The following is a 71,522-nucleotide window of genomic DNA, read 5'->3' on the forward strand; positions in this document are numbered from 1 at the left end:
ATGCCAAACTTTAAAATCATAATTGCTAACTCATTTAACAAAATTAAAAGGATTTTTTTAATGCCCCTAAGTCCTCAAAGTATGAAAGCTGGTGTTTCCAATGCCTGCAACACCCTTTGAACAAACTCTGACACTCCTTATCTTTGCAGCCACATTAAAAAGGCTATTGCTATAAAACTAAATATAAGAGCATGTCTAGACTAGAAATGTGCTGCACGTTTGTTGTACTTGCACTATCATCCACAGCAACTCCGTAGGAGCAGACAGACTGTTCACATTCTAAGATTTTAGCATTTTCACAGAAGCAAAAGCCTCTGTGCTTCAAAAAGCACCCTACCCTACCCTAACTCATTCCAACAGTCCTTCCTGTGCTGACAGCAGCTCTGCAGGTGGGACCTCACCTGAGCAGGGCAGAGGGGCAGAGTCCCCCTTCCCCTGTTGCCCACACTGGAGGATCAACCCAAGGCACATTTGGCTTTTTGGGCTGCAAAATAAATAATTTCTGTTATCCCCATAAATAGAGCTGGTTTTTCAGCCTGAGTCCTGGGAGGCTGAATGACACCTGTGTGATCCTTTAGCCATAAACGGCTGGGGTTGGACCTCTCCTCTTTGAGAAGAACTTCAGAAAGTCTGGAGGTCACTTTTTCCACTCGTGACATCGCCGGTGGGTGTCTGATAATGCCAGGTTTGTGGCTTTGATCCCTCTGTGGGCCATTCACTTAAAAGCTGGACCCTGGCAGTGCTTCTAGGTCCCTTCCAACTCAGAATTCTGTGTTTTCTGTGAAACCTTGTCTGAAGCTCCCACTTTGCCTCTCAGAGGTCACTGGCTCGGGGAGCGCCCTGGTCCTTGCTGCTTCCTTGGGCTCCTCAGTGTGATAATTGATAAAAGATTTTTGTTAATCATAAAAGTATTGGGGTTTGTATAAACCAGAATACTAAGGTCTGAAGTGAAGCATGGACATTAGATAAGAGGAAAATACATTATTAAATCATTCTATTTTAAATCCTCCTGTTGTGCTAAATAAGTTGTATCTACTACCTGTTTGCAAAATCAGACTTTCCAATTGTCCTCAGATTTTGCAAAATCAGACTTCCTGCCTTTGTTTGATCAATGCTGCCTATCTACAAAGACCAGAATTCCTGATTTTTGCTTTTTTTTAATCTACCAAGACCAGATGGTTATCTATGACACTGGCTATCGCCCAGAGTCTTTACAGATGTTTATTTGACCACCACTGTGGCAAAGTTAAAAATTACAACAAGATACCATACTGTAAGAAGAGGTTGCAAACCAAGGTTCAATGGAGCGTGGAGTGGGCAGTGACCCCTCACGTTCCCCAGCGCTGTCTATATCAAATACAACAATTTCAATTTTGCTAAATATCAAGACTTTTTGTTTCTCTTTTATAACAGGACCAAGGGTGCAGCTCTAGACTGTGGCTCTGGCCGCAGGGCAATGGGCTACCCTGGCCCAGCCTGGGCCCTGGGGCTCATCCTCACCAAGCACCTATCAGTCTTCCATGGCTTCTCCAGGCAGAGAAGCCTCTCCTTCACTTGAGGAGATCTGCAGCAGAAAGGAGGGCTTCCCTGGAGACCTGCAGCACAGCTGAAGCTGGGAGATGGCAACAGGGCCCAGGGAAGGAGCTTTGTCCCTGGGGTAATCCCACCCTTAGGGATCCCCGGCCGGGATATGCTCCCACCACAGTGTCTGGGGGTCTCCTGGGCACAGGGACCAAGGCTGGAAGCCCTGGCCTCTGACACCAGTGGGGACAGCTGGGAAGCCTCTGGAGACACACGTGTTCAGCTTCTGTGGTGGGGGCTGCTGCCAAGCCCTTCTGGAACAGGCAAGGGCAGGTGTTAGAAATGGCCATGCCAGCTTCTCTGCCCCTGCTTGTGCTGGTCCTGCTGGGATCCTTCCCATGAGTTGGGCTGGCAGAATGCTGCCAGCAGCCCTTGCCCCAACACCTGGGACATCAAGGAGCTGTCAGTCCCCTCTCCTGACCCTCCCTCTCCATGCCCCCATGCATCCTTCTTGCCTGTGTTAAAGACACAAGCTTCCATTCTTTGAGAAGGTCCAAGCCAGCACAGCTTCACAGTCAGGCTCCAGGCAGAGTGGGTGTTTGGAGCAGTCACTGCAGCTCCTGACTCAACACTGGCCAAACCTTCACCCTCCCCATGGCCCCAGAGCCCTGCTGCCAACACAGCTGCCCTGACACCGCGCTGCTCGCCATCTCGGCTCTCTCCAACAGCATCATGAGGCTCCTGAGCACCAGGGAGAGCAGACTGCTGCCTGGATATGTCAGGAACCTCAAGGCTTTGTACTGCTGCATGAATTCCTCTTTCCCACTGTCAGAGGCCAGCAGCTGACAGGAACCCAGCAGTGAGCTCCCAGCAGAGCCAGCAGGGCTGCCCGCACTGTGCAGCTCCTGGTCCCCAGCAGCAGCTGAGGACACAGCCCTGGAGTTTTCCCAAGCTTTTCCAAGCCAAGGTCATGTGTGGTGTCCTCCTCCTCAGTGGGGAAGAGCCCTTTGTGCTAGAGCTGGATGTGCAGCTCCTTCAGAACCTTCTCCAGAGTCTGGGGCATGGAGAACCTCCATTCCCACAGTCTGAGGCTGTCCCTGCAAGGGGATGTCCTGCAGCACTCCTCGGGTCTGGCAGCCAGAGAGTCTCAGGATGCCTCTTTCCACAGGGAACAAGCCCTTGGGTCTGTTAGCTCTTATGTGGTGCCACAAAGGTCAGCATGCTGTGGGCCAGTTTCCCAGGGTACTCGTGAGCCAGCATTACAGGCAGGGCAACCAGGCTGCCCACAGCTGACACTGCACTGGTGTGCTCTAAGTTTTCTTGGGTGCTGTTCACAATTTCTGAGAGCTGGAGGGGCCGCAGGTGAGGGTGGTGCAGCCACTGGAGTGCAAGCCTTGTCCTCAGCTGCCCTTCCCATCCCTCTCTGCTGCTGGGAGGTGTACTGGCTTGGAAGGGAGACAGGCTGGGCTCATGGGCACAGAGACCCAGGGCTTGCTGGTGGGCACCACTGGAGGAGTGCTGGGACACCAGAGTGTGCCCTGCTCAGGGACAGCAGGAATGTTCCCTCCAGGGACAGCCCAGTCCTGGGTGGGAGACACCCCCATGGGGGTGACACAGATGACACTGCAGCAGAGGGACAACGTCCCATGTCCATGCAGGAAGTGGGATTGGGGGAGGCGTGTGTGTGTAAAATTTTGGGGTTCCCTAAATCCTCTGGGTCCACCCCTGCTCCAAGGCCTGCTGGAGAATGTTGGCTTTCCACCCCTACTACTACTTCTGGGTGTGAAAACACAACCAAAATAGTTGTGCTTAATAATTATTTAATAGTTGATAATGACAATCTTCCAGATGTGGGTGACTAGAAATGAGGCATTTTCACTCCAGAAAGAGAACTAAATTACTTTCTAGAGGAGCAGCTCTGGAAGTTAAAACCCTCCGGAGTGCCAAATTCTCCAGGTCTCTGTAGAAACAGAAAAGAGGTTCTCTGACTGGCAAGAGAGCAGCATATGTGGAAGACACGCAGGCTGCTAAAATCTGGTTTTCTAAAATTCTGTGCGATGCTTGTCCAGAGATATGGAGCACATCAGCTTCACAAGCACTCAACTCAGAGAATCTGGGAAACTCACCATACCTGCTGTTAACTGTCACATGCCCAATTAGACTTAGGGCAAGTGTTTAATTTTCTTTAAGACATTTAATTTTGCACTGACTCACACAACAGGTTTGCTTTTCTCCCCTGCCTCTAAGGGGACAATGATCTGTTAACTAAGACTTTGAGCTGTGATTAATCTGACAAATTCATATAATTTGCCTTTGGAAACAAAGTTGACAGTTTCATAAAGTGAATTACAAAGTCTCAGAAGATGGCAATAATGATGTTTCTCTAACCATGCACATACAATGTGAATTAAAATTGTCCTGTCACAGGACCAGCCACAGCAATCCACTCTCATGTACTAGTACGGTTAACCTCTCTGTAACTTCATGGCAAAAACCTTTTTTACCAAAAACGAGTATTTCTGTCTAAGTGCAACCCACCTCTGCTAACAATGGGGTTCTTAAGCATGGAGATTCTGTATTTACAGTCTGGTTTGTAGCCTGTTCTGCAGAAATGCAACCTTTCCAGTTTTGCATGGTCCTTTTAAAACTGAGCCTAACCTGACCTTCATGTGGAACTGTGTAATTATGAGTTCCTGTTTCTCCTTTACCTTCCACAGCTTCTCTCTCTCTCTCTCTCTTTCGGTGTTTTGCAATCACTGTGGGGAGTGATTTCAACCACAGTTAACAGCCATATCACAGCTTCTCCCTGTGAGTAGCTCTGCAGTGTGGGTAGACAACTCCCTGGGCTTCTCTCAGCCAAAACCAAATGCCCAGCCCATGAGTTTGTCCTTTCAAATGCATGTCCCTGCATAGCTCAGCATCTGCCTAAGCAAGGCAAGTTTTGGGTAGTTTAGATGGTGACTTACATGACAAAGACCAGCGCAGTGCAGTTCTTGTGATGATCCTCTTTGCTTCTGCTCCTCCTGCTCTGCTTCCTCTGCTCCTGCACTTCTCGATATTCCAGCCTGTCACAGGCACATGATGCATGTCTGCATCCCAAATGTGTTTATTCATCCTATTTTGGCTTCTCCTGGAGAAAGAGATCCTGCAGAACAGTAAACACAGTTTTCTAAGAAAGTTTTCAGTGTGAAAGACTCAGCAGAAATGAAAAACAGACTTTTCCCTTCTACCTGAAACAGCAGCATAAAAAAAAGCAGATTTTTTTTTTTACATCATTTGTTTATTTTCATATCATATACTCATTTAGCTCAAACAATCCTGATAGCTCTGTTTGAATCCTGGTAAGACACAGTGCTAAATTAATATTTTTAAAGCATTTTTTAAGGAAAGCCTGCATGTTCTGCATGAGGGAACTTACTAAGTGCAGTGTAGTCATACTTAAGTTATTGCTATACAGAGCAGCAACTAGAATTTGCACAGGGACCATGCAGCAGTCACAGTTATCATTTTCACATCACCGAAGCCAAAAACTAGGGAGGAGTATTATTATTATCCCATCTGCTCATGTGGATCTCCAGATTTTGCCGTCTTTGTAAACAGCTGCAGACGCCCCTATGCTCTGTCCTCCTGCCATAGCTATTACAGAAAAAAAAAGCCTCTATTAATTTTTTGTTATTTTGTGTTTTTGTTTGAAAGAGAGCTGTCTACTAATGAAGGCAGGAGCCTCTCCTGAAATGGAAAATGTAAACCCCCTTCCTCTAAATTACTATAATTTTGAAATTAAGAGGATCTCAGGCAAAGATATGGGAATAGGAATAACAGTTTTTTACTAGGAAAATTGAAAGTAAAAATTCTGTAATACTAAACAACAAAGCACTGACAGAGTCAGAATACAACCTCACATCCCATCAGTGAGGGTGTTGGTAGCAGTCCCATTAAATGGTGGCTGTAATCCTGGAGTGACAGATATGATTCTGTTGAAGCAGGGATGATGTGGAGAGGTTTGGTTTTCCTCTGGAATCCAGTGGAAAAAGGCTGACTCTGACGTTCCAAATCTCAGTTTTTGTCTGGGTAGGAAATGCTTGGCTCCTCCCCCTGGGTAGAACATCTCCCACCGGGATGATGTAATTTTATCAGTCATGCAGTGGGACTCAATGACCCATTAACAGGAGATATCTCCTGGAGGAAGGATGGGTTGTGGAAAAGATAAAGAACACAGCCCCAGCTGGTTTTAACAGATGGTGATGGAATACAGACTTTTGGTTACATCCTGCTTTGGAAGCAAAGGCATTTTGCTTAGTTTCTTGAAAGCCTAGACTGAAGAGAACCAAAATTCTCTTTTTGATTCTTCTTCACAGACATTCCCCAGGTAGAAACAAACAGTATTTTCTCGTAAGTATTCAGGTTAAGTAATATAAAGGTAAATATTTTTATATTCTTCTACTTTGGGAGAAAAATAGTTGAAACACTGAGGTAACCCTCACACTATAGACACATATGCAGAATGCATTCACTATGATCCTTGTCCACTTTGAAGTAAATATGGTGTAAATGCAAATTATATATATATATACACACACACATATATATATGTAATCTATTTTAACAATACAAAGTTCGTAACGGCATAAATGGCTCATTTACTAGGAATTACAGGATTTCCCAAAAACCTTTCCAGATGCTAGAATTTTACTTAAATCAGTGTACAGAGAAAGTGGCGCATGTTGGAGAGTTTTTGTTTAAAAATATCTGTTATTGAAATGCTTTTCACATTTTGAAGAGGTGTAGTCTGTTTGGTCTGTTGTGTACATGCCTCATATACACTAATTTATGCTGACTGCAAAATTAGTAAATTAAAATTAATAAATTGTAGCTGCAGTGGCATTTTGAAACCATGTGGAAAGTACTCATGATGTATTTCAGAGATATGTCAGAGGTAGGGCTGAGTCATACAGGTAAACACCACATTCCTTTTTTATTTTTTTTGTTTGCAGCTACCCTGAGTAAAAGGAGCAATGTTGATGTTCAGTTTCATAAGCCTACCATCAGACCAGGCACAGTTTGAAGACCCATCATTTACTCACTTCCTTTTTCAGACTAATCCAGCAGAAAGAATTCAATCACACAAGCAGCAGAAAGAAATCACAGGTATAAGAAAATGGCAGGGAAATCTGGCAGCAGCAATGATTACTTGTTTTTTTATGGAAGCTAATCTTGCTGTTGAAACCAACACAAGATTATATTTTTAAAATAATGAGATATTAATAGCTTCAACTATTATAATTTTTATGTGCATAGGACATGCTACATTTTTTCTTTTTTTTTTTTTTTAAATTTGGTGGAAGCAGCAACCTGAAAACACAGACTGGTGGAAAATAAGCATGGAATTGGCAAGATCAACATCTTTTTTTTCACTGGGTAGTTACAATAAGCAGTCTGATCTGGCCATCTGCTTCTACTACAATATTAATTTCCATTTTTTATAGTATTAGCTAACCTTGTCTACTAAATAAGCACCATTTAGTTTAATCTCAGGTGGTAGACTGAGAAGCTAAAATTCAGCGATTTCAACAACAGAAAGTTAAATCTTGAGACTACTGAGGGGAGAGGAAAGCCTCTTTACAAATAGTTTGGATTTTAAATACATCCTTTTGATTTGGGAGATGAAATGGAACACATCATACCTTTGTCGAGAGAGAAAAGTGTTTTACCTCAGGCAAATAGAAATTTGTTAGAAATAAGACAAATATTGGGGGTGGGGAAGGGATGATACCACACTTCTTTATAATTAAATAAAAACTCCATGATTTAAAACCAAGTACCAAATTAAATTCTGGAAGGAAACAGAATCAAAGCCAGCATTAAACACCTGCAGAGGGCTCAGTTTGTCCAAAAATAAAACCTCCCAAACTTTGTCTCTTGTACTGCCTGTGAACACAGATCCTTTCACACCAGTGCCAGCTGCAGTGTAAAACTACCCTGGGATATAATCCTACTGTGCTGACAATTTTATGTTCCAGCAGGTGCTGTAGAATTTTTTCCCAGCTGCTATCACTCTCATTACCCAGCTTTTCTATTTTTCCAGTGGAAAAGGAGAAAATTTTAGTAACTGGCAGGGAAGGAAAAGCCAGGAAGAGATAATGGTTTGTGTCAGCAAAGGCAGCATGTAGGAAAAGCAGGATGTCCCCACTCTTACTAAATTACTTTAGTTATATACACCCCTGTGATTAGAATATATTTTTTCCTTTTGAAGGGCTGCCACCCAGCAGTAAAAATTTGCAAAAGGATTCCTGTTTTTCCTGAAGAATTAATGTTCAACCTGAAAGTGAGTGCCTCTCTCTGGCAGCAAAACTTCAGGAGCCACACTGACATCAGCCAAGGAATATGAAAATGCAGTTTCCAAAGCTGGGCTGAGTCCACCTGAAGTATTGCACTCTGACACCTGAAATGAGCAAACCTGCAGAATCATGGGATCAGTCAGGCTGGAGATGAGCTCTGGGGTCATCAAGTCCAGCCTATGAAGTGAACACCACCTTGTCACCCAGACCATGACACTGAGTGCTATTTCCTGCTTTTCCTTAAACACCTCCAGGGACAGTGGACCTCCAGGGACCACCTCCCTGGGCAGCCCCTTCTGCCCTCTCATCCTGTCACTGGTCACCTGGGAGATCCCTGGATACCAAACTCCTCCAAAGCAGCCCCACATTGGGTGTTCAGGCAGCAGCAGGAGTCAACGCTGTTTTTAAACCACAGCGAGCAGCCAGTGGGTGAGGGAGAAGTAAATTTGGGACAGGGAACTTCTGGTACAGCAACATTCCTTATTTATGACGGGTTTATAGCTGCAGATGGACACGAGCCCAGGGGTGCCCAGGTGGCCAAGAGGCCGCTGGCCCCTGGGCTGTCCCAGCCATGGTGTGGCAGCAGGAGCAGGGCAGGGACTGTCCCTGTGCTGGCCCTGCTGAGGCCACACCTCGAGTGCTGTGTCCACTTCTGGGCCCCTCAGGACAGGAACGGAGGGGCTGGAACACGTCCAGAGAAGGGAACGGGGCTGGGGAAGGGGCTGCAACCCCAGGAAGGGCTGAGGGAACTGGGAAAGGGGCTCAGCCTGGAGGAAAAGGAGGCTCAGGGGGGATCCTGTGGCTCTGTACAGGAGGGGACAGCTGAGTAGGGGGGGGGGGGTGGGTCGGGCTCTGCTCCCAGGGAACAAGGGCAAGAGGGAATGACCTGGAGCTGCGGCGAGGGAACGAGTTAGATTGGATTTTCAGGAGAAATCAGAAGGAATTTCTTCACAGAACGGGCTGCCCAGGGACGTACTGGAGTTACCATCCCTGGGGATGCTCAAGGGAAGCCTGAACGCGGCGCTCAGTTCCATGCTCTTACGGACAGGGTGTTGTCCGGCCATACACCGGGCTCGATCATCCATCCCCACGGGATTTATGCCGCGATTCCGTAGGGAGGCGGTGCGGGGACGCGGAGCGCGGGTCCCTTTGTCCGGGTCCATGGGCGGGAACGGGGGGCGGGAAGGAGCGCGGGGCGTGGGCGTGGCCCCGGGGGGCGTGGCCTTAGCGGCGCGCCCGCCGGCCGTTGGAGGGTTTTGAATTTAGCCCGCGGCAGAAGGCGGGTCTCCATTGGCTGGTGCGCGGTCACGTGGGCGCGAGGGCCGCGAGCTCGGCGGGGCGGGCGCGCGGCCATATTGGATCGGTGCGGAGCCGGCGGAGGAGGACGAGGTGACGGCGGCGGTCGGTCCGTGCGTCCGCCTGTCCGTCGGTCCCCGCCCCGCCGGTGTCCCATCCTCCCGCGCTCTATGGCCGACCCCGCGCCGCGTGCCCGCGGCCCAGCCGTCGCCGCGATGCCGCAGAGCCCGACGCGCATCTCCCGCCTGCAGGAGAAGGAGGAGCTGCGGCAGCTGAACGACCGCCTGGCCGTGTACATCGACAAAGTGCGGAGCCTGGAGACGGAGAACAGCGCGCTGCAGCTGCAGGTGACCCAGCGGGAGGAGGTGCGGGGCCGCGAGGTCACCGGGCTCAAGGCGATCTACGAGGCGGAGCTGGCGGACGCGCGGCGGGCGCTGGACGACACGGCGCGGGAGCGCGCCAAGCTGCAGATGGAGCTGGGCAAGATGCGCGCCGAGCACGAACAGCTGCTGGGCAGGTGGGCAGCGGGAAAAGGGCCGGGAAGCATCCCTGGGATGGGGGGGGGGGGGATGGAGATGGGGATGCGGGCGGAGCGGCTGAGGAGGTACCCGCGGTGGTGTCCACCCGTCCCGCGGGCTCTCCGCCGGGGGCTGCCCGGCCGGGAATGAATTAGGGAATGAATGAGGGAATGAATGAGGCACGGGCAGCGCTGCCGCCGCTCCGCCCCGGCGGGAAGCGCCGGCCCCGAGCGCCGCCCCTGCCGGGTGCGAGTGTGTCCCCGGTCCCCGCAGCATCCATGGCCGGGTACCCGTCGGGATGGCTCCGATCCCTGCAGACGGAAAAAGGGGGAAGTTTTGGTTAGGTATTAGCCGCAGATTCCTTACTGTGCGGGTGGTAAGGCGCTGGAACAGGTTGTACAGGGAGCCTGGCGCTTAAAAAATGAGTTGTAGTACTTCGATTGCTTCCCGCAGTAAGAAGGACCCTATAGCACGTTCCTGTAAGTAAAGGACGCTGGAGGGAGATTTCTGAAAAGGGAACGGAGTGGTAGGACAAGGTGGGAATGACTTTTAAGCTGAAGAAGGGTGGGTTTAGATGGGATATTGGGAAGAAGTTCTTGGCCTTAAGAGAGGCAAGGCCCTGGCACAGGTTGCCCAGGGATGTTGTGGATGCTCCATCCCTGGAAGTGTTCCAGGGCAGGCTTGATGGCGTTCCGAACGATCTGCTGTATGCAGTCAGTGGCATCTCTGCCTCTTGGGACTAGAGTCCATTCCAGCCCCTTAACATTCTGTGATTCCACTTACCGCTCCCTGCATGGACATGGGGCTGTCTTTGAGGCTCAGGCTGCTCCGGGATGAAAACCGGAACTTTTCTGAAACAGATAACCTTCATAATATGAAAATACTAGGTAATACGTGTGGCGTACTTAAAACCAAAGAGAACTCTAATTTCTGTGTACCTTCCTGGGTGTTCACATGTTACAAAACGGCTTTAGGGCACAGTGCCAAGATCCTGGCTCTTGTAGCGAACTGATTTTGAGACACCAGATTTTGCTTCCTAAACATTCGACTTGATTCATTTGTTTTGTTTGATTCCTTGTTTGTGTTTTCATTCAACTTGAGTTCTGTGACTGCTGCAGTTTTAGACATTCATGCTTTAGTCTTGGAATCACAAGGTGTGTCAAGGTTGGGAGGCAGAAAAACCGCCAGAGCTGTTATTCTTCCTCTGCTACTGTGTCTTAAATGCCCTGTCAGCTCTGATTTTTCACGATGAGAAAGATACTTCATGTGTAATCAGTGTACTGATGTTTTTGGGCGTCTGCAGACAGCTCTGATGTCTTTTGGACTCCTACTTAAAAAACTAAAACCATGGTCTTCTAATTAGTGAGACTGTTTGTTCTAGGGGTTATCTCTTGGCACCTTGTGGAGGTTTTAAATCAAAGTAGTCATTGACAGTGATAGGGAAAGCCAGATGTAGCTTCAGACAGGCACCAACATTACTTGACTCCAAGATCACGCCAGGAATTTCCATCTCGTAGTGAGTTTATTGAGGAAGACACACTCTTGTGTTAGCTTCTCACAAGACTCCGTGTGTGTGTGATTGGGATCTAAATGCAGTCTGTAGTGGATTCCCTTTTTGTGGCTGGGACCAAGGCATTAATAATGTGGATGTGGACATCTGCATATCCTGTCTTGCATTTGCCTGTGATGGGGTACTTGGCAAAAACCTCATCTTTTGGTGAGGGCAGGGTGTTGATTGCCAAGAACTCCTGGATAGTTTAGTAAAACCAGCCCTGAATTGTGTTTGAGGCTCCTGGATTCCACTTCTTTGTGGCTCTCTGGTATTGTCTGGTGTCACACCTCATGATGGGTGTGCAGTTTCTTTAGCCCTCTTTGAGTGCTGTTAAGATGGATATCTAAGCTTATCTATAATGGTATTTGCAAAGTCTTTAAAAGGAGCAAAGGGGTTTTTCACTTGAACTGGAGCACACTCTCCCTCATGTCTTCTTAAAGCTGTTAAGTCATATTACAACCTGAGAAAAAGTACTCTTAAAAACACTTTACACAAGTGTAAATAAGAGTACTGTAAAGGTCTGCAAGGTAGGATGAGAATAGGTGCTCTCAACAGAATTTCCCTTTCCCTCTCTGAAAGCTGATGTGTGCATGTGCTGTATGCACTGGCTTTAGGTTAAGTGTGAGTATGTACTAGTTTGGATCTAACAAAGCCATTTGGGAAAGAAAAAAAAAGTTTCCTGGCATGTTTGATTTGTGTGCTTCAGGTACTCTGGTAGCTGTGTAAGGAGACTCAAATTAGTGATGGCTTTGGTTCCCTGCAGAGCCAGTGGAGATAAATATGAGGAGAAATGGCTCTCAAGGTGTTCTGGGTCTGTGCACGGAGCAAAGATGATTTGCCACTTAGTTGTCTGAAGCTGGCTATTATCATTCATGATCTAGCTGGCCTTCATGTGCTATTTGAATATTTTTGCAGGTGTTATTCTTGAGCAACTTTGCTTTCTGTGGTTAGCACAGCATCCTTCTTAATTGCTTGATCCATTTTATTCCAGTCATCTTTCAGTCACTCTTCGAATTAGTGCATCACACTCAAGCTTCTAGTTACTCTCCAAGTGCTGTAGGACATCTCTTATTCTTCCTTTACAAAGATTAAAGATTCAGTCACCTATCTGTTGGATTTGTTGACTTCAGTGCCATCTCTATGATGTGATTCACCAAAAAGCTTGCTCTGTTCATACTTCTAATCCCTCAAGAAAAATTGCATTTGTTTCTTTAGCTGACACTCATATATGTAGCTGATTTTTTGCATGCTCTCCTTCTAGAGTGCTTGCCATGGAGTGGTTTTTGATGTAGCTAAATATGAAAGTTTCCCTTGATACTTCAAATCTCTAAAGAACTAGGGGGAAAAAAAAAGTGAGATTTAAAAAAAGCAGCTTCCCTATTTACATTCTGTGGAGGGGATGGGAAAGTGATACAGTTGTGTAAGTAGGAAGCTTGTGATGGGCAGAGTGGAGATAAAGGAAAATAAATCTCTGTACCTCAAGACTTGGGGAAAAAAAAACCATGTAATTTGAGTTTAGGTGTATAGAGTTCTTGGAGAGCTCTTGGAAGGTGGAGAGGAGGGAGATCTCTATTCCAGAGTTTTAGAAAGAATTTAGTGACCATACCCATTTCACAGTATTTCAAATTTATTTTCTCATTTGTGATTAGGCAAGACTTTACTATATGCTTTGCCATTGGTGATGGCTGTTGTAGAGACATGCTTCTACTTCTGTCCTTTAAATAAACAGTGCAAATAATTGTGACTGCCACAGTTTTGCTGTGGAAGACACCAGCCAGTAGCTCCACAGGAAAAAATGTATGTGTATATTGATTTTCAGCTGCTGGACTTGCTCATGAACAACAAAAATGAAAGGAGGTAGTTGGCTGTAGATAGTGGGATCATGAAGTCTCAAACTGTGTGATGATACAAGTAGCAACAAATTACTTTGGGGTAACAACTCCTGTCAATTTTAGGTAGAGTGCACCCTGTAGGACAGAGCAGCAATGCCTTGGCTGGGAGTTCAGCTTGCTGCAACTTCCTTATTTCTTGAGAAAAGGGTTTAATAGACAAGGCATACAAATCAGTGAAAGATGTCATCCTTGGGCACGGCATAATCCCATCATTTAAAGCAGCAAGTCCCAATTGCTCCATCACATCCTAAGAGGCTGGATAAAGCTTCTGCTTTTGAGGGGAATTGTGTCGTGTCGTTCATTTCATCCTTTGCCACGAGTGCACACCAGGGAGAACTGCTGAGCCAAGATGGTGGGGAGAAAGGTCTCATGTGTCACTGGAGCAATTAACTTAACAAGGGTGCACATTGTGAGGTTTGGCACAGCTGTGTCACCAAGTCCTGTTGAACAAGGGTTGTTCAGGAAGCCAGGCTGGCTGCTGTGTTGTGTGGCTGTGCTGGTGGGTCAGGTTTCAGCATAGTTTTCCATTGGTGGAAGTGGTTTCCAAGATAAAGAAAATTTATTTCAAGGAATGTTTGTGATGAGGGCTTAATTAAATGGATGGCAGGTCAAAAATCCCTGGCTGGACTTGTCCACGTTCTGGTTGGTCGTGTGAGGAAATTGTGTTCTTTAGGAGGCATAAGCTGGTGTTAACACTAGTTCATTTAGGAAACCCATTGTTTACATTTGTCCTTGGCAGGCTGAGGTTTCCCTATGGCAGTTTGCCAGTGCTGAAGGACATCTCTCCTGGAAGAGGAGACAATGTGATTAAAGTAACTTCGAAGGAAATTGTGTGTTTTATTGAAGATGTTGATAATCTTCCTTTATTATCTTCAGGTGTTTTGTAGAGTGCAAGCATTAATAGCACATGCAATTCTGGCAAGGAACTAAATTTTGATTTTAAATATCAAAGAGAGAATTTGTGTGTCTGTCTGGCTCTGAATCTCCAGTTGGCCTTCCTTCCCATTTGCACCCTGAAGTACATTCTTACGCTGAGATTAGGCAATAAAGTAAAATATCAGGAACAGCTTCCCATCAGCCTGTGGCTTGAATTACTGTGCGAGTGTGTGACACTCTGCAGCTGGTACCCTGAGCAGCTACACAGAACCATGTGGTGTTGGTGCATGCAAAGATGTGACACCTGTTCCACAGTTTTCCAGGGTGCATATGTGCTGTAAGGAGCTGGAGAAGAGCTGTGGAAAGGAGGATGACTTGAAAGTTTTTGAGGCATGTTTTTGTTATTGTAGGTGATCTTGAAAAGTGAGGCAGAGATTGGAGTCTGGGGGACTCCAGAGCTTTAATCTGAAATCTGTCATTGTTTTGACGTGTACCATAAAGCACCCAGGAGTGGGTGATTAGCTTGTGCAAAATAAATCAAGCCACTGAAATGTAGGAGTTTGTATTCTCAAGTAAGCATGTCTTCTGTGCAGTGTAGGACATAAATATTTGGTCTCAAATACATGAACATTTAATGATGACAGGGTGACAGGGAGGCTTGATATGTGTTTATGTGTGTAGATTCTGCTTAGAAGTGGGGTCATGGGATTCACATAGATGACCACAAACTTCAGGTTGGATTTGTGACTTCAAGAAGAGTCACAGCTGAGCAGTATGGGATCAGGGACGATGTGGTGTTGTTGGTTTCAAACACTACATTTCAATAAGATGGGTGACATGAGACAAGTTGAAATCATGGTACGTATGTTTATTTAAAGGAAAGCTCTTCCAGTTACTATTATTTTTGTGTTGACTTCTATTTAAGAATTTGAATTCTCTTAGGTGCTTCTTATGTAAAGTCACTTTCTTGCAGAATACAGCCTTAGCATTTTATCTGTCATAGGGGAAAAATGTGGGGAAACTGTCTGCTAGCTAAATAAAACATAGAGAATTCATGACTGCAGTTGAGGGGTATTTTATTATTTTCATATTTCTCTACAACTGGAGTAGAAAACCAGCCCACTGTGCTGTAAATGTAATTTTATATGGGTCTAAATATAGGTTGCATTATCAGGAATTACCACAAGTGTGTATCTATGTCATGACTTGGCTGAAAGCCAATGCTTTTCAAGGAGGATTTGATTAATGTTGGTAATGCTTAGCTTTGTGATCAGACTCTTAAGTAGTGGCAGAAAAATGTGGGTGGGGTGTGGGAGGTGAGAAGAATCTGCTGTGGGCTGGTGGCATTCTGTACTTGGTCAGTGTCAGAGGAACTTTTGAATTATGACCTCCCCAGGTCTGGCTGCTGCCTGCTTGCCTTGCATTAAGGTGAATGGTTTGTCTGGCTCCAGATGGTCAGTTCAGCTTATTGAACAGCTAGAAGATTTCTTAATGTTTTTTGTCTGATTGGTTTGTTTTGTTTTGGTTTTTGGTTTTGTTTATTTTTGGTATAGCTTTTCTATTAACTTAGCAAGAGGTTTAAGGAGATCATGGGAAAGTCTAGGTTGTTGCTAACAATTCTATGGGTAAGAAGATCCACGCTCTTTGAAGTCAAAAGAGAAAGAAGCCAAGCTGCTTCTTTGAAAAAGAATGCAAGTCACCAATTACTTCTTTGCTTTTATTTTCCTTTTATGAGTCAAACTACTTGAAAAGGAGTACAGTTCTAGGTAATTTCTGAACACCGCAACAGGAAGGTGTTTGAGGTTTTTTCATTTGCTGTATTCAGATGTAGCTTTGGATCTTTGGGGAGGAAGAAGCCAACTATTGTCAAAAGGCTGAAGTTCTTCCTGGTGAAAATTAGTGGGTGTAAGGGTGAAGTATGTGTTGTATATATTAGTGTTTGTTTTTATAAATCACTGAGGGTTTTTTGATCTTTCCTGTATTCCCTTTAGGGCTGGGATGACACTGCTGAGTTGCTGAGATTTCATCTGGCTTTCACCATTTGAAGTGTTGAGCTCCAGTTTCTGTTTTCTCTCTGAGAATGTGTTCAGATGAGCTGTCTCATAGTTAGACAACTCATGTCACTAACAACTAATAGTGCTTAATTTTAATTCTCCATCCACCCACCACCCCCCTGCTGTGGCTTTTGTGTCATTAAATTATAGTGTGGTTTCACAGACAGTCTTGTTGCAAACAAGCCAGAAAGGGCTGATCTAACTGGCAATACTTTCTGTGGTACAGCTACTACACTCTGTTTTAATCATATTATTGTTGCTGTCTGTTTTATATACCCTTTTTTTCTCTGCTGATGCATGGCAATAATGCTCTTCTCAGCTGTCTTCCAGTCTGTAAAAGCATTAAAAAGGTATTTGCATTAAAATAATTTGAAATCCAAGTAGTTTTGAGGTATCCACATGCTTCGGATAGTGGTGTATTTTGGGGAAACTCTCTGTTTCAGAGTCCAGGATAATTTGGGGCAGACTAGGGAGCAGCACACTGTCAACTTTCTCATTTCAGGGTCTGACTTGCTAGGCTTGGTTTCAGCATGGGAGAAGCAGTTTCTTTATATTTTGATCAAAGTTTTTTTTTATTTTATTTTTTTTTTTCCCCAGCAGTGATCAAACAACAAATGTCTGCTGGGCCCTCATACTTCTTAATAGGGGCTGGAGAGAATTGGTTTCTGTACCAGGGCAAGACACCTTCCCTTCCTTCTTTTTCCTCTTTTACTGTGCACCTTCCTTGCATGCTGAAGTTCCAACAGGCCTGGGTGGAACAGGAAGGACAGGACAGAACCCCTAGGGAATAATGCAGAGAGCTGGAAGCAGGAGTATCCAAACCCTAAATCCTGTGGTTTTGTCTGAGCTCTGTGGATCCAGCTGTGGGTCTGGGCACTGAAATGCCACAAAGAGAGTGGGGAGTGTTGAGCAGCTGAGTGCACAAGGGAGTGTTTTTGTGTGTCTCAGGGGCTCCCAGCCTTCCCCTTGGCTGCCACGGGATGGGGGGAGCAGGTGCTAATCCCATGGGATCGGGATTAGCAAGCGCTAAGTCTGTTGCATAAAACCTGCCATGTGATGTGGCTGTGGTGCTGGAACCTCCAGACATGCATTCCATCCCTGCATCCCTCTGTGTGCACGCACCTCTCCTGAGCATGCTACGTGCAGGTAAACTTGGGGAAAAAAAAAGGGTCTTTTAAAGCTGAGGGTCTCTCCTTTTCAAATTGTGTTGATTTTTGTGTCAGGTCTCGTTTTGTCAAGAAGTGATGCTGATGTCTTTTGTGAGCTGTACAATGATTAAAAAGAGTAGTGGATGTATTCTCAATCTATCCAATTTTAAGTCTTCTCAGCATTATGTTGTTAATTCTGTGCTATATTTTTTTCCACCAATCTGGAAAGAAAATCATGAGAACCGAAGAAGTATGCACTGCCTGTAGTATTACTGAGCCTAAATCTGGTCCATTCCTTTAAGAAGTTCATAGTACAGTTAAAACCATCTAGGACTTCTGCATGCTACTGCCCTTGATAGACTAATGTAGATATCCCAGGCAGAAAAAGAATGAACTCCAAGGCTGAAGAACTTGCTACACATTTAATGGCTGCTTGTGCTATCTAAGGACAAGAAACATTTTGATTCATGAATATGGGTTTCCTTTCACCTGTTTTGGTAGTAGCCTGTTACAGCATTGTGGATAATAAACTTGTGATTATGTGACATTACTTTTTTCCTGTTTAATTTCTCTGTTTGAATATGCTGGTTTAGGAAATAAACACCCAGAAAATGCTTGACTGCTTGTCTAGATGCAAAACTAATTTGAAGGTAACTTGAAAATCTTCTGTGTTAGCCTTCATAACGAAATCACATCACCTCTGCACCAGTGTAATTTCTATGATGGCAGATACTGTTGTATGGACAGGATTTGGGTCTGTTTCCTCAGACCAAATTTTTGAAAGGTGCTGCAAAGCACAGTAAATTTAGCTTACACAAAATGGTTTTGACACTGGTTTCTCAAGTTCAAGAATCAGGTATTTTTGTTGGTCAGCAGACGACTTCAGGGGCATTTTTAGGTTTTCTTGCAACCACTTTCTCTGGTTTGTTCCAGCTATGCAAAAAAGGAATCTGACCTCAGTGGAGCCCAAGTCAAACTTCGGGAGTTTGAAGCAGCCTTGAATTCTAAAGAAGCTGCACTGGCCACAGCACTTGGTGATAAGAAAAGTCTGGAGGGAGAAATTGAAGATTTGAAAGATCAAATGAGAGAGGTGATAAGAAGAAACATTTAACCATCAATTTATGGTAGCAAGTTGAGGTGTTTTCCTGCATTATGAGCTGCCTATCTGATAAAATATAACTTTGTAACAAAAAAAAAAGGATGAAAACCAGTAATCTGGTCTCAGCTAGAGCAAATTGTGATTCACTTTAAACACTAGAAACAGTGTTGAATAGGTTACTGAGTCCAATACTGTTGAGGGTGGAAGAGACAGCTTTTGAAATTGCAGATGCTAGAACTATGAGGGATGTTACTTAGGAGGGAGAAAGAAGGTTAAAACTCAAAGTACACTTGATTGACACTTTTCAGAAGTGTTTTTTGGGGGGGCATATTGACTTCACAAGAGCAGATAATAACTGACAAGTAGCAGTTTCTCTCTGCCCTCCTTTTTGTTCTGACTGCGGTTCTCCATGCTCTGATGGAGCCGTGAGGAAGAAAAACCTCTTGTCCTAGTTTTGTTAGTCTTTTGATTTGTGATCTTGAGCAGCACCACCTCAAGGGGATGAGTTGTGGAGGTGTTTTCCGTGAATTAGAAATTGATTTTAAGGAAAATTATTAAGTAGTGACTTTAATGCCAGTTACTAATGTGAAATATATAGAAGTCACTTGTATAAGCAACTGTGGAAGTGTGTGTGTGTGATATGTACTATTACTGGGGTAAATATTGGGATTTGATTGTGAACTTAAACCTTAATGTGTAGTTAGCTGTAGTTCTGTGAGGCTCTCGCCCTTGTGTAAGTTCTGCTGCATAATTGTGTTGATTTTTTTTATTTCTTAAAGCTTGAAGCTTCTTTAGCTGCTGCCAAGGACCAGCTTATGAATGAAACCTTGCAGAAGGTGGACCTTGAAAACCGTTGTCAGAGCCTCATTGAGGACCTGGAATTCCGTAAAAATATGTATGAGGAGGTAAATTTAGCCTCAAGAATTAACACTTTTAAAGAGAATAAGATGTTTGGGAGGTCACTCTAGAATATATTGGAAAATAATTTAGGTTGGGAGGTACTTGTGCAAGTTGCCTGAACTACTCAGAGTAGGGTTTACCTCTGTTCTAGCATGAAGATTTCTAACCTCCTTTTTCCAGGAAATACCATTTTATCTCTGAATTCTTGTGGTAAAATAACTTAATGTATCATGCTGTTTCATCTTAAATTCTGATCATGGTATAAAATGCCTTTTTTTTTTTTTTTTTTTTTTTGTGAGAAAGCAGGTTATTAATTTCCCACATAATCCCATAAAAAGAAATAAAGTAGAGGGAGACTCGTACAGATGCTCTGGACCTGCAATGTTTTTAATTTCTGACCTTTCTAATAGGATGCTTTTGAATAATGGAAACTAAAGTGGATTGAATAGTTGTCTTTTAGAACTTTTTCTTGCCACCCTCCCTTTCACTTGTGGCCCTTGAGGCTTTCCAGGAGGAACCTTAGGGCAGTAACAAATGTCCTGGATCATACTGTCTTTTGTTCCATGTGGTTGCTTTTTTTTCTGTTGCTATGAGTATTTTCAGCTTTGTTTCATGTTTTTGAAATCCCTTTCTTTCCAGAGAAAGCACAGGCAAGCACACATATAAATGGGAAAAGTTGAGGTGGCTGTTATTTCAGTAGTTTGATTTTGTTGAAGGACAGAAAATACCTCAATAAAGGAGGCATATATTTCTGAAATACAATGATGATGAGATGTATTTGTTGAAAATTCAGACAACTCAGAAAAAAATGCTGATGGTATTCCAGCTCTTATTTTAATGAGTGGTTATTGCAAAATAAGACTGGGGAGATTGTTTCTACTGAAAGTTTCATGTAAAAAAAATATCTGTTACCAGAACCTGCATTACTCTCCACTCAGCAGGACAGTCTGAAATTTTTGTCCCGTATTTACTGAATGTTAACCTTGTTTTTCTGGTTCTCACAGGAGATCAATGAAACAAGAAGGAAGCACGAAACTCGCCTGGTGGAGGTGGATTCTGGGCGTCAGATTGAATATGAGCACAAACTGACCCAGGCCTTGCACGAAATCAGAGAGCAGCACGATGCACAAGTGAAGCAGTACAAAGAAGAGCTCGAAGAGACTTACCATTCCAAGGTGAGGACATGTTTTCACACAGCTGTTTGATGTGCTTTGTTTTTGTTTTGCTTAATGGCATAATTGCTGGCAGCTCAGAGGGGTTTATTAAGGAGCTGGGTTTGAAATTAGCATGCGTTTGAGCGTGGATTTGCATTTTCACATCTGGCTTTGGGAGCAGGTTTAATCCTCATCAGGTACAATAACAGAAGGGAAGGAAGCTCTGTGGGAAGGTGATCTGAGGGGAAAAGTGATTAATGATGGGATTGCTGCAAATTCAAGGAGAGTTCATGTGTTGTGAAGCATGATACTGAACAATGATCAGTAAGTGTTTTGTATGAAAATTCAGTCTGGGGCTTGCTGAGAAGACAAGATAGAGTCCTCTGACCCTGTCATGGGGAAGTTTTACAATGCCCAGTAACTTCTGTTTTTCACTCATCTGGGCAGAAAGCTGAAATCAGTTGCACTTCATCATTTCCTTCCTCTGTTGTTATTTAGCATTTATGTCAGGAGGCACCCTGATGTCTCAACTGAACCTGGTTTCTGTGGCTGTACTCGTTACAGTTAGTATTTTTAAAAGTTACAGCAGAAAAGTTCATACAAACTGAACTTATTAGCATCTGTTTTGGTCTTTTCAGCCTGCTTATCACCAGGCCTTCAATCTGGCTTGGAAAAGATTGTTAAAAATACAATCTAGCAAAAAATACAACCTCTCATTGCTTTCTTGGCCTTTCTCATCAGGTACGCTTTTCTGTATTTTTTATAACTTAGTTAAAATTAATAAACTAGATTTCTTTGCATCATCGTCATCAGGTTCAGTAAATCTATGGTGCAGCTCAATTGTGTGTGGTAGTGTTCAGCAGGAGTGATTTAGTTACTTTATAAAAGTAAAACCATTCAAGAATGAAGTGGTAGAATGAAGCAGTAGTGGCTTAGGGCCCAGGAACTGGTACCAATTTGCTTATGTTGCCTGAAAGTTAACAAGTTTGCCTCTTTTTAGAGAATGGGAAATTTCAGTTTAGCTTCTTCAGTTTAAGCATATTAAATAAACTTTGGCCAGCATGAAAACTGAACTTAACAGTTCAATATCAGTCATGTCTACAAGGTGAAGTTTTTAACCCTTAAGAAAATATTCAGAGAATTGGAATTCCAGGCAGGGCACTCTGCCGTGATAACCGAAGCACCACATTTTAGCCCTGAAAAAAGAAAAGTTTTGAGTGCTTTGGAGCTGCAGGGAGGAACTCAGTGGCTTGGCGTGCCCTGCGGGTTTTCGGTGATTCGTTCCTTCTTCTGGTGGGAAGTTGCTTTGAAGCTGATGTCACTTTGGTGCCCTGCAGCTGGAGTGTGCCAGGCTGTCCTCGGAGATGAGCAGCTCTGCAGCCAGCACCATCAGGGAGCAGCTGAACGAGAGCCGCATGCGCATCGAGAGCCTGTCCTCCCACATCACCAGCCTCCAGAAAGAGGTAACCCTCAGCTCTGCCCCCTCCCTCCCTCTCTTTACAGATGGTGGTTTTTCTGTTAAAGGGCTTTTCTTTCCGTCACAGTTGTTTTTTTCTGTTAAAGGTCTGTCTTTCCTTTAACTTGTCTGTTCGGCGTCACAGCCAGAGTTTGTCTTCTCTCCTACTGCTCTGTACTTTTTCAAATTCCTTAATGACTCCTTTTGACAAACTTTTATTTTCCTTTTCTTTGTGTAGTATTCTGCTATAGAGGTAGTGTTTGAAGCAGGACACTGTTAACTGGCTTTTGTGAAAATTTTTGTGGATGGATGAGGCAATTTTAGACAAATGTGTATTAAGTGTTCTTGACACTCTGAGCAGTTCAGTAGTGACTGGACCAGCCTAGTGCAGAATTCTACAAAGCAACATTCAAAGCCAGAAGTGGAATTTGCAGTCTCTTTGTCATAGATAAAGTTTGCATCTGGACATTTAAAAAAAAAAACAAAACAAAATTAATTATGTGATCTTGCCCAGATTAGCAATGTGAGACTGAGTAAAAACATAAAGTAACTGTACTTGAGCATCTGTGGGGCAAGAAATTGGTTATTCCTAGATCACAGAGGGCAGAGATCACACCCAGAGAAGTATGACATAATGTATGACAAAATATGTTCACTGCTGGCCTGTTGGTAACATTGTGTGCACTGCAGTGGGAAATCCAGAGTGAAAATAAGAAGTATTAGGAGTTGGTTCTGCAGTAAGCTTTTGTAACTCACTTGAAATTGCAGCAAAGCATTTAAACCTTTTTAGGAATATACAATACTAGTCTTGTTTGATCCTTTCTGTGATACATTTTGAATTTTACTCCTCCTGTACAGTAGACTCCAGTAGTACATCAAAATTTTGTGTATTTTGAGTGAAAAATATAAATGTGGAGGATATTATTTCCTAGTTTTCTAAATAAATTGCCAGATACTAGTAAGAGTCTTCCTAGTTTTCGTTTTATCTGGTCAAGTTAGTCTCTGGAAAACATCAGGTGATACTGTGAATGTGAGTGAGGTTCCACATGAATTGGATGGAAAGTTTTGGCCACTTAGATCTTATTTCTGCCTTTAGATTACCATCATCTTTTGGGGGTTCAGTCAACAGGTTTTTTTAAGCTAATTCCCTCTGTTCTGTAACTTCAGGAGTGACAGCTTGGTTCAGAGGACTTGCTTCTGAACTGGCAGAAGTGTTTGTTGCTAACTTCAGGGCAATCAACTTCAGGGAAAATAAACTTTTTTTTGTCATTTTGACCAAGATTTTCCAGCTAAGACACCATTTTGCTGTAGTTCTGTGGTTGTTTTTTATTTGTTTTTGTTTGTTGTTTGTTTGTTTTGGAATTTCTATGTGTGTGGGGGTTTTTTTTGTTTGTTTTGTTTTTTTGTTGGGGGGGGTGCGGTTCTGTGTTTTTGCTTTGGGTTTTTTGGTAGCATTAGTAGCCAGTCAGTGTGCTATTGTTTTCCACATTACTAGCAATAAGTTAAGCTTTATTTTCTTGGAAGTCTCTGGTGTTGGTCTGGTTTGAGTTGCCAGCACTGAGCTCTGTAATAGACTTCACTGTGATCTTCCATGTGACACAAAACTCCATTTATTAAATTCCTTATCTGCCTCCTAGCATTAACAACCAGTTGCACTGGTCCCCTGTGTCAGACATGTAGACTCCCTTCTCTCTCTGCCTCTGGAATATGTGGTGACTTCCTAAATTTGGGTGCATGCATAGCAAACTTTGTTATGGGGCATTGATTCCTGTCCTGTGCTACTTAATTTAAAAAAAAAGAAAATCTCACAGGACTATGAAACAGAAGAAGGAATGCTTATGGAAAGTAAACCCTAAAGCTGGCATAATTTTGGGCTCTCTTTTGATAAGCATTCCATTCTGGGTGTAAAATTTTAAGATGTGCTGGCTTGATGGAGTTTTTGAAGCAGGAGACAAATCAGATTTCTTCAGGGGATGCTTATCACCACACTCTGAGCAAGCCTTGGAGGCTTTAAGGATGGACAGGCAGGTTTTCAGTGACAACAACCCCTATTCCTTTAGGGGAGCTGCCTCCCAGAATTCAGAATTAGCAGCACCAAGCCAGAGCACAGAGCATACATCTGGAAACTACAGAGCACTTAAACACCACCAGGGGTGGTGACTCCTCCACCTGCCTCCCTGGGCAGCCCATTCCAATATCTGACCACCCATTTGGTGAAGAAATTTGTCCTAATGTCCAGCCTAAACCCCCCCTGTTGCAGCTTAAGACTTGTGTTCCTGTGTCCTGTCCAGCACGTGTTAAACAGTTTAACTCTTAAGCTCAATTTTTCTTTCCCAAGTAAATTCAAGTACAGTATCATATTTTCAGACCTCAGAAAAATGGAGCAAAGTAGTTGTTTTTCCAAAGATGTTGTAAGTTTCACTGGAATTTGAGGTGTTTACATGTTGCAGTAGGTGAGGTGGAGAAGGAGGAGTTTGAACTCAGAAATTGGGAGGACGTAACTTCTGTTTTTGGAATTCCCTGTTGCCTGAACAGCACAGTATGTGGAGGTTTGGGTGGGCTTTCCTTTGCACCATCATTGATGCTTTCAATGCTTTTTTTCTAGTCTAGAGCGTGGCAGGACAGAGCACAGGACCTGGAGAGCAGCTTGGCCCAGGAACAGGAAAACTGCCGCAAAAGGCTGGCAGAGAAGGAGAAGGAAATTGCAGAGATAAGAAATCAGATGCAGGAGCAGCTGACTGACTATGAGCAACTCCTGGATGTTAAACTGGCACTTGACATGGAGATCAATGCATACCGGAAATTGCTGGAGGGTGAAGAGGAGAGGTAGGAAAGGACATGGCAACAACGTGGTGTCTCTGTTATCTCTGTGCTTCTCTTGTCTCTTTCTCTGTTAAAAGCAATTTTTAGTGGTGCTTGACTGCTTTCCAAGGCACAGGTTTTGCCCCCTCCTGTCTGACGCAGTTCTAAATCACCACTGAGACCAAGCACACTGATTATCAGACCAGCTCTCAAGGCAGCAAACACCACTTTTATTGTTGTTGTTGTTAAGATCCAGCACAGAAGAAGTAGTGAATTTTCATTTGTATGCCTATTTGGATCCACAGTTAATATTCTTCAAAATTAATTGCAGGGTTAATCAATCGTTACCTAAATTTCTCTAAGTATAGAATAATTTTAATAAAGTTGTAGCCATTATGATTGCCCAGCTCATCAGCCAGCTGCATTTTCCAGATCTCGCCTCAGAGTTCTTCCAATACTGAGACATTTCACCTCTGTCACTACTGTCATTTAAAGCAGTTTGAGTCTTTGTTGTACTCTGAGCTGCTCACTGCTGATTGCTCTCAGGTGTGGGGATGAAACAGCCAAAGGTTTTATGCCACTGTGTTTTTGCATTAATTTCCCACAGTGGCTTAAGTCTCCCTAGGATTTTTGTTTCTTTTTAGTCTTTAACAAATGCACAGAAATGCTTTTATGCTCTTAATGTAGTAGTCCATCAGTATTCTGTGCTCCAGGAACATTAATCATCTGTTTGACAATGTTTTATTCACCTCCTAAGTACTTGAGCCTTCACTTCTTCATGTAACATGCTTTGTTTATTGTGTTGCTGTATAAATCTATGGGAAGAAGAGGAGATGGAAGAAAGTTTATTTTTTAAAAAAGGTAGGAAAAGTAAAACCAAATCATGGAATCATTAAGGCTGGAAAAGACTTGAGTCCAGCTGTTGACCCGGCACTGCCGTGGTCAGCACTAAAGTGTGTCCCCAGGTGCCACATCCGCAGGTGTTTCCAATACTTCCAGGGATGGCGATTCCACCACTTCCCTGGGCGAAGCCTGGTTGCCTTTTCAGTGAAGAAATTTCTCCTGATACCCAGTATACACCATGCTTGGCCCAGCCTGAACTCTTTCCTCTCTCTCCGTCCTGCGTTCCCTGCGATCAGAGCCCAACCCCTGCAACTCGCTTCCCCTTCCTGCCAGGGAGTTGTGGAGGGCCAAGAGGTCCCTTCCTGAGCCTCCTTTTCTCTGATGTGATGTTTGTGTGCGCGTGTTGTCTCCCTTCTCCAGGCTGAAGCTGTCCCCCAGCCCTTCCTCCCGGGTGACTGTCTCACGAGCCTCCTCCAGCCGCAGCGTCCGCACGGCCGGCGGCAAGAGGAAGAGGATTGACGTGGAGGAGTCCGAAGCCAGCAGCAGTGTGACCATCTCCCACTCTGCCTCTGCCACGGGGAACGTGTCCATCGAGGAGATAGATGTGGATGGGAAGTTCATCCGCTTGAAGAACACCTCTGAACAGGTCTGGAAGTGCCCCAAGGCGTTGAGGCACGAGGGTGTCCTCGGGCTTTGTGCTGACCCCGTGGCATTAAGGAGCTGGTGTGTCTCAAAGAAAACTTTCACGCACTGTTCTGGGTTGATGGTGACTTTCCCCCAAGGATTTTCAGTGCATTTGTTTCACTGCAAGGTCCACCAAATCCTTACCTTGCACTTCTGCCTTGCAAGTAAAACTTTACAGATGACGTTGTTCCTGATAAGAAATACTGCAAGCAGACACCAGATTGCTTTAGAAGCCTTTTCAGCACTTTCTCTTCCTTAAAAAGGCCCAAAAGAAATATATACAGATGCAGAATAAAGGTCTAGATGAAATTAACTGCCAGTGTCCCTTGTATCTGCATAGAGCTTTCCTAAATCATAGGTTTTCTTCTTCCTTGGCTGCACCCACTATTTTATGAGCCCTCAGTTCCCATGCCAAAGCCACTCCTAGAGTGGCTAGAGCCAATTTGATCCCGTGAATAGGTTGGAATTTATATTCAGAGGGTACACGAATCTACACAGATGAAGAACCCTTTAATAAATAATGACATTTTTTCCTTTCATTGCCCTCAAAATGGTGCTGTAACATACAGTACATTTCCCTCCTTTATCCTCAGTGAAAGGCAGATTACTGTGATGGTTTAGGTGACAAGGACTGGCCTGGTTCCAAGTGTCCCAGTCCCCTCTAATCAGTGAGTGAGGATATGGACAGGCTTCTCCAGACGGTGATAATGTGGGTTGTAATTACCTGTAATTACCACGCCTGGGGAGCAATGGTTTCATTTAGTGAATTCAAGAAACCTTAATGTTTCTCTTGGTCTAGACACTTCAGTGTGTAGATGACTCAATTCAGCCAGGTCACAAACTATTTCTAGTGAGTCAAAACCTGTCTTTTTTTGCTTTTTTGAGAGTTTTTTTTTTTGAGCTTCCTGCCTGCCACACACGTACTTGTTCACTACATAGATTTTTCCCCAACATTTTATTTGTATTTGCTTGCACATCCATTGTTTCTTATGAAAGGAGAAGCATCAGTTTTGTTCCCAATAACCATGGGTGGTTCATGGTTTTAGTACTTTTTTTAGGGGGTCTAGATTTGAGCAGTTCCCTGTATTGTAGTGTAGTAAACTGTACTTGGGGAGCATTCACGAGTGTTTTGACAGTTGATATAAATAATTAGATTTTTAAAATTTAGAAAATCCTCTCTAAATAGGATATGTTTTGGTGCAATAACAAACTGAATGTGAGCATCCATTGATTGGGTTTTTTTTAGATAATTTTAACTGACAGTCACAACTGTTGAATGATCAGAAACTATGTTGGTGGGAGAATTTAAAAAATGCTTACTCTTGTTTTGAATTTACAAAACACCTACCCTTGTTTTGAAGCAGTCATTCTATAAAGCTGACTTGTATATGATTTGTTAATGCTTTTCAGGTAGTTGATAGGAGAGAAATAATATAGGGAGCATGTGGTGGCAGGTGTGCATACATAAAAATGTTTTAAGAATACTAACAGCAGTATTTTGTTTTTTAGGAAGCCTGCTTGCCATTCTGCACTTCAAAAAACAATAAATGTTTGTAAAGTGATTTTAATATTTACTTTGTATTACTAATATGGATTTCTCTGGACCAAGTGATAACAAAACTGATGCAAATCATAAATGTTAGTTTACATCAGAACTCAAAAGCAGGATGTATTAAGCTATAACCTCAAATAAGAGGCAAGATGAATTTACCTAAAATTATTCTAATTCCGTGCGGAAGATCAAGTGGTAATAAACCCTTTCACTGAAAGTTTTATGTGTGTCACAACCTAAAAGTTAAAACACACTATATGCACAGCAGAAACTGAATGCTGGTGGAAATTTTGTTGTTGTTGTTGTCTCCCTTTTCTTAGGATCAACCTATGGGAGGTTGGGAGATGATCCGAAAAATAGGAGACACTTCTGCAAGTTACAGATATACCTCAAGATATGTACTAAAGGCAGGCCAGACTGTTACAGTAAGTTTGCAAGTTTCAGCAGCTGAAATGGACTTCAGGCCAACTTCTGTGGGTCAGAATTCAGAAGGTTTTTTTTAGTTTTGTCCTTCCTATGTACACGTTCAGGAAGTTATCACCTGTGTTTGTGTTGGGCATTCATTGTGTCAGTTGCTGGGACAATTAATATAGAGAGATGTTATTCAGGACACTCTGTTTGAGGCAGTAATCTTCACCACATACAGGTGAAAATTTTGCATCATAGAACATATTCTGAAGTCCCTGCATTAAAAACACATGTACTTTATTGTGCAAAACTTTGGAAGATACTTGTTTGGTTTTTTTTTTCCCTCACTGGAAGAGATTCACAGTGTCACTTAAATGAAATACTTTATCTGAATTAGCAAATGAAATACGTTAACTGAATCAGCAATTTGGAAATGTTTTAAAACTGGCAAAAAAAACCGTTCCTGTGCGACTTCTATTGTCAGATCTGGGCTGCAAATGCTGGAGTAACTGCGAGCCCTCCCACTGACCTCATCTGGAAGAACCAGAATTCCTGGGGCACTGGTGAAGATGTGAAAGTTGTGCTGAAAAATTCTCAGGGAGAGGTAAAGCACCTCAGATCTGTGTGAGGTTTTTCTGTGGTGGCATCGCCTACAAAGATGCAGGTTAGGGCTCCACACAGGAATGCACTGCAGCATTAGGTGAAGTTTTCTCCTTTTGGAGAATTAGCTGCAGTTTAGAAATGCTTCTGCTGAAGCCTGTGATTGTTTTACTCTGTATTGAGTCTAAATAGTAAAAATATTACACCTTCAGGGACAATCCCATGTGCCAGGAGGTGGGCAGTGCCTTAGAACACTCTTTGAAAAGAAAGTTTTGGTAAACTCTTCAGTGATATGTCTTCTAAATTAGTTTTCCTTAAGCCTATGAGCTTATGAGGAGTGGAGAATCCCACAGTGAAATCCACATGGAGCAATGAGGGGTTAATTCAGGTGAGGTGTGATTTAAAACTTGGGTGAGACAGTTACTGTGACATGCTGCAATTGAAAGAAAATATTTAAATATGTAGGAAGAAAGCAGATTTGGAAGAACCAGATGAGTATTTTGTCAGAAACACTCCCTTTTAATCATTAAGAGATTCAAAACTGAGCTGTGTACACTTAGCAATAACTGAAAAGAATAAAAACAAAATTAATAATTTCCCCAGAAGCTAGAGCTTTCATTTATCAAAAGTCTTAAGCAGGTGAGCAACAGAAGATCTTTTTTTTTTTTTTTTTTAATAAGAGTTCAGGTCTTAAAAATGTCTTGCAGGAGGTTGCTCAGAGAAGCACTGTGTTCAGAACAACAGCACGTAAAGGGGAAGATGAGGAAGTTGAGGAAGAAGCAGCTGAACCTCTGGATGAGGAAGACATTTACCACCAGCAGGTACTTTCTTTTAGGATTAATGAGGTTATTTACTTTGAAAAAATTGAAATACAAGTCATTAATTACTTAAAAAAAATAAAAATCAGGTGTGTATGTTTCATTTCTTTAAAATCAGTAATTGTTGAAAACGTGGAGTTCTGTCTTTTTGAAACCAGTGTAAAAATATTGCCTAGTAAATCCTCTTGCAGGGAAGTATATTTTTTTTAGAAGTTTTAAGATATAGGGACTTTTTTCCCATTAAACTCTGTTTCTCTTAAGATTCCTCCCTCCCCATTCCAGTTGTTTCCAGTAAAGCTTGGCTTAAGCAGGTAAATTTTGAAACTTTAAATCTCTTATTATCTCTAATAGAGAAAATCATGTTAGTGTCTTTTGTTCACATATTTTCCTTGATAGAAAAGATTTGAGATTTGTAAACTCTTTGACTAAAAATGTCCCTGGCATGCTGAAAAAATAAAGTTCTGAAAACCAAAAAAAGGGAGTGTGTTGGTATTCAGTGATATTAGATTTATTATATAAAACCTGTCAAGGTTCTTTTCTGTGCTTCCTGATTGTTGATTGTATTTTTCTGATACCTGTCCTCTTATTACTCCTCATGTAACATTCTTTTAATTCCAGGCTAAAGCACATTGTACAGCTTTGCTGATTCTTGTTTGCACCATACCAAGCCAATAATTTCATATGTTAAAAAGTATATAACATATAAAAATAAATTAATAAATATTTAATATATATTAATGTAAAATTAATATGTAGTTACTAAAAAGTACAGTAGATGCTTTTGAGTAGGAAAAGAATTTGCTGTTGGGTTTTGGGTTTCTTGGGATTTTTTTTTTTATTTTTTTTTTTCTTTTTTGGTTTTAAATGGTTTTCCCTGTTCACTACAGGCAGAGCAAGGATCATCCAACAGAAGCTGTGTGGTCATGTGAAATTCCAGCCCCTCTAGGCTACTCCAGCCGTGGTAATCCCTGCCTGCAGAACAGAGCCTTCTGAGAAGCACAATGTTATTTTCCTGTCTGTGAATTGTTAAAAGCTGCGAGTCTGATGGCCTTAAATCTCCTTTTGCCACTGAAAAGAGGGGGGGGGAAAAAAAAAAAAGTTTTATCACAAGCATCTCGACCTCCTCGCAGAATGTGAGCTGGTGGCTCCTGACGAGGAGAATTGAGAATTGATGCTCCTGTCTTTCTCAGTTTTAAATACCAGTCTCTCTTCATTGAAACCTTGCTGGAGTAGGAATATTCCAGTGTGTTTTGGGGATCGATTTTTCTTAGATTATACCACTCTAGATTAGTTGCTACGACCTCTTTGTATTTTAGATGCTGTTGGGGATTGATTTTAGGATTCTTAATTCTGGAAGAGGATTCATGTTACACCTTTTAGTTTTGTTAAGATAGTGTTACCAGCTTAAATTTTTTAATGTGTTTTTTTCTAACAAATTAGCTGTTTTAATATGGATTGCCTTACTTGTTTACACTCTTTAGTAACAAAACCAAGTCTCTAGAGGTCTAGTCTACATTTGTATGGGAAACAGTTGTAATTTTGCCAATGTTGAAAATTTTTCTGTCCTTTTCACATTATTCCAATGTCTGAAAAACATTTAATAAAGTATCTCTGTGCAGCAGCATGAAATTTTTTGGAATTTGTTTCTTCCTAGAACTGAGCTAAAAGTTGATTGAGTGTTGAATTGTTTAAATTGATGGGCTTTGAAGCTGAAGAAACATCCATTAAATGGAACATTATTCTTCTGAATAATGACTTGATATTGCTTCACATTTTGAAAATTAATTCTTTAGAGCTTTGTTCACACTCTGATGCATTTGTGCTTATCTTTGCTTATGGTTCTGTTCATACTGGTCTGACTTTTACTGCATCATGCCAGTACCAGGCTAAGCAGTTTGAGCAAGCACAGTAACATAAAGAGAAATATAGAACTGCTGTGGGGTAGTTACCTTTGACATAGCCTGAATGTATTGTTTTAAATGCACAGCCAGAACTTTGGAAGTTGATTGATTTTTTTTTTTTTTTTTTTAATTGACTGAACCTCTTTTTTTTCCCCATGGCAAAACTAAGACTTTTTTTGCATGTCTTTCATCTTGGGTTGAGCCCTTTTCTAGTGACCAATGTGGTGACATTTCATGTACCAGCAGCAGGTAGAAAGGAGGGGTTGATGGACAATTCTAAAGTTATGGTAGGAACCTTCCTGCATGATCAGATTTTTGGTTATAGCTTTTGTAGAGCCTGTTCTTCAATGACAATGAGAGAAAAACGAATTTTAGCATATTTCTTTTTTTTCTTGCTGTGACAGGAATTCCTGTAAATTACCAGGAAGGGAGTGTTGGGACGACTGTGAAACATCCTGCCACAAGGTGGAGGTCTTGTTTTGCTTGTCTTTTTTAAATACATATACAGCAGCAACCCAACACTTCCTGCGCTTCTTTGCAAGTTCCATAATGTGCAGATTAAGAATTTAGGAAACAAGTGTTTTGACCTGTGCAGCAAACCTGTGAACTGCATTCTTTTTTCACATTATTCATTGTAAAAACCCCTGTGTAGTCAAAACTGGTGCAAATTAGTTAATGTTGTTGTTGACAGCAGTTTTGTGCTAAAAATTGGTTTTTTTGCTTTGGATTTCCTTGTCTGTGATTGATATACGTACATCACATTTGTCCAGGCAGACAGGAAAATATGGACAGAGAAATTAATATGCAAATTCTGCTCAACAGATGCCAATTATTAATTTTCTTCTATAAATTACACAATTTTAAATGCTGGTCTTTAATTTTTTTCCATGAAAATTTGTCTTATCAGTGTATCATTTGGTGCTAATTTGGGGGTTTCTGGATTGAAAAGGATGGTTTTTATCTGTGAAACACTGCATCTCATGTGCATACTGCACTGTAAGCAGTATCTGTACTTCAAGTTTAAAAAAAAAATGCTGCTGCTTCTACAGAAATGGCCACGTGTAAGTATGAAGGTAAGTATGAAGGATTTTTCTCCAGGCAAAGAAATCAAGTAGTTGATGGAGAATAAAAGCTCTTAAAGCTCCTGTCCCAAAAAGGACAACTGGTAATAACTGCTAAGTTTTAGAAAGGGAGTGGAGGCTGTGTGTGATGGATGTGGATGCTTATTTTTAGCCTTTCCTGGTGTATGATGGTTGACAGCAAGGAAATGCTAGGACACTTAATTATTTATAATACTCCACTAGCCCATCACAGGATTATGGCAGGAGTTAGCTATTTTATCTCAGGTTTTGCTTGGTGTGCATTTATTGCTGAGAGCCTTTTGCTGATCTGGTTTCATTTTAGCAGGTTTGCATAAATACAGGATTTCTGTGGGATAGAAACACAGTGTGATTAACCCCGAAGAAAAACTGCATTTGGAGCATCAATAAAGGAAGGAACATTTCAGCTTAAGCTGATTTGATTGATAGAATTTTCCTACAGTTAAATATTAACTCTTGGATGTGAACTTTCCTTGCTGTTCTGCACTTGCAGAGCAAAAAATACTAGTATTGGCAAGCAAGTTTTTACTTTGCATAATAGAAGCTATGGAATGAAACTGTGACTGGTTTCCCCTGCAACTGCAGCATCTTGTTTTTGAGGGTGTTGTGTTTTGTTGTTTCTCTCAAGACCATATTGTACATAGAATATCAAGTTTATAGTCAATTTTGACAAGTTTTATCGGGAAAGTATTTGGTACGCTCAGAATAAAGAAAATTCCTGTCAGTTCTGTAACCTTTCGACACCAAAGGGAGGACAAGTGTTTTGCAGCCTTGCCACAGGTAAGGTGTGGAGGAGAGGCTGTCAGCAAAATATTTAAGCAGGTTAAGGTCTGAAAGATGCAACCCTTGACTTTTGAAAAATCTGTTTCGCGTGGAAATGCATGTAAAACTAAGTTTGAAATGTGGAATAGCACAGTGGATTAGTGAGGTGTCATCATCAGTGCATATTGTGTTGGGACAGGCTCTGGTTATGATCTGTCTTTATTGATCTGGAGTGAATTCTGGAATTTATTCACTCAGTAAGTTTTCAGGTACGTTTGCCCTCGGCTCACAGCAAACCCTGCAGCTCCAGGCTGGGGGAAAAGTGGATATTAGGGAAAGTTTCTTCACTGAAGGAGTGGAATGGGCTGCCTAGGGAAGTGGTGGGATTATCATCCCTGGGAATCTTCAAAAAACCTGTGGATGTAGCACCTGGGGACGTGGTTTGTGGTCTTTGTGGTGCTGGCTCAGTTTTCAGACCCCATTAATCATCTTTTCCAACCTTAAAAACCGCATGATTCTGTGACTTGTATTGTAGTTTTTAAAGATACTTTTGAGTACCCAAAAAACTGGCAGTAAAGAGTCAGGGCTCAGTTCTGCTTGCAAGGAAAATGCTTCTTTAATTAACCAGTTCAGGGTTAAATTAGGCGCCATCTCACAAAAAGTAACAAGTAAAGATATTTAATTATTAACAGGTCTGTTTTTTGGTTTTTTTTCCTTCAAAAGGAGAGCTTCTTTATTTCTCTTATTGCACAAATCTGTCCCAGTATCTGTTCTCATACCTCTTTCTGATGGTACCCATTGCATCAAAGGCCAGTTGCATAAATTGGCTCCACACCCCTTTATTCAGAACTGTGACTTTGCCCTGTGTGACTTTGTACTGGTGCAAAGCTGGTTTAAATAAATGAAATGTAAATGGCATTTTGAGATCTCAGTCTGGCAGAGCTGTTCAGTTGAGTAACCAAAAAAACAAACAGTTCAGTAACCAAACAACACCAAAACCTGAAGTATCTTTAATAACTGCTTCTGTTGTGACTTCCTTCCAGCTGAACAGAAAGCTGGGGTATTTCAAAATCTTTATGTAATGTGATAGGCAAGTCCTGCAGGGAAAAGACTATGTAACAAAAGTCAAACTTCATTTTGCATTGCACTCTGAATCAGAGCAGGCTGCTTTTATTGTTTGCAACTTAAAATACTGGCTCAAATACTGTTAAATACTGTTAATTCTATGTAACTTATCTGGAAAAGGAATTTATATGACAAAGTCAGCTGCATGAGAAGAAAGCATAAAGTTGCTGAGAGGGAAGTTGAGTGACGTTAAAAAAAATTAAAAAGTGGTCACTCATCCTTTCATTAATTATGTTCTTTAATTAATTTTGTTTTTTAAGGAGAGCATAACAATGGTCTCATTGTACTGCCAGGAGCTTTGCTGGCTGTGGCTTCTGCTGTGGTTAATTCTGCCTTTCACTTCTATTCAGACAGAAATGGGTGTTACTGCTGTTGAAGAGTATTTGCTGTAATTATCCATTTTTTAATGGAAATTTGGGCTTGGTGTGGCATCTACAGCATCAACTCATGGAAGAAAAATCAACTCCCATCTGGCAGAAGTTCTTGTGTTTTAGGACAAACAAGGGAGAATAAAAGTATGCTTCTTTTTTATTATTTTTTTTATTTTTTCCATGGGTTTAATGCAATAGTAAGTATCTGACTGGATCTTTCCTGCCACTTTTTGTTTCCCCCAAGAGAATCCATGGGACACTACTGCTGGTGACTTCACCAGACAGTTCTGCTGTGCTGCTGCTTCAAGCAAAGAAATTGGGTTAGTCATGTATGTGCTAAATAGGACCATACTTTTCCTCTCTGCTTCAATATGCCTTCTTCAGGTAAATAAAGACATCTTTACATTAAAAAAAAAGCCAAAAAACCCCCCACAGATGTGCTGTGCTGATCTCTCTTGCATAGACCTTGCAGCTTCACTTGAATAAATGTTTCCCTGAATTTTCTGCCACTTAATTCCCTACCACCCTAAGTTTTGTTTTCACAAGGCAAAGCCAACAATGGCACTCACTAAGAAGAACAATTCTCTCAAAGAATTTGAGAGCAGTAATAAAGTTCTGAAGAAAGCTTACCTAAAGTATACGTGTAGACATTAAAACAGCATCCTCACCCAGCCAGATTTGCTTTATTTCTTTGCCCCTGGCCAGCAGACTTTTTTTCTTTCTTTTTTTTTTTTTTTTTTTTTAGTCTGGAATTCTGCTTAAGCGCATGTTCAGTCTTCATTCCAAATAATTATTTACTTTTGGGAAGAGGTATAAAAAAATAAATAAAGCACTATGGGTTTTAGGCTATTACAGAGACATTGATGTCCTTGTCTTCAGAGCCTTGTATAGTTTCCTCTGGAAGAGAAGCAGTTATTCACAGCCAAACATGAGCAGCCCCAGCCTTGCCAGACTGATGAGTACAGATCTGCAGGTTCATGATTTTCCTACACATCTTGGCTTGATCTGTAAGTACCTTTCTGTTGGAATGAGGCTGTTATTGCTTTATATCCCCATAGTTCTCCTATCCCCATGACTGACAGTTACAAAGAACATTGTTGAATTGCACACTCAGAGCTACACAGAATAAAGAAATTTAACAGATTTGGTTTTGTGCACTAAGCTTTCCCCCCACACACCACACAGAGCACACACAAAACATCAAATGACTTCTTGTCTGATGGTAAATGCCAATAATACCTTGAACTTGATGAATAACAAATTATTAGCCTCCTTGTTATGTCTTTCTTTTGATTTTCAGTTCCTGCAGTGTTTGGGAAACAAAGCATATTCTGGCATTGCCATCCATGCACAATTCTAAGAAATCCAGCTGTTTAGAGGGGCTCTGTATTGATTTCTAATTCTAGCAGCATTTGGTAATGAGATTTTGTGTAGTTATTTAAAATAATTCTATTGCATTAAATGTGTCTCTTCTGGGAGTGAGTAATTGATGAATGAATTGGACATAAAACCAAGGAGAAGCACATAAAATCGCCCAAGAATAAGGTCTGATCTTTACACTCCAAGTCCAATTTGGTCACCATCGAAAACTGTGCATTAAATATTTTTATTTTTATTTTGTCTCAGTGCTACCATGAGAGGTCAGGGTTTGCACACATTCTGCCAAACCCTACCCTTCAAGCTGGAGTTTCTGCTGCTTAATAATAATAATGCTGTTCATCATGCAAGATGAGTCCCTGCTTTCTAAAGCTTATCTGATTATCTCATCCATTATGTATGAAGAGCTTTCCCTATACAAAAGTAAGCTGTTGAGTTAAATTCAGCCTGGTGAAAATGCAGGATAAATTGGCTAAGTTTGAATTCATACCAGCAGAATGTCCTTTTCACTGAAGAATGTGGTGTTTCTTCATGGAAAAGTACAGCATTTTTTTTTTTTCCTGAGTGCTATGTACTATAATACTTTTGATAGGAAGATTACTGTAATTTGTCTAACTTTTCTCTTATGCATGCTAGATTCATAACTGAAGAATCTTCCTGTCAGACCTTCCCTGCCAAATAGGAAATGGGTAATACAATTTTCTAATCAGTTTGTAGCATTTAAATAACGTGCCAATTTGTAGAGCTCGTTACACGCAAATTTTAATAATCAAAACACCGGTATAATGGACCTGCAGATAAAATCATATGAGAAAATGCCATTGCTGTGCTTTAGGAAGCAGAAATAAATACTGGTTACTGTCCAGCTGCCTAAAGAAATAGTACTGTAGGAACAAGAAATCACAAAAACAAAGCACTTTTTAAACCTGTTTTGTATTGTTAATCACCATAGTTTAATACTTTAAACAATAAAAAAAGTTTGCATCACTCGATGACGCAGCAATTAGCATATTTGCAGAATCCATAGGGTCCCTGCTAACTAAACATGTTTGGCAGCTTAGTAAATGCCACAAACGATTGCAGCATCCATGAACTTGAATTCTGACTGTGATTTATCCCTCTGCATTCAGTCTGTAAATTCAAATTGCACATTCCTGGGTGCTGGACGCTGCCTGACCCCAACGAGTCTGAGACAAAAATAACATCTCCAGTGTACAGGTCCACCCCAAATCACACAATTGTCTCCTTGGAGCTCCTTTTGAGGGGCTGCAGGCCCAGCAGGGACTGGTGGGTGGAGGTGATGGGTGCAGATTTTGGGATGAGCAGCATCACCCGCTGATTGTTCTGACGCCACTCATGGTACAGCCGGCAGTGGTACCTGAAGGACACCTGGGCACAGAAGGGACACAAGCCACCTTCAGTCACTGCCACCCTGCAAGGAGCCAGCTGGGGCTCCAAATGGGACAAAAAGTGGGGAAAACTGGTGAAAAGAGAGACCCTCCATGCCTCAAGGTGCCACAGCAGAGGAGAAGAGCAGACTGTACCTGTTTTACCTGTCGTTCTCCTTTCCCACAGCCTGAAAAATCAGACATCCTGACACTGCCTTTCACAAGAGCTGTTGGCACACATGAGAATGAGAATTTGGGATAGCCTGTCTTGCTTCATGTTGCTAAATTGACAAAGAGTGGTAATTGTTTGCAGGCAGATGAACAAAGTTGTGCGTTCTGCCTTGTAATACTTGTAATACTGCTGAATGCATCAAAGTTGGGCTTGCACAGAGGCAGTGAGCTGACAACGTGTGTGTCTCAGTTTAGATTGCCTCTGAAATTTTTTTGTGGTTGTTGTTACCAGGTAATTTCAACCTTATTGAGGAAATGTGTGACTGCTGTGGAGATGTGAGACAGCTCAGACCCATGTTTTTAAAAAAATTGTTCACAATTTGTTTTAGTGGCAGCCAAGCTTTGTGGAAGTTGTAGCTGTGTAAGAGAATGTATATGTGCAGTTAAAAATAAAAAGAAAAAAACACCAACAAACTGTAAATTTTGAGAGAAATGTGCCAAGTGATGATTGTTTTGTTCTTGAGGTATGGGCAGGAGTTGACCCAGGCACTGTATCCTTTCCTTACTGCAAAAAGGATGCCTTTAAATAAAGAAATGTACCTTTCAATTATGTCCTACAAGAACTAAAAAATAATTTATTTTTTTTTTTAGTTAGATCTTTTTATAGCTGTCTGAGGGCAACCTATAAAGCTTTGGTTTGCTAAGCAGTTTTGCAAAGACAGCTCTTCAGATTGATTCCCCCAGCTTTCAACCTCCTCTCCTCCCCCTGAAGGAAAGCAACTCCATCTTCTGTTTCTGTGGAGCAGTGTGTATGAAAGAATATGAGAAATCTCTTTTCAAAAGACACTGCAGGAGCAGCAAAAATCACTTGGAATAGGGAGGAGGCTAAAAACACCCCAACATCTGTACAAGTGGATGCCCTGTAAAATGCAGTGACAGCTTCAGGAGAGTGAGCTGGAGTTCAGGCTGGCTTTTCATGCAGCAGAATGTGAGGTTTTTTGAGCAGCAGCTGCATTGTTAAATCAGGTATGTATGTGATACAAGAGAAAGCAAAGTTTGGTCCTGAATTCTTTGTTTAAGTACCAATCCCCTTTTTGTGTCTGGATCTTTCTTCTTGGGAGGACCAGGTACTTTTTTTGGTTTGTGTTAAAAATACAGAGTAAAAAAAGCAACAGTGTTTTATGGATAACTTGTCTGTTTTAAAGGGATGGAGCGATAAAACAGCTTCTGAGATGTTAAAAATAGCGTCCCTCCTGTTTCCTGCTCACTGGGATAACTGTGATGTGTAAATAATCTGTCTGCCAGCTTTTGCCTCCAGAGAAGGAAAGCTGATTTACTAGAAGTAAAACAAAGTTTTAGTTCTCTTAATTTCCCCAGGACCTAAAGAAATGTTGTATCATCTTGTGTGTAATTTACCCTGCAGCACTGAACCAGTTCCCTGCACAGCCACAGCTATGTGACAGGATTCTCCCACTTCCAAAAGTAACAAGGCATGTGATGCTGAAGAATTTGATGGAATTAACACTTCTGTGTGTGGGACCATTCCTTCCTGTATGACAAAGGGAGCCTGGAGCCCTCCCCAAAAGCAAGCCCAGGCTGGGGCTATCCTACATCACTGAAAGGAGGGTTATTTTGCCTCCCAGGTTCAATCATTTGATGATCCAGTCCCCTAAAGGCCTCCCTGCCTTACCCTTCTCAGCTGAACACAGTGCTTCCTCGGCCCATCCATCTCCTACTGCCCTAAATAACAATTTAGAGTGGAGTTACAGCTGTCCACAACCGAGTGAGCATCAAAGGTACAGAATTTCGATTAAATCAACCAAGGTATGCATTTATATCAGGCTCACTATCACTATCCTGTTCTCCAAGAGCCAACAGCACATTTACCTGTGTGCTTTTGAAGGGGTAAAGTTTTTAAAGTGAATAGAAGGGATTTTTTCCTATTACTTTGAAAATGCAATAATATCCAGGGATAGGGACCAAAATTGAGATGCTGCAGTCTTAATAAGCAAGGCTGGATAAATCCATGTGTCATAGCTAATTAAATCCACCTGAAAAAATGCCTTTTACCACTTCCAACATTTTTGGTGAAGGTGAATTGTGTTTGGCAAATTATTGAGCATTTTGGTTTTTAAGACAGCCATACACAAAGGAAATGTGAGCAATATTTGCCTGCATACCTGCCAAGAACATCCACACCAGAAAAAAATAAGCATGGCCTCACTGCTGGAGTACATGGCCTGTCTCAGGAGAGTGCTGCTGCTCCACAGAAAAGCAGAAACAACAAAAAGATGAACTGCACTGAGCTCATGAGGCTGGGGAAAAGCTCTGAGCTTTCCCTCCTGTGGAGCACTGCCTGCATTCCTCTGTGTGTGACAGGGTTCACAAATGTGTAAATGAGATGCTGCCTTTCACAGCTTTCTTGCAGAAAGCTCGTGAGGAAGTGTGGGGTTTTTGTGTTCCCCTCACGCCCCCTTTTCCTCAGGGATCAGCACAGGGGGTTTCTTCCTCCACCACTGCAGTTTTTTAAATGTGCCACGTCCTCAGCAGCTTGCACGGATCCAAATCTGCTGGAAGGTGTCTGGGCTATAGCGTGGCCATACCCAGTGAGGGGCAGAGCTGTGTGCTGGCCCTGTGGGATGTGACCATGCCCCAGCATGTGGGATGTGTTTCCTGCCCCAGCAGCTCAGGCTGGCACCATCTGAGTGCATTGTTGTGAGTGCTCCCCCTCTGCACCCACCCTGCCCTTCCCACTGCGCAAAGAGAGGTGTGAAATATCAAACACAGCATTAACCTGGGCTTTTCATCCTGGCTGGATGAACACCCATTTTGGCAGCTGTCCCCTGTACTCCTCTCGTTTCTGCTGGGCCAGCTACCTGTCAGTGCACTGGGGCCACTAAATAGCCCCAGTTCAACAACTTGACACAGAACAAGTGGCTATCAGGATGGATTGGCATGCCAGTGGCTTGTGCTGGGGTGCAGGGTGCAATTTAACTTGCACTGCAAAAGCAGCTTTGTTTTTACAGACCTGGGCACGTGAGTGTTCTGCTTCCCCCACATCTGACACTTTTGAATTTTAAAATTGACAAGATGTTGCCATTGGCCTAATGATGCCTTAGAATAAAATCTGAATCCTCTGGGGCAGCCAAATTGTTCACCTAAATCTTTTGTGTGTGTGTGTGTGTGTGTGTGTGTGTGTGTGCTATGCCTTCATCCTTTGCACATCACATTTGATGAAACTCCCTCCTGTAGCATCTGTCTCAAACTCCTCCGCGCTGCTTCCCTGCTCTCCCCACTGGTGTTTGGGATTTGAGAATCCTTATCCTGAAGTAAACTGTCTCTCTGGTGTTGCAGGGGACTTGAATGGCGTGGTAATAAGAGGTTTCTTGCAGGTGCAGTTTGCACTGACCAGCACAGAACCAACGCTCCGTGCAGTGCTCTAGAACGCTCTGCGCAATTAACTTCCCCCTTTCCTCTTTCCCTTTTTCCTGTGAGTTAAACAAAATCCCCGATACTTACCAGGGTCCAAAAGAGGTAAATAGTGAAGAGTGCCACAGTGAGTGCAATGAGGCCGACAGCTTCCAGCCTACTGCTAAAGTGCAGGTGGTCCACGGCTCCCCGCAGGCACAGCCAGCCGGACACGGTGGCCAGCGGGGTGATGAACAAGAAGCACACCATGTCCCCAAAGAGAGTCCTCTTCTCATGCTGGGGGCCCGGGTTCCTCAGCCACTGCAGGCAGAGCACAGAGAAGGCACGTGTCAGCACAGGGAGGGTGTTTTACCCTCAGCCCAAAGCACAAACCCACGCCTTGGAGGACTGGACGTGGAGCGGGCGCAGGACGTGGCTTTGGGTGTTCCTAGGGATGCCTCTCACATGCCTGCAGATTTTTAATATTTAGCTTTAAAGCTCCTAGTACTTTTCCTACCCTCTCTCACATTTCAGAATAATAAGCCAACCCTTTCTAACATGCTCTTGAAATTCTGTTTAGTCTCGTTCTCAAGAAGTGAACTTCTAACCAGGATACCTTGTTTTTCACCAGATTTTGAGAGGTATAAAAAATATAGGGCAAACAACTCCCTGGACCAACTGCAAGGGATGGACCTTAGGGCAATTGTTCTCTTATTTGATACCTGCTAGATATACTAATTAATTAACCTTACTACAATCCTGTATCACTCATGTGCATACCTATACTTAGTGCACCTGAAAGCTTTCATTAAACAGCTGCTTTTTACCTTACCACCCTTAATATTGTTTGCAAGATTTTCAGTTTTCCTTTGTTTTTAGGCAACACTAGAGACCTGAATTTCTCCCCCTTGTTTCCTGCTGGTGTCCATCTCTAGCTGAACCCACCATGTTTATTCAGCTGTGGTAAAGGCTGCCTTGAGAAATGTTTTATGTAGTGCAGCCCCTAGCATTTGCCCACTGGCTTCTTTGAAAAACTCCCTTTTAATATGTAAACGAGCATGCAGAAAATGTTTTAACATTTTCCATGCTATTTTAGGATTTTTATCTTTTTTTTTTTTTACGTTCTGCTCATAACATTCCCAAAGCCATTTTCAACTTGTTTTCAGATACCCACGTTTAAGCACACAGGTTATTTTTATTAAGAGGGTATTTATCTTGAGAAGCAGAGTGCCTGAAAGTCAGCAGCTGAAGCAAAGGTTAGGATTGAGCAGCTATCAAGCCCACACGCCCACATTTTTCTAAACAGGATTTGAGATAGCAGAGGTGGAAGAAGTTCCTACAACAGTTCATTGAGGCCTTTTACTTAAAGAAAAGGGGAAAAAAAAAAAGCACCCAAACCCTCAGCACACAAGTCAATATTTGAACAGGAGAAATACCCAGCCCTGTAATTTTTGCCAGTGTGAGCTGTAGGGTTTGGTCAAACCTGCTCTACAGCATCTTTTTATGGGTTTTTGGGGCCAGCAGAACCAGATGAGGCTCATGCATCCCTGAACACTTTGGTCCTCTTATTTCTCCCAGTGTGTTACCCATGGTAGTAGAAGTTCTGTCTCATGTACAGCACAGGAATTTAGAACACAAAAAATGTGTTCATAAACTTTTATTTTTTTTTTTTCCAGGATGTAGGCTTTTAACTTGCTTGGATACTTCTGAAATGCTGAGGGAGTGCAAAAGTGTTTTAAAACCAGCTATGAATTACTACCAGCAAGAAGTTGTAAGGAAAGATGCCAATTAAAGAGGAAGGTTTTACTCCTCTCCTTAGCCAGGAAAAATAGTAACCATCCATGGGCAATTTACTCCAAGAAGCAGCTAAGCCCTCACACAGCCATTTCCTCACCTCTCCACCCCACCAGTATCAGGGGCAGAACAGCAATAGGCTGGGAGCAGAGTTTTCTTCAGCAGAGCTCATGCAATGTAAGGGGACATACATTTACATTTGAACATATTTTTATTTTACTGTAGCTTTAAAACAATGCTAAAAAGTGAGTAAAGGTCTCACACTACTTTCTTTGGGGCTTTCAATCCATTTACTTAAAAACAGCCCCAAGGGTTTATGCACAACAGCTCCAGGTTATATCTGGTTGCTTCTGAACAGGGCGGATTACAACTTTCCCCTTGTTCCATTTCCAGGGGTACTTGCAATGTGAAACCGCCAAGAAAACGAGAGAAACTGAAAGCACCTGATAGTAGAGGTTGTGCTTTTGAAGCTTTTAAAGACTGCAAAAGAGGTTTTGTGAAAAGCACTTGTTTGAGAGGTGACCTGGAAAACTCCTGGTATTTGTTTGTTTTGTTTCTCCTTGACCTCAACAGGAATTGCAGTTGTTCACCACTTTCCCAGGGCAGACTTCAAAATTTTGGCACCCATGCAGCTCAGGCAGAGCAAGAAATAATTCCTAGTTCTGAGCAAGGAGGAAAAACATCATGAATGCAGGGAAGGGAGCACACACGTCAAGGCATGCAATGTTGTCCCCACCCTGTGACTGTCACTAGACACACTCCAGTGCACCTGAATTAAGACAGTATTTTTTACTGTGCCATTGAACCTGATTGAAAGTTTGAGCAGATTAAAATGGTGTGGAGCTGCTTCACAGGCTGATGGCTCCCTGCTCCTTATGCCCTGTGGCACATGAACAAAGAGTCAAACCCAAGAAATTCAAATATTAGATGAGGCTGTGACAGGCAAGAGTAGTATTAAATAATAAATAAAGCCATCACAATTCTACAGTCTAACCTGAAAAAGCCAGAAGGATTTCATTAGCTAGCTCTGAAGTATAAGTTAAAAGAAAATCAGTGGTTGTACACATTTCAGTCACAGCACTTACTTTTCTCCTGAAGTAGAATGCACCTGCTTCTAAATCTGTTTCTTTTTCTAGATTTCAGTCATTTGTTTTGGGAATGGGCACTGTCAAGTTACTTTATAGCTAAAAAGCTAAGTCAGCAAATCCTTTTGTGCAACTCATACCCACACAGGGATCCTAACAAAGCCCTGAGCTGATTAATTACTGTGGCAGTATGGTATGGACTATACCCTGATGGCCAAGAACGAGATGTAAGGCTGGATGAAGCTGTCAGATCTATATTGTGATACTCTGAAATCCATCCTATTAAAATGTGTCAATGTGCCCACTTATTTCTTCAATAAGTCAAGACTCTCAGAGTGATAATTTCCATTTAGGGGAGTGAGAAAAAAAAAAAAGTGAAGTTTGAAGTAAAATGCTGGCCTGCTAGGCATTTTGTTAAGTGGAATTTTAAAGTGATAGGTGTTCCCTGTTCTTGATCCACAGGTGGCTGGACCTGGAATAACAAGACATGAAATTACTTCAGCAATGGCAGCAAAAATTATTTCAAGAATTTTAAGCATAGCACCTGATGCAAAACCCAATCTTGGCTCATGACTGAGACAAGCCAAGAGATCCTTTGAGAATCCAGCACCTCAGAAAGATGGGGATTAACATTTATCTCAACAAAGTCACTCTCTAAATGCATCTTGATGAAAGCCAGAAGGGAGAACTGAAGGGGGCCAACAGTGATGTAAAAGTGCTGCTTAAGTTTGGCTTAAGAACAGATGGATAACAGTTGTCCCCAGATAAATTTAGGGTAAGAATCACAAAAAAATCAGAAAAAAAATTCCCATCCTTCTGAGGATCCGGCTCTGGAGCAGCCTCCCAGGAAGAGCAGCTTAGGCTACAATACTTAAAAGCTGACACAGTTTTGAGAGGGAACTTGCTTAACATCTTGAAAGAAATTTTTCATGTGCTGCATTTGACTTGAACAAACACTGTGAACACACCTGGGGCTCCTCCGCCCCACACACATAATACACACTGAAAGATTTGTGCAGCCACTTCACAAAGCAGAGTTGAAACTGGGGAAGGAAATCATTGCAGAAAAAGCAGCAGCCAAGGACCAGAACACCCTGGAGAGGCTCAGACTCTGTGAATTTATCTATCCCAACTAAAGTGAGATGCCAGCAGAGCACTGCTGTAAAACAGCTCCACAATTCTGAGCTGCCATAACACTTCCAAAGGCCAAAACCTGGAAGCACTCATCTCTACAGGTCTAACTTCAATTAGATGACTCACAAATGTAAAGGTAAAGTGTGTGCACAGTGCTTTCCCTGATCAGATCCTAGGTCTACAATCTGTTTCTGCTGGAGAGCCCCTTCTGTTTCAGTTCATTTTTCTTGGAGAAGAGATTTTAAACATTACTGAATTTACACCACGAGGCTAGGACAGAAGGACAGGAAGGAATTATCTCCCCTAAATGCATTGTCCTTTGAGCAAAAAATAGCTCATTGCACATCAAAACCTATCAGTTCATTTTGTCATTTTCATGCTGATGGGTCAGCAGCCATTCCTGGTGGAAGCAGGCTGTACACAAGCTGAAGTGCTGGAATTTACTGTGGTTTCTGGTTTCATGCCAGCAGCCACCAGTGGCAGCATTTTCCCTAGGGCTTTTAAGCACAGAAAGGCTGATATTCCCTCTTTTTTTTTTTTTTTTTAAGATAATATTTCTCTGGAATGAAGTACATTTTTAAAGACCAAGAGGACCATTTATTTCTCCTCCTCTCCCATTTATTGCTTGTTCCCCAAAAAATCGCATCTGAGAAAATTTTTTTTTCTTTCTGACACTATTTTTACTTGAAATATTAATTTTAACATTTTTCGGTGAAATTTTTTTGAAACTTGGCTTAACTTCATGTAACTCAAAAACAAAATCTCCCGGACTAGAAGGGTATTCATGTTTGCTTTCAGTGTCTTGAAAGATTTTGGGTGACTTGAAACTTTCCTAGGTTTATGTTTTACCAAGGAAAACAAACATTTGATGGTTACTTTTTGGCTGAAAAAAAAATTTATGATTCAGTTTTTGTGTCTTCTCCTTATCAAACATTCTGTTAGTGGCACAGTGTTATTTTCTCTAGTAGGTATCTTTAGAAAGGCTATGGTGACAGCTCACAGAGATGTTTCTTTGGTCTCAGAGGCCTGTGTATTTGAGAGCTGGAATTGAAATTATTTGATGTCTATAATGTTATTGTGCCAGTATTGTGGCCCCTTTGTAAATGAGCCAGCTCTTACTTAAGTTTAACCCCTGCTTTAACTCAAATTGCAGGGAATATTTTAAATGTGGATGTCTCAATGAGCCAAAGCTTCTTTTTGAAATAGCAAATTAATTTTGCTATTCCTGTGTGTTTCTGAAAGGGGAAAAATTACTTTTTTCCATTGTAAGGATGGTGTATGATAAAACTTAATTTTTTTGTTTTGTTTTGTTTTCTGAAAAGTGTAAATCACAGCACAGACAGCTTCCACCTAGGGTTGGTTCCTTATTATGAGATCACCATAGAGATCATTGCTGTCACACCACAACTCAGTTTTCAATTTACACCTTGGGTCATTTCCAGCGGGAAAACAGGAGTAAGAAATTGAGCAGGGAAGGCGAAGAGACTAACATGGGTCAGCAAGGACCTGCTGGACAGAGGAAAGGGAAAGAAGGAAATGCACAGGCAATGGAAGCAAGGACAGGTGACTTGGGAAGAGTCTGGAGATTAAATTCCCTAAGAGGGTGTGGAGGGTTGGGGTCAGGAAGGCCAAGGGGAGGCTGGAATTGGGCCTGGAAAGGGGAGAAGACTAACAGGACATTCTACATCTTCATTAAACAGAAAAGGAAGGTCACAGGAGGTGATTTCCCCACTCCAAACAACTCTGGCCAAGCGGTGACGGGGCACGGGGAGAAGCCCGAGGTACCCAAAGGCTTTTTTGCCTGAGTCTCCAATGGCAACCTCTCCTGGCAGCCCTCCCGAGGGGATGGGGAGCAGGATGGGCACTGGGGAGCAAAGGCTCTGCCCCTGGAAGGGAAGATCCTGCCCAGGGCCAGCTGAGGAACCTGGGGATGCTCAGATCTGTGGGACCTGATGGGATGGAGCCCAGAGTCCCCAGGGAATTGGTTGGTGGAGCTGCCAAGGCACTCTCCACTGGAAAGATCCTGGAAAAGTCCTGGCAGTCGGGTGAGGTCCCAGGTGACTGAAGAAAGGGAAATATTGCACCTATTTTGATTGTGGGTTTTTTGTTATGTTTTGTTTTGTTTATTTTCTTTTTGTTGTTGTTTTTGTTTGTTTGGGTTTTTTTTTTAGAGTTGGGATTAAAAGTTTGAGAGATGGCATTTTGTGTTTGGACTTAGATGTTTATTTATCTTTATTTATATTATAGCGAGTGCTACAGTACTTTTAGTTAACAAGTAAAAATGGCAATGTATTTTTTTACAAGGGCTTTTAAGTTTAAACTGTTTAAGAATGGGCATTTAAATTATTTTTACTTTTAATTTAACAATTAAACATTTGTGATCTGCAATGTGTTTTTTTTTAAATTATAAAAGTATTACTTTAGACTCATGAAGAATAAGGTGAAGAAGAAAGAAACTTTTACCCTAAAACTTCCATTTTGTTTTTTATGCACTACTATATTTTAAAGACCCAAATTTTAAATTTTTTACTACATGATGTTACACACTTCTATTTAAACTACACACTAGTGATTTTAGTTCCATCATTCAATTTTGGGTGCCTTCTCCATGGCTTCAAGTCAAAAGCTGTGGAGGTTTTTTTTTTTGGGGGGGGGGGGGGGGGGGGGCTTAGTGCCTGTCAGCACAAAAAGTTCAAAACTATCAGTATTCAGGGTTCCAATATATCTTCAAAAAGGGTGGAAAGGAAGACCCTGTGAACACCCAGCTGTGTCAGCCTCCCCTCTGTGCCTGGGAAGATGTTGGGGTAGACCCTCTGGAAGCTCTGCTGAGGCTCGTGGAGCTCCGGGAGGGGCTTGCTAAATGTGACTACAGAAATCCATTGAATGTCTTGCAGGTCCAAATGCACAATGGTATAATTATTTAACATTAGTCAGGCTCTCTGCTGCTCTGTTTTCCTGCTAGCCACTTTCAATTTATAGTTCTGGAGATGCTTATATCAGTTAAAAGATTTCAGGATGTGTCAAGAAAAAAAAAGAAATATTTTTGTGGAACTATGGGAGAAGCTGTGTTTCTTTCTGTGTGTGTGTATTTGCAATGCTCTCATTCTGTTTTGTCTGCCTAACTGCATTCCCAGTTAGGCAGACAAATATAGGCATTCAAGAAAATCAACATAAATCACATTTCACAATTTAAAAAAAAAAAAGAAAAGCAGATTTGCTGTTGGCAGCCCTTGTTTCATGACATTGTAAATATCCCGATCTACAGGCTCAAATATATGGGAACCAAACACATGATAGATAATAAATGGTTGATAGGTCTACAAAAAAGACAGATGCAATAAATCTTACCACTTCTATTTTCCTAGAAAATGTAAACTTTGACTGGCTCCCACCAGTGGTAAGAAATGCTATCAGCAGGAAGGACAGAGAGATGATAACTGGGCAGTTTAGAACTATTTTACAGGACCATGATGTCCAAAGAAAAGTCACCAAACCCATTATCTACAACAAAATAAACTGTGCCTTTGAAAACCCCAGCATGTTTCTCCTATCCTGCTCATTCTTGAAGCAAATCTGGTTGGTTCTGTTACTTTCTCCTGGGAACTTTCCTCAGACTTTTTTGCCCCTGATTGTTACGAATTTGGGAATGAGCAGTTACAGATATGATGGTTTGAATTAGTTTGTTCACTGACAAGTAATTTAAATTTTTATTTTTTGTATGGGGACTGTGTTGCTCTTGTTTGCACTCTTGCTGCCAGTGCTATAACAAAGATTTGTGCATCCTAGCAAATCCTTGCTGCAAGGAATATAAAACAGCTACGTAATTTCTCTTTAAAGGAATAAGAACATACCAGCTTGGTCTCTGGATTTCACTTTACTAGGAATAAATAGATTTTAAAAAATGCGTCTTGGAGAGTTTATGGGTTTAAATCTGTGCTGGGGAATTTATTACTTTTTTTTTTAATACTTTCTTTAACTCAGACATATTTCTGCTGGAAATCTACATGGCTGCTTCAAATTCTTCCCATGTGAGTTGGTCCTAGGAGGATTATTTTCACAGCCAAAGACAACTAGGTACAAAAATATCTCTATCCTCTTGCCGTTTTAATCTGAAATTTTTTTTTGGGTCAAGAAAGGAAGGAGGATAGACACACCTTAATTATCTGCTCCCAGCCCTAATATGCTGTATGGACAGCTGCAGTTCCTCCAAACTTTGATTTATTAAAATTTTCCTGGTTGGTGACTATGCTGAGGAACCATTTATTTTCCTTCTGGCTTGAGGTGTGATCCTTTTATAAACTACCTGCAGCAAATCTGGTGTCTGTTCATTACAGTAATTTAATGCTAATGACTTGCTTCACTGAACAGTGGAGAGGAAAAATGAGTAAAAAAAATCCAAGCAGATAAAAACATCATGACTCAAAGTCTTGCACAGGAAATAAATTCATATTTCAGTGTAAGGCTTCAGGAGGTTTTAATTTATAATGTAAGCTCATCTTAAATACTTCATGCATAGGTGTACATTTCAGAGGGTTTTAAAATTTATTTTACCTTACTGATATAAGCTCTATAGCCAGCAACACAGCGGGGAAAACCTGAAGTTAATTTCTGCTCAATACTGCTGTGATTTTCCTGACTTTATTTTTTGCCCTAGTCATGCTGTTTTGCTTATGAGCTTTGTATTGTTAATTGTTTTCTGTTTGTTTGAAAAATAATTTAAAAAAAAGTGAACCAACAGATACCAAATCCTGTTTGGTTTAAAACATGTAAGTAACTTACAAGCAATACAAGCCTGATGTATATGGTCGCATAATACTCTTACACCCTTTTTATTTTGTAGCTGGCTGTTCCCTAACATTTTATTATTGCACATAAATATATTTGTACTGCCACATTTTGTGCCTGCTACTCCACCAAGCCAAGTGGAAGCAACACAGATGCAATGTGGAAATTGAAATGAAAATGATACATAATACTTACATAAAACTTGACTAATCTTTATGTTGAAACACAGCAAAATGAGCTACGTGAATAATACCACACATTCCTAACATAGGGCTTTTTTTTTTTCCCTGTGGATTGGCTGCATTAAAAAGGCACCTTATATAAAACTGGAAGGTCCATAAAAGTCAGTCATGGAATTACTGCAGTTTGAGATTTCACTGTGGTGGTTTGGAGGTCCTTGGCTGGCTTGTCACAAGGCATATCAACTCTGTGCATATCAACCACCATATGTATTATATTATTATTGATTATTACAGATTTTCGTTTGTCATGGGGTAGAAGGGGTGGGTTCAGACCCTGACTCCTCTAACTGAATTTTGCACTATTGTGAATGCTGAAGGAGGGTTTTAATCACCTCCATAGTGCCTGATTCACATTCCCCATGGGGAACACAAATCTTTTCCCAGAGAATAATGTGAGTTTAAAGAAGAAAATCAACCAAGAAGAATCACAAATTTATTGTTGAGAGGATGGGTCTGCCTGACAGGCTGTACTACCACTACCTGCCACTCTGGTTGGGTTTTTGGGTTTCATCAAAGAGTGAGCACATTGTGCATGTCCAGGGACAAGATTCTCCCTCAGATAAAAATATACATCCTATGGCAGAGGCAAGAAGAAGCACAGAGCTGTCTCTGGTCAGCTCCTCTGCTGCTTCCATGAGGATGGACACAGGGAGGAAGGAACATGGCTGAACCATCAAGCCATGCCAGTTATTCCATTTAAAGCTCACTGCTGCTGCACCCTCTCCTGCTAACAGCAGGAATAAATTCACATATGACATTACTAGATAAAACTAGTAAAGTCCCTCAATTTGTTTCCACTGAAAGAGATTTCTTCCACACCCATGTCTAAGCCACTAGGAAGCAGGAATCAATCCAGTGAAGGGACAACGAGAAAACATAAGAGCATGCAGTTTTCTTTTTCCTTTTGTTTTCTTTATTTTTTCCTACTTTTTTTTTTTTTTTTTTGCCCCTTTGCTAAAAGAGTATAATATGTCTTGGAATAGTCAGAAATGCATATTTTTTTTTTCTTTCCACCCTGGTGGATGATCTCTTGGAGCATTTGGATCTCTTGTTTTGAGCATTTCTTCACTACCTGTCACTGGCCCCTGAATGGGATGTATTCACATTGTGAGATGGAGCCTGTTGAGGAGATACTGGATAGGTTTTTAGAGTCTGTGCTCTATAAATCGCTTTATGAGTACAAAAGTCTCTCTTGACCTACTAAAATACACTGGTAAAACTCACCATTCACCTCCAGTGAGAGGAGGAACATTTACTCTTTCCATTATCTATGTCAGGGGAATCTTTGGAGAACTAATTACATCACTAAATGATGAGAACTTTGACACCCTAGCCCACGCCTACACACACTGAGGTGTTAAAAGCAGGTGGCCACTTTGGCTTGTAAGTTACCCAAATGTTACAGCAGGGTTTTTGTGACAAATGATCTACTACACATGATAAACCTCCTTCCACATCCTCACACTCCATGCAACACAGATAGACAGGCATGAAAGTGCTTTTAGGACACAGAAGATGAGGGAGTCTGGCAATTTGCATCTGCTTTAGTCCTGCTTTGGAAACTTTCAGATGTTTACTGCAATTATTTGCATGAGGAGGTCTTCACATTTCAAAGCACTCTGTACTGAATAAGTAGAAACTTCCTGGATAAACTTAAATTACACTGAGAGAAATCAAGAAGTTTGATTATCTTTCTGCTTAATTTGCCCCCTGCAATACAGCTCATTTTAGTTACTCTTTGTCTATGCTGCTCTCAGCTTTACAAGTACATATTCATTTTCCTTCTAAACTGAAAACATATTCCCTTTGTAAGCTCACAAAGGCTTGGGGTTTTTTATGACCTTTCCTGCAATTGCACCCAGCTGTTGATTTCTGCACTAAAATACTGTGGGTGTAAGCAGCTGAGAAGTCAGGAAATAATGAGTAGTAAAGATAAAAAAATATAGCTGTGTTTCAGAAATGTTCCCACTCAGGGTTTTCATTTGTCTTCAGCTGAGAAACAACTGGCAGGTTTACCATTATTACTCTAAATATCACTGCTGTTGTTTATACTACTTATTACTGCTTTTGCCAAAAAGAAGCCTCATTTCATCAGGGAAAAATCAAGCAACCATAGTGCCCCAGCCTGGGCAGGGTCAGCTTTGCTTTCAACTCCTTCCATCATCATCATCAGCTCTGGGCAGCACCACATCCAATTTGTGCAGCACAAGCCTCAGTAGAAACCATCAGAAGGGAACAATTTCAAGAAGCTGGGTTCTAAAATCAAACTGTGATGCCTCAGCATCACTTATCCTTCTCAGAGGGCAGATTCAGAGTGACATTATTGTTGCACCAAAGACTGAGAGGAGAACCAGACAGCAACCTCCACCAGCTGGCCAAGACTTGCTCTGGGTGCAAGACTTAAGCTAAATGCCCTGTCATGTACCTTTTGTGGGGGGATCCTGAGGAGGAATGAAGCTATCCATAGGCTTAGACACAAAATGTGCGTGATTATCTTAATTAAAGCAATTTTGGTGGTCTTGAACTGCTCATACCCTGACCCACTTCCAAGCAGTCAGTTCTGTCCTCTGTCTTCCTATCTGAGAACAGGAGAGAAACAAAATGCTGCTCCCCTCCTCATCCGTTTTTAATACTGTGCCTCCTTCCACCAGTTTCAATACAGTTGAAAGGAACAATTAAGATGCACAGAAAAGACATTTTGTCCTGAACCCAATCTCTTCATGTAGGGCCTGTGTTACCAACAGCTACAAAATTCTTCATCTATTCATTTTGTCAAAGGTTGTTTGTATTTAATTCCAAAAGAAACCCTAACTTTGCTTCGTCTTTTTCCAAAATAAAGAAGGAAAAAGGTCATTAACAGTGTCAAGAGACTGAACATAGTTTGGTTTCTTTTTTTTTTCCTGAGGACCAAAAATATCCTGAAACCTGGATAACTTCATAAACCTGCTACCTGTAGTTCTCAAAAACTGAATTTCATTGATAATGGAGAAACAATTCACTGTTGAGTCTGGCACATAGGCAAGAAGAGCCCAAAAGGTCACTCACAAATGTCTAAAATGTCTAAACATACACTGAACAAGACCAATTCCTTCCTGTGGGCTTGACATGTAAACCGGGTTTCTATGGGTCCTAAATTTGTTATCTCTCAAAAGGAAGAAGGAAAAAAAATCTGACCTATATTTAATATGATGAGTGCAGACACTTGCCCCACATTCCACAGAAACTGCTGCTTACCTCTCTTCCACCCTCAGCCATGCTGGCTGGCATTCCAGGAATTTGGTGCACCACTGTTTCACTGAGGTTTGCAGTGAAACAAGCCCACCAATCCCACTCTAATAATTTGTTTTGATTTGATTTGATTTGATTTTGATTTGCTCAAAAATGAGGAGTTTTGCCACTGTCTGAGCTCCCACCCTCATACTGCCAAACCCCAAGTGGAGGTGGCAGAGCCTTTGTGATGCCTGCATGAGGGCAGGCATGGATTTTTGCCAGTAAAACTATGTCTTGGGTTGCAATGCAGGATGTAACCAAAAGTCTGTATTCCATCACCATCTGTTAAAACCAGGTGGGGCTGTGTTCTTTATCTTTTCCACAACCCATCCTCCCTCCAGGAGATATCCCCTGTTAATGGGTCATTGAGTCCCACTGCATGACTGATAAAATTATATCATCCCAGTGGGAGATGTTCTACCCAGGGGGAGGAGCCAAGCATTTCCTACCCAGACAAAAACTGAGATTTGGAACATCAGAGTCAGCCTTTTTCCACTGGATTCCAGAGGAAAACCAAACCTTTCCACATCATCACTGCTTCAACAGAATCATATCTGTCACTCCAGGATTACAGCCACCATTTAATGGGACTGCTACCAACGTCCTGACTGATGGGGTGTTAGGTTGTATTCTGACCCTGTCAGTGTTTTGTTGTTTAGTATTACAGTATTTTTATTTTAAAATTTCCTAGTAAAAAACTCTTATTCCTATTCTCGTATTTTTGCCTGAAAGCTCCTTAATTTCAATATTACAATAATTCAGAGGGAGGGGGTTTACATATTCCATTTCAAGAAAGGCTCCTGCCTTCCTTGGCAGACACCTGTCTTTTCAAACTAAGGCAAACCAAGATTTCAGGGCCGTGCCCACCACGTACTGACCTCCACCAGTGGCCTGGGCTTGCGTTCCACTGCAAACCTGAAATGGCAGAGCTCGCAGTAGCTGGTGTTGGAGGAGGACAGCCAGTGCTCCAGGCAGCTGCGGTGGATGGTGCCCAACGTCCCTGTGCACTCGCAGGGGGACAGCAGCTCCTCGTGGCTGCTACCCTCATGGCAGATCCTGCAGATGGGCCGGTCATTGAAGGGGTTGCTGCAGGAGAGGAAAACTGCTGGTCAAGGCTTGTGGCAATAAGCTTTGTTGTCTGTCATGAGCTAGAAATATTTAAGAGCACTGTAATTTGTAATACAAGCTGCTGAGCTAATGGTTTAAGGCTTTTTTTTTTGTGTTATTGCTTAAAATATCTCTTTTGTTGGGGTGGGGGGAAAGTGCAGAGAGAAAAACATCAGAATGGCAGATGAGAGATGGAAGACCAAGTCCTTTTGTATTTTGTATTTACCAGCTCTTTACAAAGCAGTGGTGGAGCCACCTCAGGAAGTCCCAAAGTGCATCAGAGAGGTTGTAAATCTGCCTCAGCTGTGCACTTCTTGCTGTAGTGATGATCCTCTGATGTAAATATTGTTTTCACTGGCCAACAGTAAAGGGCTACAGAAAGAGCAGCACCTTGCCCGAAGGCAGGGCCATAACTTCAGAAAAGCACAAGAAGGCAGAAACCTCCTCTCCCTGGAAAGGGTTTCCCTTTTTTTGGGACAGCCCACAGGCAGGTCAAGGAGTGATACAGACAGAGCTGTAAAGAACTGTGCCAAACACATCTCTGCTGTGTGGCTGCAGATGGGTATTTCTTCTGCACTGATTTAAGATCACTTAAGTCTTTCCAGCTAACCACGAGCAAATTCAAATTTAATTTTGACCCAAGCATCGAGTCTGGATAATGCCAAACACATCCGAAAACTCTTTACTGCTTCTAATGAGAACAAGGCCAGCCTGAGGCATGCTTCAGAAGCATAGATTAACAATATATTTCACCACTGATCTGCTTCTCCAAACCAGCAGCAGAAAGAGCTGGTCAATCACTTGGACAGCGACAGAAGCTGCAACACTGGTACTAGAAACAGTTTGTCAGGCTGCTCAACATGCCAGCTGGGGAAGTGTTTGGGAAGTGTGATGCATTCTGCAGCATGATGATTGTGATGCTGGAATGGGGGTTTAATCAGATGGGAAGGGGCCTGTCCCTCCTTCCATCCCCCACATACCTCTGCACGGCGAGGGTGCGCACGACGGACGAGAGCAGCTGCCCATCCTTGGAGGACACCTGCATGACATACTGGGGGGGACAGCTGGTGGCCAGGCCCCCACTGCTGCCGGGCAGGCTCTTGCCATCGGGGGCTGGAGGGCGTGGGCACTCCGGGGACACTCCGGGCAGGTGGCTGCAGCGGTTCGTCCTCATGGCGCTGGGCAGCGGGTCCCCATCTAGGCAGGAGCCAGGACAGGGAGGTGCTGTGGGGCACATCTTTCCCTGCCTGGCCAACACCAGGCGTGAGAAGGAGCATCCCTCACTCCCCACCCCAGATTTCCCACTCAGCAGGGAAAGGGGGTTCACAACATTAGGTGTCACAAAATAACCCCAAAAAGCAACCAGTCCGTGCATCCCACAATCAGCAAGCCAGCAGCCCTGTTTTCTTTCTGCAGATTCTTGAAGTCATGAGTGATAAACAAAGAGGCTGAACCTTTTGTCACTCCCTCTCCAAAAGTTTCAAAGGAATAGATAGTCTCCACCCTGTGTACTTTCAAATTTAAAGGCTGCCACTGTCTGCCAACGGGGAAAGTTATGTACTGGAGAGGAAAGTGGATGATCACCTTCAAATCCCCTTTGAAAACACTTCACTGCTGCTCAGTGTCTTCTATCACCAACCCACAGCAGAGCACAGACCTGGCAATTAATCCTTTACAGGGCTTTAGTCACACAAACCTTCTTAATCACAGCCTGTACGAAGCAGTAATTTATGCTACGGAGGTGAGGCAGAAATCACAGCCTGGCCGTGTCTCTCTTGTCTGCTTTGCTCTTTCTCACATTGCTATGAGGGTGTTTTGCATGGTGCTTTCAACCATGGTAATTGGGAAGGAAGGGTTTGTGCTGGGAACATGGAGCCTGGGTAATCTCTGATGCTTTGGTGGGATGGATGGTCCTGACTGGGTGTGCTTGTCGTGGAGGGTTCCAATTCTGACCAGGCTGTGTCCCTGCAACTTTCTCCTTCAGGCCAGGCACCAAAAACACACACACAGGCTGGGTTAATCCTTCTGCAAAAAGGGGGAAAAGATTCCCTAATGCACCTTGGGACACTTGGCTGCAGTCCCATGTAAGCCTTGCAGGTTGCAATGATGATATTCCCATGTTAAAATCACGAGTTTCCTCCCCACCAAAAAAAAAAAAAGGTGTTTTGCATCACACACCACAGCTGCATGGTGTCAGCACTGCAGCCGAGAAGAATCTTTAAAAACCAAATGTGAATAGAACCCTCTAAACAGGGGTGTTTCCCCAAGAGGACAGAAGAAACCTTGTGGTTTGGCTTTGCCCCCTGAAGGGATGTCTTTGGCAGTAAGGTCTTGTAGAAAACAAGGACTGATGTGGATACTGGACCACCTGCACCACACAAGTTTTCACTCAGGGACTCATATTCTTAGAAAGGCATCCCAAAATAGGAAAATGCTTTGGCAGAGCATTTGTTTTGCAGGATTACTTCAGCTATTTTCAGACCAGGCACACCCCAGGGAACGAGCTGGAGGCTGATGAGACAGCTTACAGGGGAGAGAGTGTGGAGGGAATGGGGAAGGGAATCGGACCCTGCGCCTCATTTACAATGAAAATGAAGCAAATGGCTGATGTCAAAACCATTAACATATAAAAGATGCAGGCATTTCAAGAGAATAAGAGCCACAGACTCTCCAAGGAGACCATGGTGTTCAGCAAACGTTTTAGTTTTAAAATCCATGCTGAAACTGTTTAACAAGACGTTCAGCTGCTGAGTAGCTGCTTCATTAAACTTAAAAAGCCTAAGAAGTACCATGCTTACAGACCCACACTACAGAATTATATATTTCTTTCCTGATTGCTTCAGTGACCCCATTAAGTCCAACCGTGGGTTTATAATTTCAAATAAAATGACCATCCAGGCCTTTACAAGCACATCCATCAGTCACTTGATGAGTTTGGAGAGTTTGCTGGAGCATCAGAAGATGCAACTAAATGCAAAGCTTTAAAGCACAAGGGAAATAATCTGGCTATATCTCAGCAATGTTAATTCAAATTTCTGCCTACAGCACTGCATTGATATCCCACTTGGGTAGAGCAGATGCAGGTAATCCCTTTCTACTTTTTTAAAAGGGAGTTGAAAGTTACAAGCTATTTTTCTGAATTCAGAAGAACCATTTTCACACAAAATCACTGCATGTGCCTGAAAAGTGATACAATTCTAGAATTAAAATATATATGCTTTAATACTGAACCCCATGGTAAATAAAGGAGATTAGTTGTCCTGAGAAGCACAGAGATCTAAAATTAAAGCTGGCATTAAGGAATTGTAAATCTTAACAGCCACAAAGCCCCAAAGTCATGTATATGTACCCATATACATGTATTATGTAAAAATGTTTTTCACCTAAAACAAGTGGAAATCCATCAAAAATGCCTCAATAAAAGAGAAAATAAAGAACAAAACCAAAAATATGTGTTTAGATAGTATTTATGAAGACAAGCAATATTAAATTGGGGAAGACAGAATACCAATATTTATTCCAGACACCAGAAAATTCTGAGAAAAGTGGATGAATTTGGCATGATGTATAGTAGTATTTAGTTTTTTGCTTTTTCTTTTCTGTGTTGTCACTATTCCTAGTTTTTCATTTATACACATATGTATATATGTATGGGTTTCAGGGTATCAGAGTAAAAATAAAGGTGTTGCAGGTATTTTCTTTATGCAGCAAGTGTAAAAACAATGAAAAACCAACAACCAATGAACTCGAGCAAATCATTTAAAGGCATATTGAAACTAGGCAGAAGATTCAAGTGCAGAACACATCCTTTGCCCTGTATGATGCTATGTTCCTATTTATATGATGCTATATTCCTATTTAAGAGATTTATAACTTCTGTACCAGAACCACGAGGCTCAACTAGTGACAGTGAGCAAGGCACTGCCACTCCAATCGAGCTGCACTCAAATAAGATGTTAAAAAACAGCATAACTGCCCTGAAATGGAATTTAAAGACCAAGCCATATGCAGACCTGGAATACACCTGGAATCCTTTTTGCACCCTTCCTGACTTTGCACGAGTTCACCCCAATTCTTAGACCCACAAAGCATCATCAGGGTGATGAGTTAAATTACCACGGCAGAGCTTTTTTAAAGCAATGTTGTTTTTCTGATGAAGCTGTGAGTGGCTGAGATTTGCATAAGGCAAAAGGATCTTTACACTTCAAGCAGTGGGTTGCAAATGTTGAACAAATACTCATGAGGTTGCTCCCTTTTCTTTTTTTTTTTTTTTTTTATTTCAGCATCTCTGCTAAGAATAGCACTTATTCCACCTCTCAGTCATGGTTTTACATTTTGAAACCCATTTACCTTTCTTATTCCATGTTCTCGTGAGTTCACCCTATTAGTTTCAAGAAAGGTGATGTGAGCTTGCATCAGTCAGCTTCAAGACTTAAAAATACTCATGAAAATCCACTAGCATCCCATCTGGAGACATTTTCCTAAGAAATACTGCATTATCTTAAAAAGACAGCCAAAATACTAATACTAATACTAATACTAATACTAATACTAATACTAATACTAATACTAATACTAACACTAACACTAACACTAATACTAACACTAATACTAACACTAATACTAAATCAAATCAAATCAAACTAAAAAACTCACACACACCAACAGAAAAATCCCAATTACATGACCACACAAAAAAATAATAATTAAAATTTAAAAAAAAAATCCCAAACAAAGAAACAGAAAAACCACCATCATCAGCAACAACCCTAAACAAACACAAAGCCACCCTCCAGTTTTCAGAAGCTTTCAGAGATATGTTTTTGTTTCCTATTTATGTAATTTCACATAATTTTGTGCAGTTTAATACAGAATTTTGGACAGTTTTTTACTTGGGATAGGTCAGCATATCTGTAGCAAAGGTAGAATTCTCTATCTTACTGCAAGCTGGAAAAATGGTGCAAATCATGGACGGGCATCTCTCACCTTCTTTTCTGCTATCAATCTTGGCTGGCTACTGAGAATGCAAACTGTTGCATTCTAAGTAATAAAATAATATTTTTAATAGCTGGCAGCAATGCAGTTGTCTGAGGCTGTGTGAGAAAGGTGTTTTCCACTGACTCAAGAGTCAAAAAAAAAAACCCAAAAAAACCCCCAAAAACAAACAACAACAACAATAAAAAACAAAACAACAAAAAAAAAACAAACACCAAAAAACCCCTTAATGCATTTCCTTTGTTTCTAGAAATGGGGAACAGGAACTCACCTTTCCCTCCCTGAAGATTAGACAATAAATTTATGCCACCCTTTAAAAAGGATGCTCCAGAGACCAAAGCAGCCATTGCACTCACGGGATCAAGCACAGTTCCTGTGTGATCCCTGTTTTCCCTTCCCACCAAAAAAAATGCAGAACCAAAAATTCTCAGCTCCAGAGCACTCTGAAGCCTCCTAGATTTTTACCTACTGAGAAACAATGTAGGGTACTGTGAAGGTGGAATAGACAGAATACTTTTTTAAAAAGTAAGAACCCCTGGGGCACCTATTTTAAAAAATCTTATTTTAGTGGACAAACATGGACTTTCATGCGTGGCCTTTCTCAGAAACTCATATCTGGAATAGTTTGAAAGGTTCTTTGAAAGGTTCAGCTCTTCCCTCCACAATCTACCACAAAAAGCTTCATGGGTCCCCTCCTGGTTTCAGATGTACAAATGTTGAGTAAAGGAGTCTGTGGAGTTACTGGCAGTTCCAGCTGAAGCTGTGGATGCTGCCACACCACAGGATGTCCCCTGGTCTCCCAGAGTAAAAAAATTAATTTCTCTAAACTGAGAAGAGAAATTCCTGTATTTGATAATGACACGTGGCTCAGCACAAGGAGAGGAAAAACAAAACGCTGCCTGACATGTTTGTTCATTTTGGAGCTCTAAAGCCATCAGTGAGAGAGGCAGCACGAGGACACAGCAGTTCTGGAACACAGTGACAGCAGAAGAAGCGTGGAGAAAATTTTTATTTTGCTATACTACACCACCACCTTTTAAGGAGCTACGAGAGACCACTGAAAGGAGCAAGAGGAAGATGTGGTAATTGCTCACCAGCTGAGGAGGACAGATTTCACATTAAAGCATTTCAACACATAGCAAGTAGCACAGCACTAAACCCTCATGACATTAAGCAATTTTACTCTGTTTCAGCCCACATTTTACTAATTTTTCGTGCTGTAAATAGCATTTCCCATTCATCTGGTCTGAGCTCCAGGGACTTTTAAAAACTACCACACAGCAGGCTGCATTCAAAGTGTAATTTTATAAACAAGCACATAAAAAAAAAAAAACCCTGAGTGGTGTTCTGAGGCAGCAGCACAAAGCAGTCCAGCAAAAATAGTCCTTAAGAGTCCAATCATGCATTTAAAACTTCACTGCCCACCCATAAATCATTGCTATTTTGTTATATACTGAACCTTGAACCACTTTTCATGAGAGCAGTAGATTGCCTTTTTGGCACTGTGAACTCTAATAAACCGCTTTATATGCCTGCCCAGCCACCAGCTTGAGTAATTTACTTAGATTTGTATCCTCTTGTTGATTGTTGAAATGAAATTTTTCAGATGATAATAAATACCATAAGTACTTGTGGTGGTGGCATTTTAGCCTCGTGTTAACAAGATAAAAAAAAAAGAGAGAAGATACAAATTCCGTATACAACTGATCTGGGAATACATTTTTTTTTCCCGAGGTATCAGGAAATATGTATATTTTCTTTCCTTGTATTAGTGGGGGTGTTTGTTTTTTTGTTTGTTTGGTTTGTTTATTTTTGGGTTTTTTTTCTAGCAGAAATGTCTTTCCTCACAGGTTACTAAAGCACATGCTCTAACATGTTCCTAAATTCCCTTTTTTTCATTGCCTCATCTGCTTCAGACCCCCACTCCCCAATTTTCCCACTGCAGTCCACAAACTTTTTGCTTATTCTGGCACCAGAACATGGCTTAAACTTCAACTGTTTTCACATTTAGGCATCAAAATGCAGTGAAAGATTTAGTATCTGCTTATTTACTCACAACTTGCATATTAAAATGCCCAGAAGTTTGGGTTTTTAAGGTTCTGGATTCTCTTCCCTCTTCTAAATAAGGCCACTTTATACAAATGAGTCAAGCACTTCTTGGTCTAAAACATAAAATATGAGAATTTAATTTGCTCTCAACAGCTGTCAAAGGACAAAGAACTCCATGTCAGTAAAGCCAGGGTTCATCTCTAAAAATCACTTTGTCCTGGAGACTGACAGGATTTTTTTGCACAATGTGTTTTATGGATGAGGCACCTCCTTCATCATGGGACCTGTAAAACTTTCAGCAGTCCCATTCTCTGCAAGTACCTCGGATTTCACCAGAAAACCTGTCTTTTGCAACACCCAACAGCAGCAGTTTTAACTGCATCAGCCAGTGCCTCTGGATTCTGACCTCTGTTCCATTTAGGCGCTTCATTACTGCTGCTTGTTTTCTCAGGAAAAAAAAAAAGCAAAATCTGAGAGTGCAGGATGCTCATTCCACCCTCTGAGACTCACACCACAGCTGCACACAGCAGAGTGCACCAAAAAAATGGAACAGAAGTTACACCTGCCACACCTTGGTGTTTTCAACTCGTCTTCCAGCAGATGGGGAGGATCCAGACAGTGTGAAGACCTATGTTTCTGCCAAATACAAGGCCTTAAAGTCTTTCTTGAATACAAGGTCTCAGGAGGTCAAATCCAGCCAGATCTGATCCAAATGTGCTGCATTTGATGGAATTGTTACTATTGACCTTCCCCACATTTAGGCTGGACTCAGAGCTACCGTCCCACAGTTGTAGGATGGAGTTCAGGGGAAAACGCTCAAAGTTAAATATTTATGTACTCCCAAGGCCACATTTTCACCTTCAAAAAGAGCTCTCCCCATTTCTACTGCAAGGCTGAAAGGAGGGCTGCCAACCTCATACAGGTCATTGCTCTGCCCCATGTAATAAATCCCTAATTTGGCTTAGTGTTTTCCCTCACACAGGTAAACATCAGCTGAATCCAACTGATTCATCCTGGCCAGGTAAGGCCAAGCTGAAAATGACTTGCTTAAACTGCAAATCATGTACATAGTTAATACCTGAGGCTTAAATTCATGCCTGGGATTTGGTAATGAACTCCTGTTCATGTAAATCTTGTGTAAATTAACTCTTTGACAAAAGGCATCAGTTATTAACTTGTGGTTTTACCTGGCTCACGGTGGCCAAATCCACACAGATTTTGAGGCTGTGACCAAGAGTTTGAGCAACAGAGAGCACAGAGAGTGCTGGCAAGTGATGGAGACAAGAGCCTGAATACTACGGGGCAAAAAGAGCCAGCAAAAGGCAAAATGTTTTTAAAAACTAATGGGGGTTACTTGGAGAAATGTGGTCATGGCATTTCTACAGGCAGCTTAACAAAAATGCTAATTCTTCTGTTCATCCTTGCTAAGTTAATTATTTGCCCGTTTTTAGTACATTTGATTCTTCCAGCTCCTGCAGTCGATACTGCACATCAATATGATCCTATTACAATTATTGCATTTATACTTCTTACTATGGATGGGGGAAAGTTCAATGTATGGAACTTAGAAAATATATTAAACCCACTTTCAAATTAAAGTAAGTAGAAGACTGAAAGCATTTCTTTTTTAAATAGCTTTTTATTTTAATTCCAGAGTTTAGCAATAGTGGTTGCATCAGTCTTGCATTTGAGGAAAGCTTCATTAGAAGCTCAATGAGCACAACTTGTCTTTAAGACTCCAGTTTTGAAACAAAAATTATCATCATACCCTGCATACCTCTGTTCTGATGCATTGTATTTTAACCTGAAATCATTCAGGTGCCTTCGTATTAATTTATTTTCTTCCTTAATCCTCATCTGCATAAAAAGTTAATATTTAGTTCCTGCACGGAGGACTTCTCTCCTTTCCATGTGAGGCATCCCAAACATCTCACTGTCTGCAAGGTACTTACATTACAAAAAAATGCTGTCTGGTGCTCTGCATTGAAGCCTACATGCACCAGGTACAACCAGAAGGCCTTTTCCTTCTTCCCTAGGTACTGTGTTTGTCATTTCTGCCACAAGACTGAAAACCCCATGGGGTGTATTCAATTCTCATGTTTTATTCAGCAATGAATCACCTGGATGACAGTCTGCAAATACATGAAACTTGGCTTGTGTGAGATGCTTTGCAAAACATGTACCAAACTAATATATTTACATGTGGAATATGTGCTTCCACTTGTTCCAAGACTGTGGGATCACTGCAGATGTTTCTGGAGGTGCCATCTACCAAGGCACTTTCCTTCCCTGAAGAGAATTTACTTTGCATTATTTTAACTTGTAGTGTTTCTTTTGGCAGCAGCTGAGTGTTTGATGTTTAATGATGGGGGAATTAGTCTTCAAAATATCTTGTTTGAAAAAGAGGAAAACACTTTAAAAAGCAAAATGCCTCCAAATGCAGGTCTATTCCTCTCTCTTTTCCCTTTTTACCCTTCAGTCAAAAGCAGCTAAGAATATTCTTGCTGCATTTTCCTTCACATGGGAAGACAAACCCTTTCTGTTCCCATATCAGTCCATTTCTCTCAGCAGGAGCAAATTGTGGACTCCATGGGTTTCTATAATATTTACAAAAAGATTTGTCTCTCAGCTTCAGTTTGGGGGAGGGGAAGAGTTTTTCATCAAACTCCAAGACTTGCACTGTAGTCCAGAATGAGACAAACACATGAGAATATTGTGAGTTAATTAAAATCAGTGACAATTCCCTACACTAACTACTTTTACGTGTGTATGTGATGTGTTATGTAAAACTATATGCTGTGGGGATTGAACAGCTCCATTTCTTCCAGTAACAAGCACACCAAGAATGCTTTTAGTCAGTGTCACATGAAGTTGGTGTTGGGTCAAACAAATAAGATCTGATGTGCAGATCCGGGAAAGAAAAGTTATTGCTGCAAAATAAATCACATAAAATTCAACTGCTCTTGAGTAATCTTCAAGCAAATTACTGAAATGCTGCACAGTGAATTAAAACTACAAGACAGAACTAAATCAAAATGGCAGAGGTAAAATTTGAATGGACAACGTTACTGTCCTTATCAAATCTAAGAGAAATACCAACAGGAAAAATAACAAGAGTTAGAAGTGAACTAGGTATTTGCCTTATTTCTGTGAGAAATAAAGGCAGTGGAAGTCTGGAGTGGGTTTGAGCTGGTCTCAGCTGAGATTTTACTCTGTGTCTTATTGTGGCTTCTGCACTGAAATCAACTGTGACATGCAGATTTTCTTGCATACCCAAGACAAGCTTGGTGTAGGACTATTAGAACTTTGCAGGATAGCACTGAGCAAGACTTAACACTAAAAAAAATCATACTATTGTGCAATTGGACCTGCAAGAAATTTCATAGATTTCTGTAGTGTGATTAACAAGCTCTTCTAATTGTTTTCACTGCCAGAGAATTATTAATCCTTTTTAAGAATTTGAGTATATGTAGTCCAGAAACCACATCTATGGCCACAATATCATTGCTACTTGGTGAAGCTTTGTGTATCAGCATCACAGAGTGGTTTGGGCTGGAAGGGACCTTAAATCCCATCCATTCCCATCCCATCCATGTCAGGGACACCTCCCACTGTCCCAGTGCTCCAGCCCCAGTGTCCAACCTGGCCTTGGGCACTGCCAGGGATCCAGGGGCAGCCACAGCTGCTCTGGGAATTCCACCCTGTGCCAGGGCCTGCCCACCCTGCCAGGAAAAAAAGTTTCTCCTTAATATCTGATCTAAACCTACTCTCTGTTAGTTTGAAGCCATTAACCCTTTTCCTGTCACTTCAGACCCTTATAAACAGTCTCTCTCCATCTTTCCTGTAGTCTCCCTTCTGCATCAAAAAGATCACAATTGGGTCACCCTGAAACCTTCCCTTCTCCAGGCTGGTACCTGGAGTTGCCCCAAACATCAGGGCCAAATCCCACTAGGTCTGAGAACATGAAGATTGTGGTATTTTAAAGCAGAGTGTCTAATTAGAGATTCACTTTTTTCTCACCAAAATGTGTGCACATCTTTGTATCACTTTGCACATCGTAAGACATCACTGATGACACAAACCAAAAATCATCCAGAAGCATGGAAATGCTAAAACTTGGCTGAGCACATTGGCTCTGTTGCAGAAGAATCTGTGTGAAGTTAGTTGTTGCCAAAGGAAAAAGTAATTAAGAGCTCCAAGTTTTACCCTGGGGGCTGCAAAATTCTGGGGTTTCTGGAGATGTTGTGAGCAACCAGAAGTAAAAAGTAAGATAAAATACTTATTTGCCTTCAGCAATGTGTTTTACCAGCCCGCTTCTTCTTCAAAAAAATTATTCTTTCTTAGTAAACAAACAACTAAAAAATTCTCCTCCAAGACCTGCCCTCCTGCCATTGCCTGCTGCTGAGCCAGGAGAAAGGAAAACCCTTCTGGATGTTTAGGATGTAGGTTTTCCACAAACTCTTGATTGATTTCTATCTTCCATCATGAAGGATTTTATGGGTCTCTGTCCCCTCCACTACTCTAAACATCAGAGTTCAGGGTCAGCCAGCCTTACCTCATTGTAGGGCTGTGGAAATTTCTGGAATCTATTCACTCACCTTGCATCTTGACATTTATGGCTGAACAGCAATTGAGGAGAGTTTAGGCAGAAACAATTACCACTGAAACTTTAAAGATGGAAACTTTGAAAGTCCTAAAAAACAGCTCTAGCTATGTACTCCATCTCTTAATCAAGACCAATTTATATTTACACAGGCCATGAAATGTAAAGTTTGAGGATCCTGGCTTCAAAGGCACTCTGCTATTTAATACAATCAACCAGCACACCACATTTTTCCATGAGGAGCACTTTCCTTGGTTCAGTAAATGTTCAGGACTGAGCTTTCACAGCACACTTCACAATAATCCAGGCCTGGTGAGCAAACACACAGGATCAAATGCCCAGATCCCAATTCTGCCTGCCTGTTTAGCACCTGATGGGCATGGAACTCTGCTCTGTGTGACAGGGAAAAGACGACACTTCTCCTCCCTGGGGGCCTCCGTGCAGAGATGTCTCACACTTACAGAGTGGTAAATTGAGTGTACAGATGATTCTGCTGGTTCTGGCAACCAGAAAGAAAGCAGAGAGACTATTTTTAGCATGGCACTTCATTACCAGTTTAATGGCATCCCAAGGTTTAGCAGCCTGTCAGGTCAGAAAGAAATTACACCTTGTTAGAGAAAAGCACTGAAACAAATTTCCTCATTAAGTACCACGTCTCCCAGCTTTTGCCCATTGCTGGAAAAATCGTTTTTCGCCCTGTAAATTGGACAAGTAAGATTCAATCATTTTTTGTTTTATGTTAGACTAGCTCCATCACTTTTACCTTCCTTGCCATAGACTAGTGAGATTTTAAGTAAGTGTTTCTTGGTCTTTAATTAAAATGCATTAAAATACTCCCACAAGTGTCTTATAATAACATTGATGCTGAAGTTGAAAAACTGATCACTTTATGTATAAATGTCTTAATAAACTAGTGAATCCTAATGAGTTTTTGTATCGTCATTTTGAGACTGCTGCATTTGCCAGAGGTTAATTACATTTCCCATGCCATCTGGGCATTGTTCTCAGCTAGTCATACCAGTCCTTAAATTTGTTCAATTTTTCCATCAAACGAATCCCCAGTGTTTTTCTAAGGAAGCTGACATCCTCCAACAGCTCTCCTTCCTCTCTAACTCCTGGTTTATCTCCTACCACAGCTGTTGAAGCAGAATGAATCCCTGATATCCCATCATTCTATAAAATACGTCTTAATACTCTTGGCATACTTGTCTTCGTAACATCCTCCAGGCATGCAACGTATTTGTAGCCCTAATGAAGAACAGTGAGTTAAAAGAATGACAAAATTAGTTTAAAGTAACCCAAAGACTTGTTTAAGCCCCTGCTCAGTGCAGATCATCTCCAAAGCTGAACAGTCCCATATAATAACTGCAATAATTAAACCACATATTTGCTTCCAATATTTGTGAAATCTGTCCTCTCTGACAGTCAGTATCTGTTTCAAGCACGTTACACTACTGGCTGCTGATACAGACAGAGGATAAATTAATTGTGGATAGGAATTTGTGACCAAGTGTTCCCTGAAACTCAGAATATCTCATTGCACAGAGCCATCAGCTTCAGGCTGCCAAGCAGGACTGAAATAAGAAAAAAAGATGCAGGAAATTCCCTGTTTCAACCCCAAAATACTGAACAACCTCAGCCTGGGCCAGAGCACACTTGTCTTTTGTCAAAAGCAAAACAACAGAAGCCTAATTAATGATCAACAAAGGCAATTAATTGCAACAGGTGAGCACTGGAGGAGGTGAGTGAGTCCAGGTGGTAGAAAAATCTCACTTGGACTTTGGAGGTGGTTTTTTTGTATGTACAAATGGGAGGTGGCCACAGGTTCATTGCCTTTTCAGTGTTCAGAGAGGAGAGAAAAAAAAGACATACTTGCACACCCCTGAGCAGGTTTGTGCTCCTAACAAAGTGTGGATAGGAAAACAGTGAATGTCTGGCAGCCACAACCCAAGTGAGCTGGGATGGAAATGCCCTTGTGTGATCTTGACTTTAACACAGATTTATACAAAACATGGGGAAAATTGACCCACAGTCACTCTCTTTTTTTTTTTTTTTCATTCTTCCATTTGATATTTCATTATTTAATTTGGTTTACCTGACAGAAACTTTTAAATCAAACTCTGTCTGGAATCTGTTCGAAGGGTTGAGAGCCAGTAAGCACAAGCAACCTGTACATGTATAAAATATTTCAAAGGACTGAAAGAGTTGTCTCCAATTTCCAAACCTTTGTGGCAGCAGAACCTGATTACAGCAGCAACATCCAGTGAAGTACTTCCAGTTGTTCTTCTCCATTACAGTTTTTTCAGTCTCTATAAACCCCTGGCTGTCCATACTGGCAGTCAAGCAGCACACAATGGAATAGCAGGCAGTCAAACAGCAACTAGAAATTAACTCTGTGCTATGTGTCACAGCTGAAAGCCCATACCAGCCTTGCAGCTGCCAATTACTCCCAGCCCAAAATGCATCCTTAAGAGCAGGATTGTCACAGAACCCTGCAGTCACAAAAAGTGAGCGACCAACCATCGCTGCACAGCAAAATCAGCTTACAGGCAAGGAGCTGGCTTTAAGGGCTCTATTACAGATCAGTTCCTCTTGTGCTTGTTGAATGTACTTTGATCTCCTGGGCTTCAGAACATGCGTACATTTAAAATAAGCTGCTGCATAGGAAACTATCCTTCTGTGCAGCAATTGAGCTGCATGGATTGGAAGGTTACAGGCACAAGCTGAAGGAGGGCAGGAATGTGGAGATGAGCTCCCACATTCATCTTTCTGCCTGTCTTGGCACAGGTGCATGCACTAAGAGAAACTACAAATTGAGCAGCTGTGAAAAAGTGGATCTGCAGTTTGTTAGGAGGAGAAAAGAGAGGTGGGATTAAATTTCCAAGTTCTGGTTGTCTCCAGGGGATGGTCCTAGAAAACAAAACTTATTCTGTGTGTTATTGATACTCCCATTGACACTGAATTAAACCCCTTCCACTACAGCAGCCCCCTCAGACATGGCACAGCTCACATTAGGGAAGAGCACCTGAGGATCTCTGCAACATAAAACTCATAAGGTCTCCAGTGGTACCCACAGAAGGTATTTTATTCTGTTTCACAGAGACCTTAAAGACTAAATTAGGAGTTCAAAAAGCCCAAAAGATGAAGGTATAAACCTGTCCTCATGTGAAGATACCACGGGTTTAAACAAGGCCTTTATATTTCAGCTACAGCCATGAAATGCTACACGGTTTTATTTCCAGGCATTTCAGAGATAAATGCATTTGATGCTTCTCATAAACAGCCGAGAGCAGATAAGCAAAGAACCAACACTGACCTTATGTCAGATTTAAAATTTTTATTTTTTAAGCCCTCAGAAAACCAATTACCTAAACCATAAGCTAGTTTGGAGAAAACTAATCTCCCCAGTGCTCAGCCTAGTGAGGCTTGTAAAGCACCCAGCTCACACAGAGGTAGGAAGAACCACGTGCAGAAGAAAGGATTGCAGGCTGTTGTAGCTCTAGCCCTGCCTCATGCTTCTCATGCTCTCTCTCTTCGAGGTACAGCACTGATTACAACGAGAACTGGGGCAGCAGAGCCCAGATTTGATGACAAAAAAAAAAAAAAAAGCAAAAAAAACCCGAAAAAACCAAAAAAAGGAAGGTCTGCTGCTGTTCACCTGCAATCTAAACATCTTGGGTTATTTCTTCTTCCATCATGTCACTGCTGGGGGCTTAATGGAAGGGTTAAGCACCAGTAAAGGAGCACCAGGCTATGGGTCAGCACCCCAAAGCAGCCAACATTCTGAGTGTACAGCTTTAAATCTCTCTGAATTGCACATCCACCTGTAGGAATCCCAGGTCCACTAAAATGAGGAAATGCAGAAAGAGCTGAACTGCAGCCCTGCAGCAGCATCAGCCTCCTGACCTTATCCCCAGAAGTGACCGGGGTGATCCTCAGTTGTTTACTCAACTGTTTAATAGGTGAAAGATTAAGCTATTCTGGGCTTCAGAGAGAAGTAAAAAGAATGATGGAGATGGTCCCAGTGGAGACTGGCAGCCACTGCATGGTGCCATGACCTGATCATTGGATAAAAGGTAAAATGCTGGATGAAATCCCACTACTGAAGGAGTGAAATATGGCCAATTACTTTCTACACTAGCTTTTTCTAAAACACCACTTCTAAAAAGCTGCAGACTGCCTGGGTTGTAACAGCTTCACGACAGTATTTATTAATTTGTGCTTACTGTCACATCCTAATAAATATCACAGTCAATAAAACCTTTATGCCAGTTGCCTGTATCCTTTGTTTAACCTTCTGCAAAATTTACCTATTCATCATGACTGTCATCACCAAGCCAGAAAGAAAATAGTTTTCTTTTGCTATTGTTTGTTTCTTTTCTCCTATGTATTTTAACAAGGAAATGCATTTGCAAATTTTATGTGTTAATTTTTAATACTTGCTTAGTGGTCTTACAACATTTGCTGTAAAGTTTAGACAGCCTAATATAAACATGACAGAATAATTTAAAAAAATAATCATTGGTCATTTCTATCTAGAAAAGTTCTACTCTCAAATTCCGGCAGACATCTCCACTGCTGCCTTATACCAGGAAGAAAAGCATGGCTTCTACTTTTTAAAATTACTCTTTCTAAAAAGACACCCAACATTTGAGCAGAAGTTTATGAAGGTCATCTGGAAAGCTTCATGAACCACAGATTTATTTCATGGCTTTGACTATTTCCCCACATTCTAGCAATCCCCAGTCTTGCAGAGATTGCCCCCAGGGCATGATATGTCTCCACAGAACAGCCAACATTAAAAAATCAGTGAAACTGAATGAAGTAAAAGAGTTTGTCAGAGTCAGTGTGCTCTAGCCAAGCCAATGTGTTTCTCTACACAAAACCATAACTCTTAGACACAGAGATTTTGTCCTCAAAATTCAGCAGTTTCATGTTACAAGCCGAACCAGACTCATTCAGTATTAAGAAAAAATTAAAGCAGGTTTAAAAAGAAAAAAAATTCTGCTCGCTCTGCTTCCACAGCTCAGCCCAAACTGCAGCAGGGGATGTTCAGGTGGGACATGAGGAGAAATTTCTTCACACAAGTGATGATTGGGCATTGGAAGGGGCTGCCCAGGGAGATGGTGGAGTCCCCGTCCCTGGAATGACTGGACATGGCACTGAGTGCTCTGCTCTGGTTGACTGCTGGATTCAGAGCTCTTTTCCAACCTAATTCATTCTGTGGTTCTGTGTGATTCCACAAAATAAAACCAAGGAAAGATCTGTATGAATCAAAGAAAAAGCATCCAAGATCTGTCTTGAGCATTTAGGGTTTTTTTAACATAGTGTTAGACTAAATATT

The 71,522-nt window shown here is 41.8% G+C and overlaps 2 protein-coding genes across 2 annotated transcripts; one reads left to right on the top strand and one right to left on the bottom strand.

Moving 5' to 3' along the window:
* Positions 1 to 9,325: 9,325 nt before the first annotated feature.
* Positions 9,326 to 31,813, top strand: LMNB1 (lamin B1). The gene is made up of 11 exons (XM_062512664.1): positions 9,326 to 9,672; positions 18,129 to 18,285; positions 19,074 to 19,199; positions 20,199 to 20,369; positions 21,686 to 21,811; positions 24,410 to 24,630; positions 25,870 to 26,095; positions 28,006 to 28,110; positions 28,578 to 28,697; positions 29,401 to 29,514; positions 30,399 to 31,813. Exons 1-11 carry the CDS (start codon positions 9,326 to 9,328, stop codon positions 30,438 to 30,440), a joined length of 1,755 nt encoding a protein of 584 aa, XP_062368648.1. The 3' UTR covers positions 30,441 to 31,813.
* Positions 31,814 to 37,377: 5,564 nt separating this feature from the next.
* On the bottom strand, positions 37,378 to 55,768 carry MARCHF3 (membrane associated ring-CH-type finger 3). The gene is made up of 4 exons (XM_062513425.1): positions 55,512 to 55,768; positions 54,303 to 54,510; positions 41,226 to 41,435; positions 37,378 to 37,536 (listed from the first exon to the last, which is right to left on the bottom strand). Exons 1-4 carry the CDS (start codon positions 55,766 to 55,768, stop codon positions 37,378 to 37,380), a joined length of 834 nt encoding a protein of 277 aa, XP_062369409.1.
* Positions 55,769 to 71,522: the final 15,754 nt, after the last annotated feature.

The sequence above is a fragment of the Cinclus cinclus genome, chromosome Z (assembly GCF_963662255.1).
Source record: "Cinclus cinclus chromosome Z, bCinCin1.1, whole genome shotgun sequence".
NCBI classification, from domain to species: Eukaryota; Metazoa; Chordata; class Aves; order Passeriformes; family Cinclidae; genus Cinclus; species Cinclus cinclus.

Bases quoted from the DNA above. Each gene is read 5' to 3' on its own strand.
- MARCHF3 (XM_062513425.1), bottom strand. From the start codon at position 55,768: ATGTGCCCCACAGCACCTCCCTGTCCTGGCTCCTGCCTAGATGGGGAC. The intron at 41,436-54,302 runs GTCAGTACGTGG...CTCTGCCTGCAG, and splicing joins AGCCCAGGCCACTGGTGGAG to TGGCTGAGGAACCCGGGCCC. The intron at 37,537-41,225 runs GTAAGTATCGGG...TTCTGTGCCCAG, and splicing joins TTTACCTCTTTTGGACCCTG to GTGTCCTTCAGGTACCACTG.
- LMNB1 (XM_062512664.1), top strand. From the start codon at position 9,326: ATGGCCGACCCCGCGCCGCGTGCCCGCGGCCCAGCCGTCGCCGCGATG. The intron at 9,673-18,128 runs GTGGGCAGCGGG...GGTTTGTTCCAG, and splicing joins CACGAACAGCTGCTGGGCAG to CTATGCAAAAAAGGAATCTG. The intron at 21,812-24,409 runs GTAACCCTCAGC...CTTTTTTTCTAG, and splicing joins TCACCAGCCTCCAGAAAGAG to TCTAGAGCGTGGCAGGACAG.